Source organism: Pelobates fuscus, chromosome 9 (genome assembly GCF_036172605.1).
Source record: "Pelobates fuscus isolate aPelFus1 chromosome 9, aPelFus1.pri, whole genome shotgun sequence".
Lineage (NCBI taxonomy): Eukaryota > Metazoa > Chordata > Amphibia > Anura > Pelobatidae > Pelobates > Pelobates fuscus.
In genome coordinates, this window is record NC_086325.1 from 164052227 (window position 1) to 164118146 (window position 65920).

The window sequence follows — 65920 nt, forward strand, 5'->3', positions numbered from 1 at the left end:
TAGATAGATAGATAGATAGATAGATAGATAGATAGATAGAGATGAATAGATATATATTTAATTACTTTCTGGGCAGATGTGAAGCTTATTGGCGTTGGCGAGTCGGACAAGCTGGCCATTTTGCGAGGATGTCCGGGAATTCCTGGAACACAAGGAATGCAGGGAGTACAAGGACCAGCAGGACCTAAAGGTAATATCAGCTGTATCGACCCAGAGGTTATTAAACATTATGATGTAATTGCGCTTATTGTCACTTACAATCTATCCAGTTCCAGAATGCGAAATATTTCCAGACAAAATTTACCTTCCTAACCTCTACGGTGTCTAATCTTTAGGAGAAAAAGGCTCGTCTGGAACTCCCGGGAAGATAGGACCAACAGGGGTTAAAGGTAAACTAACTCTGAATAGCGATATATGGGGAGAATACTAAATTAGAATACAGAATATGGGATCAAATGTCATTTACATTGCAATGTACTTTCTACATAATTAAATATTAATAAATCACTAAATTAATAAAAAAAGAAATCACTGTCATGTCATCCTGCAAAGTTATATATATATATTTGTGGTCGTGGCGCTAAGGCCGTATCATAGCCGATAGTACGTAGATATGTGTAAAATTAACATATTGCTACGTGAAAGTTGGTCATGGTGTGCCGAAATCGACGTTTCAGCAGGCCTGTAAAATAAAGAGGATCCATCAAAAAAGAATAAGATAGAAATTATGGAGAAAGAAAAAGAGAGAGAATATGAGAATAAGGGGAGTGGAGGGAGGGGGAATCAGAATCGCCAATAAGGTAGCGGTATGGAGCAGTGAGAGGAGTTCGTTAAGGTAAACAAGCCCCTGCCAAAACTTCAGGCTTCACCTACATATGAAGCCAGCCGTGGGTGTGCCAGTCACAGAATGAGCAAGATACGTGGACCATGCACCCCAATCCGTGGTTAGGGAATCCGTGGTTAGGGAATCTCTACATCCCACATTGAAATGGGTGGAAAGGACTTACTGAGGGGCTTAATAATTATATAGATTGTATTCTCTTCCACAGGTGATAAAGGGGCCACAGGCGCACAAGGACAAAAAGGTAATAAATAGGTAAATTCAGGATAAACTCAGACTTGTGGGTAGAAATAGCAGATGGAAATCAAAAAGAATCACACAATTAACAAACAATATGGCTGGTAGAGATATGTATGTGTGAAAAATGTGTTCCTGTTCATTAAGTTTTAATTCATTCACTTTCGAATTTGGGATCGTCCGAAACTCAGAGATTAGCATTTTAATATGAAACAGTAAACATTAAGAAAAAGTGCATTTCTTAATTTTGGTCTTTTTTGATGTTTAGTGGATAGCTCCCTAATTTTGTGCCCTATCCTTACGTGTGGTTGCCATAATTAAGGGTACCAAATTGGTAACTTATCTACTAACCGAGCAGATTGAAGAAAGAGGGCTTCTCCTATGATTAAAGAGGAACTGAAACAGTTATTGGTGAATCTAGAGGGATCCATTAAATATGCCAGTTTTTTAGAAAAACATTTGGAATGTGGAATGTAATTGTATTAACTCCCAATGCTATTACAGATCTGTGTCTAGTGATACAATATATAATGTCTCTATTTAAACATACAAAAAAATCATTGGTTTACAGAGTAACTTTCCAGAATGAATATTTTACGTGTTTTACAATATTTTATAAAATGCTTTATTTTTTATGTTTCTAAATATGTCTTTGTTCAGGTGACAAGGGAGATCCCGGGGTACCTGCCCCTGGAAGTAAGTATCACACCTTGTAAATACATAGAAATCCATTTTATTATACAGTAAAACTGACTAGGAATTGGCCTCTTTAGGTTTAAGGTAATTATTTGTTCCATTATTTATAATCAGAGGTAGTTTATATTTTATACATATATGATTCAACACATGTAAGATTCAGTTGCCGCCTATTAAAAAAAGTGATTTCTGTTAAAGTCTGGCATTTTGTGTGTTTTAATAAGCAGCGATATTTAACCTCCCTTTTTGATTGGCTGCATTAAACTGAATCAGGAAGTCAAACAGCTAACCGTCCAATCAGCATGATCCTCTCTCATTCTCTGTCCTCCAGCTGCCCAGAACTGTAAGGAACTCTTGGACTATGGAGCTTCTCTGAGCGGTTGGTACACAGTATACACAAGCAATGGGCTTCCTCTCACTGTGTATTGTGACATGGAGACTGACGGAGGAGGATGGCTAGTAAGTATGGCCACTAAGTTTTACTTTCCTAGCAGACTACAGCTGAGGCAGACATTAGACAGGTTGGTAAAACAGGCAATAGAGGAGTGTTTCCAGGGCTGCTCTTAAATAGAAAAAATAGGCTCCACCAATAAGATTATTTTAACTTGCATTTCCACTTCTGTCCACAAGGGGTCTCTGCACTATTGTTCTATGTAACGTTGCCCCCATAACTCTGGATTCATGATTTTTTTTTTTAATTGATAAGAAACGGAGATTAACTCGCCAGAGTTTATCCGTTAAGAGGAAACATGATAAGGAACATACAAGATTAGGATTGTTTTCATAAATGGTCACATATACATGGGACAGACCTCCAATAGAGGAAGGATGCATTAATGCAGAGATAATATATAAGAATATGGAAGGAGCAGGTTAGATTGGCTAATTGGCCACATTTGCTGGTAAAATAATTCTGTGTATTAGATCACTTTACATAACCTGCTCCCTGCGACCAATGATAAACTTAATTCCCCGATCACTGACCATCTATTAGAACAAGGTCACTCAAATAGAGAGCAGAATATTTACCATTGCTTGGAACCTATTGGGCTAACTACTAATCCCTTACTTTGTAATTAGGTTTTCCAGAGAAGGATGGATGGGTCGGTGGATTTTTTCCGAGATTGGAATTCTTACAAGCGAGGGTTTGGCCACCAGGCCAGCGAGTTCTGGTTGGGGAACGATCATATTCACCAACTTACGTCCACAGGTAATATTCATGTTTCCTACTGCAATACCCCACTGTGGTTCTGTGCACGGTCCCCACCTGTTCACTACCAAGTACTTTTTTTTCCTTAAAAAATATAGCATAACATGTATCAGAAACCTGAGATGAATAGTTAGCACACTGGCGTAGTTAGAATAATTAATTCAATAGTATGCGTTATTTCTCTCTATGGACAAACAGTGATAGGCTGTGAGCGTCAACTTACTCCATCAGCTTCTTAGCTGCAGCCCAGCTAAAGCTCCCTTGTGCTCCATGCTGATAGTTAGGAAGCTGGGAGACAGAGGGACTTGGTGTCAGTACCCCAAATTTGGGTTTAGACCATCCACAGGGCCCACCCTTGAGTCCACCCACAAGGATGCGTGAAGAGAGAGAGAGAGAGAGAGAGAGAGAGAGAGAGAGAGAGAGAGAGAGAGAGAAAGAGAGAGAGAGAGAGAGACTGTGTTTTTTTAAATATGATTTCATGAATTAACATTTGTTTTACTTTTTAAATTAACCCATGTGTAAAAGGGAACTCAGAGGCGATGGGATATTGATATCCAAAAAAATGTAATTAGGGATTTGTGACATTTTAAAATACCAGCTAATTTGCAGAATTGTTCCAAGGTGTTTTTTTTAAACCTAAATATTCCAAATCAGCCTTTGATACCCAATTTCAATGTTTAGAAAATATCCATAAATCTAATTCCAGATTCCGTGTCACTTTCCTTCCTCCTCCTGGCAGACACCCAAACAGATACATAAACACAAACCTCGACCGTGTCCGTCAGTATGTGATTGTGCATCGTGCTTTATTTCATGTTTATCTTCTATGGATTGTTTATAAACCATGTTGTTTTGCCCAGCGCTGCACGTCATAAATAATAATTCACTTTTCTGATAGGAACATACGACCTCCGCTTCGATTTCATGGATTTTGAAAACAACAGAACTTACGCCACATACAGCAACTTCAAAATCACAGGGGAGAATCTGAATTACACTCTGAGTTTGGGGTCATTCATTGGAGGGACCGCAGGTATGACAGACACAGGCTGACTGTGTATTGTGACCCTCCGTTGTCCAAATATTTAAAGAGACACTGTCGCCATTAGGGGATTTTGCCAAGTTCGCAATTTCCCCGATTGTGACATCTCCGCTGGGGGTCCGGTGGCTCTGGAGGTAGGTAAGCGTGAGCGTACGTACCTGAAACTCTCTCTCGTGGGTGCTGCCATCGTTCTTATACTGTTCTTCTTCATTTCCTGACTCTGTAGAATCAGGTGCCGACGTCACTGCTCTCACAGCACTGCAGCTAAGGAGGATCCTGCAAGACCTCGGGATCCTTCATTGACACAGTCAATTCCCTGCAGCCATCACTGGAGAGGCTGTCGGGATTGACTTTTAGACTCCGCTTTGAGCCTAAAAAAAAAAAAGTTAGATGTAGGAAATACAAAGAGACCAATAAGTCCTTATTTTGTCTCGGTATATCTCTTGACTGGATTGGAATTTTTAGTGAAATTCTAAAACAATCAAAATGAGTATTTCATAAAGATTATATCTTTATGAAATCCAATTTTTTTATGGGGTGGTGACAGTGCCACTTTAAATGGTCCATTAGATGTTATTCCTACAGTTCCCAAAATATCCTCTGGGTGTCAGAGAACACAGAAGTTTCTTTTCTATTCTTGCTATGGCTCTGATTTCATTGGGGAGTAATGCACTAAATAATGAGTTATACAGAATGGATAATGGATTTGCAATTGGTTTCACAAAAGTGTGAAATTGAAAGATTTTTAAGAATTTTGTAGCTCAAGTATACGTTCACATTGGTTGTTATAAATTACCAGATTTATCCAATAAACCCCCCCATGTCTAATACTCGAAATATTATTGGTTGCTCTCATAGGATAAGAAACTGGCAGCTTTATACCAGATATTTATATATATATATATCTCAAATACAGGTTTTAAATCAAGATATAATTAATAGTCACATCTAATTGTCCAGTAAACTCATGGTCAGGTTAATATAATCAGTTTTTTTTTACAAGGAATTGTTGGTAACTGAGCACTAAAATTGATAGATGATGAAGATCCTCGGTTTAACGAGTTAGGCTTGCTCATGCTTCCCAGAGAGTAAAGATCTGTATTACTTGTTTCTTGGCCTGTGAAAACATTTAGAAATAGAGCAAAACTGATATATAAAAGTTTAGTGTGTAGAAAGTGAATTAATAATAATTAAACAATAGAAGCTGAAAACACTTGTGTGGTGTTAACCTTACTCCCCTCACCAGAACAATCAACAGTATGTGTATAAGTGAAAACCACTATAAATAGTGAAGCGATGACAACGGGGTGTATCTTAACAAAATACGTTTAATTAGACAAACTATAGTGCAGATGGTTTAGTATTCACAAAATAACTAAAACATTTAGAAATACTTACACAAAGTAATATAGAATCCACAATATTTACGTTTGATTTAGAGGATCTCTGTTTATTTTAAGCATTTAAACACATGTCACTGGATAGTTTGTGTATTTAAGGGACTGCACTAGGTGTTTACACATCGTCTTCTCTTCCATTTACAGGTGACTCCTTCTATGGTCACAGAAACACACCATTTTCTACCAAAGATAGAGATAATGACCGTCATAAAACGATTAGCTGTGCAAATAGTTACAAAGGTGCCTGGTGGTATACGGAGTGCCATATATCAAACCTGAATGGGCTGTATCTGCGGGGAACTCACAAAAGTGCGGCCAACGGGGTAAACTGGAAGACCGGCCGTGGTTACTATTATTCATATAAGATATCAGAGATGAAGATCCGACCTCAGTCTAACTAACTGCTCTCTGGTTGTCACTGTATACGTGGAGGAAACAATGTATTAGAATGGGCAAATAAAAATTCATATCAAATATTGACTGTAATCAGGCAGAAGGTCTGTGAATTCAACTGAAGATCAGTAATGTAAAAGTTTGGTAATACAGTGTTTCTCCGTATCCTGATGTGTAATTTTTTTTAAATCCTTTCATTGGTTTGAAAATTATAGACATTATAAACGTTACAATTGTGAATAAAATCACATGCGGAAATGTGACAGATTGCACATCAATCAGAATAAAACAAGAAAATTAATATATTAATTGGGTATTATTGTCTACCTGCTCTCAGGTTATTATTAGGACATTCCGTAGAGCTTTACAATTATAGAAAGGGGATATCTGGAGGTGAAGAAACAATCTTATGACCTATTAGGATTTGAGGTAAGCAGACATATAACGTTAGGTGCAATGGTGGAACTACGCGGGAGGGAGAGGTGGTGAGCGAGATACCACCAGATGGCGGCCTAGGATTGCTGCAGCCCTGGGAATTATTATTATTTTATACTTATCAAAACTCCCCCCCCCCCCCCCACACCAATTGCACCCTTGCTATACAATAGCCATGCATCAATCCTGGATTCCCGCCAGGGCTGAGAGGCGGCCCCAGGGCCTGGGAAGAGGCATTGACCCCACTATCGCCAACTCTATTGTGCCGCTGGTGGATCAGGAGTGAGGATCGGATCCCCAAATGTGAAATACACCATTTAAAGGATGCTGTTATTGCGCAAGGTGCAGTTCAAGGACTTAAAATAAATATTTCAACGTTTTTTAATATATTTGGTTGCACACCAACTTTTGGGTTTACTGTGTAATGTATATCTATGTGTCAGTGTGTATCTGTGTGTGTATGTGTACGTGTGTTTATCTCTGTGTCATTGTGCATGTGTGTGTGTGTGTATATGTATCTGTGTCAGTGTGTATGTGTATATGTGTACCAATGTGTGTATCTGTGTGTGCATGTGTATCTGTGTGTGTGTGTGTGTATGTGTTTCTGTGTGTCAGTGTATGTATATCTTGTGGATGTGTATGTGTGTTCAGTATGTATCTGCATATGTATGTGTATCTCTGTGTCAGTGTGTATCTGTCTGTCTATGTATCTGGTTGTCACTATGTATCTGTGTGTCTGTATGTATCTGGGTCTCAGTGGGTATCTGTGTTTGTGTGTATGTGTATCTTGGTGACAGTGTCTGTGTGTGTGTGTGTGTGTCCCACTGTGTATGTCTGTGTGTCAAGGTGTGTGCATATGTGTCTTTCTATGTGTATGTATGTGTCAGTGTGTATATCAATGTATGTATTTGTCAGTGTGTTTATATGTGTGTATCTGTGTGTTAATGAGAATGTATGTGGTAGTGTGCAATCAAATACCAACATGCAAACACACATCTGCAATCATACACAAACATTACATAAAAATACACTCCTGCATTCAAACTCCAAAATGATATCCAAACACACCCCTTCATTCAAACACCACTACTACACAGAAATGTACATCCACATTTAAAAGACAAGACTACATCCATCACACCGCAACACTCAAATATTACACACAAGTATACCATTGCATTTCAATGACAACAGTATGTGGAAATACAACCCTACTTGCAGACTAACACACGCTATACAAAAACACCCTTAAATTCTAACAGACACACTGCTCACAAATACAACCCTGCAAGGATGGGCAAATAGTAGATCCCCAGCTAGCATAGAAATGTACAATTGATGGGAATCTATATTTTGGCCACACTTGCGCTAGAGGGGGGGCCAAAACAATTTCTTGCACCGGGGCCCACTCTACATTAGTTCCTCCACTGGTTAGGTGACCTTCCCAGTGAGGCTGTCCGAACGAAAATTGAACCTGGGTGTCCCAATTTTAAGGTAGAGATATCACTACAACTCTAGCCAGGATCTAAAAACTCACCTTGTTCCTGGCATCAAGATTTTCACGGATATTCCACTGTTGGTTCCCTATTAGGATCACCTCAATGCTCATGATTGACTCCAAAAGATTAGAGTTCTCTTCTGTCTATTTAATAGCTGCCAACATTAGGTTGAAGATGGTCATGACTGACTACCCTTGAAGAAGGATAAGCAAGACTGCCCATACGAAGAACGCTACTCAAGCTTATGTGTACAGGCTGAAACACAGAGGAAGTTGTGCCTAGTGCGGCTGCACTGTTTAAACTTTTTATAATAAAACTTGATATAAATATATAAGGAAAGCTCATAGGAACACTGACCCATCTCAGGAAAATATTACTTATATAATTTGTTTTTATATTCCCCTTGGCATGACAACATCTGACCATATACCAGTCATTGTCTGTGGATCATAGCTGGGTATCACTATGTATTTTACTGGCATACAATGGGTGCAGAAAGATACACACATTGTTTATTATATTGTGTGTGTGTGTGTGTGTGTGTGTGTGTGTGTGTGTGTGTGTGTGTGTGTGTGTGTGTGTGTGTGTGTGTGTGTGTGTGTGTGTGTTTGTCTGTCTGTCTGTTTTTTTAGATTAATATGTATACATGTGTGAGTTAATTTATGTCATAACCCTTTTCTCAATATTTGGTAATATTTTCTACAATAATGTTTGCTTTTCCAAATCCACATAAACATGGAATCAAATTTTGTCAAATATTTTTTTCCAAACTCCAGAAAAAGTATCTGATTATCTCTGCAGCAGTTATTACAAAAAAACTTTGCAACGTTGTTACCAAATATTGCATCCATGAGCACTTCCTGCACTGTTCCCACACAAATCCGCTGTAACTGCTCATTAAACCAACAGACTATTGTGATCAGGGCCGTTTGAAGGAATTTGGGGGCCCCAAGCAAAACGGACATGGAGGCCCCCCCAAACTCCAACCCCCCCCACCCCCCACATGCACGCTCAAGGTCTGGGCCCCCCGGCGCCCCCCCCCTCTCTCCCTCCCCCCCCTGAGTCCGCCCACAGGGATGCAGTGTCTGCAGGGCCGGTGCAAGGATTTTTGCCGCCCTAGGCAAAAGTAAAGTTTGCCGCCCCCCATCTGACATCACAGTGCCCCACCCATATGATCTGCCATGTTAACTAACACAGTGCTGCAGTGCCGCCGTGTTTACAATAAAAGGCCTGCAGGGACAGGCTATAGACACCAGAACCACTACATTAAGCTACAGTGGTTCAGGGGACTATAGTGTTTCTTTAATGTGAGGTTAATTAGAGATTAGTGCCACGAATAATATGCTAGATTGCCTACTTACAACCAGATGAGGATGATGATGGGCTTCAGCTGCCGTCTGGCTCCACTGGTCTGGTGTAGAACAGGCTCTCTGGAGGTGGTTTGTAACTGTGGTCACAAAAATCAATGTTCTGGGAGAACGGGAAGCAGCTCCATTTTTTGAGGGCCATTTACACAGTTTAAGGTCTGGGTCCCAGGGTCCACCTTCATGTTCCACCAATGAGTTTGTTCACAGGGTTGTGTGTGTGTGTGGGGGGGGGGGGGATGTCCTGATGTGTGTAAGGAATGCATTGTGTGAATCTGTGTTTGTATGTGTAAGGGCTGCAAGGTGAGTTTGTGTATGTATGGGATGCAGTGTGTGTGTCTGTAAGGCAGTGTTTCCCAGCCCAGTCCTCAAGGCACACCTACCAGTCCAGGATTTAAGGATTACCCAGTTTTGTCTAAGGTGTTTTTAGAAAAAAAAGAAAAAACACCTTAGACACAACTGGGTCACCCCTAACTCCTGGACTGGTAGGTGTGCCTTGAGGACTGGGTTGGGAAACACTGCTGTAAGGGATGCACTGAGTGTGTGGAAGGGGTGCATTGTGTGTTGCTGTGTGTAAGGGATGCATTGCTTGTGTATGTGTGTAATGCATTGTGTGTTTTTCTGTGTGCAAGGGGTGCATTGTGTGTGTGATGGATGTCAATCTCTCCCCCTACCCCCGTCAATTTCCTTCTTCTCCCCCCCCTCTCATTGCCTTCTCCCCCCCCCCTCCAATTTCCTTCTTCTCCCCCTCCCTCTCATTTCCTTCCTCCCCCCTCCAATTTCCTTCCTCCCCCTCCAATTTCTTTCCTCTCCCCCCTCCAATTTCCTTCCTCCCTCCCCCCTCAAATTTCCTTCCTCTCCCCCTCCCTCAAATGTCCTTCCTCTCCCCCCCAAATTTCCTCCCTCCCTCTCCCCCCACTCCCTCAAATTTCCTCCCTCCCTCTCCCCCCACTCCCTCAAATTTCCTCCCTCCCTCTCCCCCCCACCCACTCAAACTTTCTCCCTCTCCCCCCCACTCAAATTTACTCCCTCCCCCCCACTCAAATTTTCTCCCTCCCCCCACTCAAATTTTCTCCCTCCCCCCCACTCAAATTTTCTCCCTCTCCCCCTCCCTCAAATTTCCTTCCTCTCCCCCCCAAATTTCCTCCCTCCCTCTCCCCCCCATTCCCTCAAATTTCCTCCCTCCCTCTCCCCCCACTCCCTCAAATTTCCTCCCTCTCCCCCCCACTCCCTCAAATTTTCTCCCTCTCCCCCCACTCAAATTTTCTCCCTCCCCCCACTCAAATTTTCTCACTCCCCCCCCACTCAAATTTTCTCCCTCTCCCCCTCCCTCAAATTTCCTTCCTCTCCCCCCCCCAAATTTCCTCCCTCCCTCTCCCCCCACTCCCTCAAATTTCCTCCCTCCCTCTCCCCCCCACTCCCTCAAATTTCCTCCCTCCCTCTCCCCCCCACTCCCTCAAATTTCCTCCCTCTCTCTCCCCCCCACCCACTCAAATTTTCTCCCTCCCCCCCACTCAAATTTTCTCCCTCCCCCCACTCAAATTTTCTCCCTCCCCCCACACTCAATTTTTCTCCCTCCCCCCCACTCAAAATTTTCTCCCTCCCCCCCAAATGTCCTCCCTCTCCCCCCAAATGTCCTCCCTCCCTCTCCCCCACCCCCACTCACTGAAATGTCCTCCCTGAGTCCCTGACACCCGGAGGGCGCGCGAGGGAGCACTCTCCCTGGCTGAGTGCTTCCTCTTCAGCTCCCTCGCGCGCCGCGTACTGATGCCGGAGCCGGAAGATGACGTAATCTTCCGGCTCCGGCATCAGTACGGTGCGCGAGGGAGCTGAAGAGGAAGCACTCAGCCAGGGAGAGTGCTCCCTCGCGCGCCCGCCGGGTGTCAGCAGGGCCAGCCTCTGGGGGGCCCTGAGGTGACCGGCTGCTGGGCCCCCCAGGAGAAGAGGCCGGCCCAGTGGGTACATACCGGGCCCCCTGCGACACGGTATGTACCCACTGAATGTAGGGCCCGGACAACCTGAGCAGTCCGGGCCCCCCAGGACCGCATGCCCATGCCGGCTCTGCTTGGGGCCCCGGGCCAGCTCGGGGCCCCAAGCAGTTGCTTGTTTTGCCTGTCGGCTAGCGACGGGCCTGATTGTGATCAATAACCTTTCATAGTCTTCAATCATTTAGGAAGGGCCTTAAAACCCATCTCTTCAGGAAAGCGTATGGCCTCCCAGAGTAATCTCTCCCTTACATACCTGTCTCTTGCTCTCTCCTATGGGATAGTGCTTTGCTCTCTTCTCCAGCTCTGCTTCACTCCTACCTGATTTTTCCTATCCTAATGTTTCTAATACCCCACCTCCTATAGACTGTAAGCTCATTTGAGCAGGGTTCTCTTCAACCTATTGTTCCTGTAAGTTTTCTTGTAATTGTCTTATTTATTGTTACATCCCCCCTCTCAAAATATTGTAAAGCGCTACGGAATCTGTTGGCGCTATATAAATGGCAATAATAATAATAATAATATCGGCTGATCAGATACAGCTAACGCACAATCCGGTCACACTATCATTTCACACTATTGTATCCGTGTTTGTCAGATATATACTCACACACTAAAACGGTGACAGTAAATTCTCTGGGAATTACACCGTCTAATAAAATATTGATAATCCCCTATAACGTTTTTCATGAGATGCTCTGTGTTCTTTCAGACGTGTATTAAAGATTAAACTATTGACATCACAATCCAGGTGAGTCTTGGCACAGACAGACACACCTCGTGTTATGGGAGGAGAAATAGAATAAAATAGGAATAGAATAGAATAGATTGTTTCTCCGGCTATGTCTATGTCTGCCCTCTGCTGGCTGCTGGGTGTAAGAGGCAGATCGTATAACAACAATTAAAACGTGTATATTGCATTTATCCTTCTAAGTTAGTTTATGCAAATACACAAAAATAAATCCTGCACTCAAAATCCCACTACTCCTGGGTGGCAGTAACGACCATAGTATACATCGGCCCCAATACACACAACAAAAATGTGAGTTTGGAGAATTCAAAGAGAATTAAAGTGAATTAAAAAATTCAGACAAAAATAATGAATATATCTGCACGTGGTCTATTCAATAAACAACAAACTGTGAAGAGTTGACATTTCACTGAATATAGCCCCAATAGAGAAACTCCAACATAGTCGCCTCTACCTACATATAACAAGTCTTCACTTAGCTCCCACAGCTCCCCTTTCTTTACTGAACAGCAGGGCCGGACTGGGGAAAAATTAAGGCCCGGGCATTTTTCAATCAGAGCGGCCCCCTAAGAAGGGGGCAGGGCCGGAGAGAGTGTGTTTTGTCATCATTAATGACAAGCACGCCCCCCTCAAAGTGAGCATGTTGGTTCAATGCGCAGAGCCCCGCTGAAGAGCTCTGGCATTAGAAAAAGGCCCTGAATTTGTTCGGCGCAGCGCAAGCAAATTTAATAACATGCTTGCGCTGTGTTTGCTTTTAAATTGCCTCTGGTGTCTCCACAAGTGGGATACCAGAGGACAAAAGGGCCAGGATAGTGCATGGTGCATGTGTTTGGAGCCTGCTTGTGGGATTGCGTGTGTGTAGAGTGTGGTGTGGTATTGTGTAAATAGGTCAATTTCATTTGTGTTTGTGGTGTAATATGTGTGGCTAGGGGCTGTAGAGAGTGTGTGTATAGGGAGCATAGTGTTATAGGGGATGTAGCGAGTGTGTGCATACGGGCTGTAGTGTGTGTGTATAGGTGACGTAGTGTGTGTAGGGGTTGTAGAGAGGGTGTGTTTAGAGAATGTTGTATGTGTTTGCTGACAAGGAATGTAGTGTGTGTGTGTAGGTGGTGCAGTGTGTGTGTAGGAGATCTACTGTGTAAGGGACCCAGACTGTGTATAGGAGATTTTGTGTGTGTATATATATTTATTTGGACGTATTGTACGTGTGAGGGGCGCAGTGTGTGTGTATGTAAGAGGGGTGCTGTGTGTGAGGGTGGTTTGATCTGCCGTCACATTCTAGGTTTCTAATTTTCTTTGTCTGTTAACTCACTGAGGGTTATTTTATATATTATATATATATATATATATATATATATATATATATGTGTGTGTGTGTGTGCTGTATATGTGTGGGAGTGTGCTGTGTGTGTGAGCGAGGGTGCTGTCTGTCTGAGGGTGCTGTGTGTGAGTGAGGGTGCTGTGTGTGTCTGGGGGTGCGCTGTGTGTCTGGGGGTGTGCTGTGATTACTCTTCACTTCCTCCCAGCCTACAGAGCAGCGCATGGGAGAGAGAGAGGAGGAGGCATGATTTACTCTTACAACAAATCCACTAAGCAAATCTTTATAAATTTGGGGGGATCAGCTCTCCACAGTTTATTGGTGTTTACTCTGATGTCTGTATTAATATTGAGGGATTTCTAAGTAGTAACATCAGTGTGTGTCAGCAGGGCCAGCCGTTGGGGTGTGCAAGCTGTGCGGTCACGCAGGGTGCCATGACAACAGAGGCGCCCAGTAGCCAACACAGCTCACAAGTTGGGGACACCAGCATATTCAATTTAAACGATTCGCTGGTGGTCCACCGGTGCGCACCAGCAGTAGGTGCAGTCAGATTATATCCTCTCCCTCGTGGTTCCGGCGCTCAGTTTATGAGTCAGAGCACAGGCTCAGAGATTCTCAGCCTGCGCTCTGACAACATTGAAAGTCAGAGCCGTGAAGGAGCGGGTATGGCAAAGAGCTACTGGTTAGCTACTGATTAGCATAACATCAATATCCGTTATAAAACCAGGAAAAGGTGGGCATGGATGGTGAACTGATTTTGTGGTGCAATGGGCCACTTGACTGGTTTTGCCCCCCAGGCCTAAGGTTGCCAGCCCTCCCCTGGTGATGTGTGTGTCTGCGGGTGATGTGTGTGTGTCTGGGGGTGATGTGTGTGTCTGGGTGCTGTGTGTGTCTGGGGGTGCTGTGTGTGTCTGGGTGCTGTGTGTTTTTGGGTGCTGTGTGTGTCTGGGGGTGCTGTGTGTGTCTGGATGCTGTGTGTGTCTGGGGTGCTGTGTGTGTTTGGGTGCTGTGTGTGTCTGGGGGTGCTGTGTGTGTCTGGGGGCTGTGTGTGTCTGAGGGTGCTGTGTGTGTCTGGGGGTGATGTGTGTGTCTGGGTGCTGTGTGTGTCTGGGGGTGCTATGTGTGTGAGTGTGAATGTATTTTTTATTTAAATTTAAATATATATTTTTTATTAATAAAAAAAAGTTATACCCCCCCCCCTTCTTACCTTAGCCTTGGAGGGGGGGAGCATTTCTGCCTGGAGGGGGGGGGGGAGCCGTTCTGTCATCCTTCCCTGGTGGTCCAGTGGTCCAGTTCACTCTTGCGAGAGCTGAGCGTTGCCGCTCGGAATCCCGCGAGAGGACCCGGCGGAGCTGCTGGCTAGAGCTCCGACGGTCCTCTCTCCTCCCTCCCTCCCCAGCAAGCGGCCGCCTCTAATTGCCTCTGGGCCGGTGAGGGAGATCTTTGATCTCCCTACCGGCCCATGGAGGCACACAGCAGGGCCGGTGCTCGGGTAGCGCTGGCCCTGCAGGGGCTGGCAGGGGAGATCCTGTGATCTCCCCTGCCAGCTTCGGCCCCACGGCCATCGCGGCCCACCGGGCATTTGCCCGGTATACCCGATGGCCAGTCCGGGCCTGCTGAACAGATACTCCCAAAAAGGTTTTTTAAATATATAACACCCCGTTTTAAGGTGATACTGAACATTTCTTAAAACTGTCTTCTCCATGTAATAATGCAAATCTAATCTTACAAGATATATTCAGAAGCAAATTAATTCCAAGTAATGGAAGCATTCAGAAAATATTGGTTAATTTATTATTTAAATTCCTGCTCTACAATGCCAGATCAGATGAATAAAAAGAAGGTGTGACTGTCAGTGGTTAGAAGAGGTTTGTCTGCAATCAACCCACCCCCTATGTTGAAATTCTCGTTGCTAAACACCATAAATTCCGTTACTGGCATACAGTCGTTGCTGCCTATTTAAGGATGAGGGGCTTGTTGTACTTTAGATGATACTCTCCATCTGTTCCAGAGGTACCATAAAACTCTTCTACTCCAGCAGCTACAGGGAGTAAGATGAGAAACTGCGCATATTCCTCATTGAGCATTCTCGTATCGCTGGCCGCCATTCTGTGTTATGCTGAGGACACCTGTCCAGGTGAGCTACGAATGATCCCTCACCCTAATCATTGATTATCCTTCATAAAAAGTCAGTCGTTTGTCATGGGCCTTGTCCAGTAATGTATATCGACGTACATCTGTACTATTTATGTTTTATTACTGGGAAGACTCAGTTGGTTGTCAGATCTCTCTTTGAATGGACGGATGGATGTGGACAGATGGATATTGTGAAAATCAGTAAAAGAAGTAATAGTTTTTATAGAATGAAGATGTAAAATAAGAGATGAAAATTTGACCTTCTATTACCACTTTTATTGGACTAACAGAATTTTGGATAGACAAGCTTTATCAAGTCTGAAGCTAAGAAAGTAAGAAATGCTTTAGACTTGACAAACAGAGGATCTATCCAAACCGTGCTGGAATTCTGATAGTCAAATAATTTATTGCAAGATACCAATTTTAACTGTCATTTACATCTGCATCACTGGACTCATACGACTAATATTTCAAATCCAAATATTGAACAAAATAAATGTATATATAAATGGAATATACAGCCCTTCCATACAGCAAAACAACCTTCATAATGTAACGTAATGTATAGTATAGTGTTTCTAATCATGTAATCAATCAACGCCTAATTGGTTTAACTCGGGAACCATTTGGGAAGATGTTGTTGAATCTTATTTGTATTTATCTCCAATTCAGTAAATATGTTTATTTTCATTTTCAATTTACCGTACTATTTGGGACTATCATTTTTATCCCATTCTTAATAAAATAACTTTTAGTTAACAAGTTTGCAGACAAAACCTTATGACATGAGAAATGAAGTTTTTAATACCCTGTAATAATTATTCCTATTATCAGTAATATTATCATTTTTATAGTGTCGGAAATTTCCACAGAGTTCTACGATTATTCTATGAGACGTAGACGAGTAGATCTACGACGTAAAGAAAGCCTTGCTCAAACGAGATGAAAATCTGAATGTGGTTAATAAGAAAAATAATGCTCCCTACAGTTGTTTTCTATGAGGTTTATTCACTTAACACAAAATTGTGCTGAATTAAAAACCAGATCGCAAATATAAAGGAAAACCAGCTGATTTGGCAATATTCTCCAACTGCACTATAGTCCCAGCTTGGCTACTGTAACCTAAAATGTGTCATTTGGTGTTTAATTCGTTACAATATGTTTTTCAGTGAACCAAAAAAAATAATTATTACAGGGTATTAAAAACTTCATTTCTCATGTCATAAGGTTTTGTCTGCAAACTTGTTAACTAAAAGTTATTTTATTAAGAATGGGATAAAAATTATAGTCCCAAATAGATAGATGTTAGATGGATAGACAGACAGACAGACAGACAGACAGACAGATAGATACATACATAGATCAGGGATGTATTAGCCGCGAGGCAAACAAGGCATTTGCCTTGGGCGGCATTTTCCAGGGGGTGGCAAAAAAAGCCGCCCCCAAATGCCCAGGCAAATGTCCTGTTAGCCTTGGGGCTAACTGACATGCCTGGCGGGCGGGCGGCGCTGGCAAGGGAGCACTTTCCCCTGAGCGCTCTGCTCAGCTCCCTCGCGCGCCGCGCGCAGAGTGAGGCCGGGAGCCGGAATATGACGTCACCTTCCGGCGCCCGGCATCACTCTGCAGGCAGCGCGAGAGGGAGCTGAGCAGAGCACTCAGGGGAAAGTGCTCCCTCACCAGCGCTGCCCGACCACCCGCCCAGCAGCCACTGGACCCCAGGGAAAGGGAGAACCCCCCAGCATGCCCAGAAGTAAGGAGGCTGGGGGGTTAAATTAAAAAAAGTGAGTGAGTGAGTGTGTGTCTGTTAGTGAGAGTGTGTGTGTGTCTGTTAGTGTGTGTGTGTCAGTGTGTGTGTGTCAGTGAGTGAGTATGTGTCTGTTAGTGAGAATGTCTGTTAGTGTGTGTGTCTGATAGTGAGTGTGTGTCTGTTAGTGAGTGTGTGTGTGTTAGTGTGTGTGTGTGTTTACAGACAAACACACACACTCACTAACAGACACACACACACTCACTAACAGACACTCACTGACTAACAGACAAACACTCACTCACTGACACACACAGACACACACACTAACATAGTGTGTGTGTGTGTGTGTGTGTGTGTGTTTGCATGTTAGTGTGTGTGTTTGTCTGTTAGGGTGTGTGTGTGTGTGTGTGTGTGTGTTTGTCTGTTAGTGTGTGTCTGTGAGTGAGTGAGTGAGTGAGTGAGTGTGTGTATGTTAGTGTGAGTGTGTGTATGTTAGTTTGAGTGAGTGAGTGTGTATGTTAGTGTGTGTGTGCCTGTTAGTGAGTGAGTGTGTGTCTGTCAGTGTGTGTGTTTTTCTGTTAGTGTGTGTGTGTGTCTGTTAGTGAGTGAGTGAGTGTGTGTCTGTTAGTGAGAGTGTGTGTGTGTCTGTTAGTGTGTGTGTGTCAGTGTGTGTGTGTCAGTGAGTGAGTATGTGTCTGTTAGTGAGAATGTGTGTGTGTCTGTTAGTGTGAGTGTGTGTGTCTGTTAGTGTGTGTGTGTGTGTGTGTGTGTGTGTCAGTGTGTGTGTGTCTGTTAGTGAGTGTTTATGTTTGTTAGCAAGTGTATGTGTATCTGTCAGTGAATGTGTGTGTGTGTGTGTGTGTGTATTTAGAAGGCGGGCAGGGGGGAAGGGTGGGGTGGCAGGGGCGGAGGGGGTGCCTGAGTTTTGTCCTGCCTAGGGTCCATGATACACAACTGACATAGATACATAGTTACATAGCTGAAAAGAGACTTGCGTCCATCAAGTTCAGCCTTCCTCACATTTGTTTTTTGCTGTTCATCCAAAAGAAAGCAAAAAAAAAACAGTTTTAAGCACTTCCAATTTTGCAACAAACTAGGAAACAAAAATTCCTTCTTGACCCCAGAATGTCAGTCAGATTTATCCTTGGATCCAGCAGTTATTACCCTACATTGAAAGATTATATCCTTGAATATTCTGTTTTTGCAAGTATGCATCTAGTTGCTGTTTGAACATCTGTATGGACTCTGATAAAACCACTTCTTCAGGCAGAGAATTCCACATCCTTATTGTTCTTACAGTAAAAAAAAAACCTTTCCTTTGCCTTAGATGAAATCTTCCTTCTTCCAGTCTAAACGCATTACCTCATGTCCTATGTAAAGTCCGGTTTGTGAATAGATTTCCACACAATGGTTTGTATTGGCCCCGAATATATTTGTATAATGTTATCATATCCTCCCTCAGGCAACATTTTTCTAAACTAAAGAGGTTTAAATTTGTTAACCTTTCTTCATAGCTGATATGTTCCATTCCTTTTAATAATTTTGTAGCCCGCTCCTGCACTTTTTCTAGTGCCATAATATCCTTCTTTAGAACAGGTGCCCAAAATTGCACAGCATATTCAAAATGTGGTCTTACCAGTGATTTATAAAGAGACAAAATTATATTCTCGTCCCGAGAATGAATGTCCTTTTTCATGGCCTTAGCCACTGCTGTTTGACATTGCATATTGTTGCATAGTTTGTTGTGTATAACAATTCCCAAGTCCTAGATAGGTAGATAGATAGATAGAGATATATAGATATATATTTAATTACTTTCTGGGCAGATGTGAAGCTTATTGGCGTTGGTGAGTCGGACAAGCTGGCCATTTTGCGAGGATGTCCGGGAATTCCTGGAACACAAGGAATGCAGGGAGTGCAAGGACCAGCAGGACCTAAAGGTAATATCAGCTGTATTGACCCAGAGGTTATTAAACATTATGATGTCATTGCGCTTATTGTCACTTACAATCTATCCAGTTCTAGAATGCGAAATATTTCCAGACAAAATTTACCTTCCTAACCTCTACGGTTTCTAATCTTTAGGAGAAAAAGGCTTGTCTGGAACTCCCGGGAAGATAGGACCAACAGGGGTTAAAGGTAAACTAACTCTAAATAGCGATATATGGGGAGAATACTAAATTAGAATACAGAATATGGGATCAAATGTCATTTACATTGCAATGTACTTTCTACATAATTAAATATTAATAAATCACTAAATTAATTAAAAAAAAATCACTGTCATGTCATCCTGCAAAGTTATATATATATATTTGTGGTCGTGGCGCTAAGACCGTATCATAGCCGATAGTACGTAGATATGTGTAAAATTAACATATTGCTACGTGAAAGTTGGTCATGGTGTGCCGAAATCGACGTTTCAGCAGGCCTGTAAAATAAAGAGGATCCATCAAAAAAGAATAAGATAGAAATTATGGAGAAAGAAAAAGAGAGAGAATATGAGAATAAGGGGAGTGGAGGGAGGGGGAATCAGAATCGCCAATAAGGTAGCGGTATGGAGCAGTGAGAGGAGTTCGTTAAGGTAAACAAGCCCCTGCCAAAACTTCAGGCTTCACCTACATATGAAGCCAGCCGTGGGTGTGCCAGTCACAGAATGAGCAAGATACGTGGACCATGCACCCCAATCCGTGGTTAGGGAATCCGTGGTTAGGGAATCTCTACATCCGACATTGAAATGGGTGGCAAGGACTTACTGAGGGGCTTAATAATTATATAGATTGTATTCTCTTCCACAGGTGATAAAGGGGCCACAGGCGCACAAGGACAAAAAGGTAATAAATAGGTAAATTCAGGATAAACTCAGACTTGTGGGTAGAAATAGCAGATGGAAATCAAAAAGAATCACACAATTAACAAACAATATGGCTGGTAGAGATATGTATGTGTGAAAAATGTGTCCCTGTTCATTAAGTTTTAATTCATTCACTTTCGAATTTGGGATCGTCCGAAACTCAGAGATTAGCATTTTAATATGAAACAGTAAACATTAAGAAAAAGTGCATTTCTTAATTTTGGTCTTTTTTGATGTTTAGTGGATAGCTCCCTAATTTTGTGCCCTATCCTTACGTGTGGTTGCCATAATTAAGGGTACCAAATTGGTAACTTATCTACTAACCGAGCAGATTGAAGAAAGAGGGCTTCTCCTATGATTAAAGAGGAACTGAAACAGTTATTGGTGAATCTAGAGGGATCCATTAAATATGCCAATTTTTTAGAAAAACATTTGGAATGTGGAATGTAATTGTATTAACTCCCAATGCTATTACAGAGCCGTGTCTAGTGATACAATATATAATGTCTCTATTTAAACATAATAAATAAATCCTTGATTTACAGAGTAACTTTCCAGAATGAATATATTACATGTTTTACAATATTTTATAAAATGCTTTATTTTTTATGTTTCTAAATATGTCTTTGTTCAGGTGACAAGGGAGATCCCGGGGTACCTGCCCCTGGAAGTAAGTATCACACCTTGTAAATGCATAGAAATCCATTTTATTATACAGTAAAACTGACTAGGAATTGGCCTCTTTAGGTTTAAGGTAATTATTTGTTCCATTATTTATAATCAGAGGTAGTTTATATTTTATACATATATGATTCAACACATGTAAGATTCAGTTGCCGCCTATTAAAAAAAGTGATTTCTGTTAAAGTCTGGCATTTTGTGTGTTTTAATAAGCAGCAATATTTAATCTCCCTTTTTGATTGGCTGCATTAAACTGAATCAGGAAGTCAAACAGCTAACCGTCCAATCAGCATGATCCTCTCTCATTCTCTATCCTCCAGCTGCCCAGAACTGTAAGGAGGTCTTGGACTATGGAGCTTCTCTGAGCGGTTGGTACACAGTATACACAAGCAATGGGCTTCCTCTCACTGTGTATTGTGACATGGAGACTGACGGAGGAGGATGGCTAGTAAGTATGGTCACTAAGGTTTACTTTCCTAGCAGACTACAGCTGAGGCAGACATTAGACAGGTTGGTAAAACAGGCAATAGAGGAGTGTTTCCAGGGCTGCTCTTAAATAGAAAAAATAGGCTCCACCAATAAGATTATTTTAACTTGCATTTCCACTTCTGTCCACAAGGGGTCTCTGCACTATTGTTCTATGTAACGTTGCCCCCATAACTCTGGATTCATGATTTTTTTTTTAATTGATAAGAAACGGGGATTAACTCGCCAGAGTTTATCCGTTAAGAGGAAACATGATAAGGAACATACAAGATTAGGATTGTTTTCATAAATGGTCACATATACATGGGACACACCTCCAATACAGGAAGGATACATTAATGCAGAGATAATATATAAGAATATGGAAGGAGCAGGTTAGATTGGCTAATTGGCCACATTTGCTGGTAAAATAATTCTGTGTATTAGATCACTTTACATAACCTGCTCCCTGCGACCAATGATAAACTTAATTCCCCGATCACTGACCATCTATTAGAACAAGGTCACTCAAATAGAGAGCAGAATATTTACCATTGCTTGGAACCTATTGGGCTAACTACTAATCCCTTACTTTGTAATTAGGTTTTCCAGAGACGGATGGATGGGTCGGTGGATTTTTTCCGAGATTGGAATTACTACAAGCGAGGGTTGGCCACCAGGCCAGCGAGTTCTGGTTGGGGAACGATCATATTCACCAACTTACGTCCACAGGTAATATTCATGTTTCCTACTGCAAGACCCCACTGTGGTTCTGTGCACGGTCCCCACCTGTTCACTACCAAGTACTTTTTTTTCCTTAAAAAATATAGCATAACATGTATCAGAAACCTGAGATGAATAGTTAGCACACTGGCGTAGTTAGAATAATTAATTAAATAGTATGCGTTATTTCTCTCTATGGACAAACAGTGATAGGCTGTGAGCGTCAACTTACTCCATCAGCTTCTTAGCTGCAGCCCAGCTAAAGCTCCCTTGTGCTCCATGCTGATAGTTAGGAAGCTGGGAGACAGAGGGACTTGGTGTCAGTACCCCAAATTTGGGTTTAGACCATCCACAGGGCCCACCCTTGAGTCCACCCACAAGGATGCGTGAAGAGAGAGAGAGAGAGAGAGAGAGAGAGAGAGAAAGAGAGAGAGAGAGAGAGAGAGAGACTGTGTTTTTTTTAAATATGATTTCATGAATTAACATTTGTTTTACTTTTTAAATTAACCCATGTGTAAAAGGGAACTCAGAGGCGATGGGATATTGATATCCAAAAAAATGTAATTAGGGATTTGTGACATTTTAAAATACCAGCTAATTTGCAGAATTGTTCCAAGGTGTTTTTTTTAAACCTAAATATTCCAAATCAGCCTTTGATACCCAATTTCAATGTTTAGAAAATATCCATAAATCTAATTCCAGATTCCGTGTCACTTTCCTTCCTCCTCCTGGCAGACACCCAAACAGATACATAAACACAAACCTCGACCGTGTCCGTCAGTATGTGATTGTGCATCGTGCTTTATTTCATGTTTATCTTCTATGGATTCTATATAAGCCATGTTGTTTTGCCCAGCGCTGCACGTAATAAATAATAATTCACTTTTCTGATAGGAACATACGACCTCCGCTTCGATTTCATGGATTTTGAAAACAACAGAACTTACGCCACATACAGCAACTTCAAAATCACAGGGGAGAATCTGAATTACACTCTGAGTTTGGGGTCATTCACTGGAGGGACCGCAGGTATGACAGACACAGGCTGACTGTGTATTGTGACCCTCCGTTGTCCAAATATTTAAAGAGACACTGTCGCCATTAGGGGATTTTGCCAAGTTCGCAATTTCCCCGATTGTGACATCTCCGCTGGGGGTCCGGTGGCTCTGGAGGTAGGTAAGTGTGAGCGTACGTACCTGAAACTCTCTCTCGTGGGTGCTGCCATCTTTCTTATACTATTCTTCTTCATTTCCTGACTCTGTAGAATCAGGTGCCGACGTCACTGCTCTCACAGCACTGCGGCTAAGGAGGATCCTGCAAGACCTCGGGATCCTTCATTGACACAGTCAATTCCCTGCAGCCATCACTGGAGAGGCTGTCGGGATTGACTTTTAGACTCCGCTTTGAGCCTAAAAAAAAAAAAGTTAGATGTAGGAAATACAAAGAGACCAATAAGTCCTTATTTTGTCTCGGTATATCTCTTGACTGGATTGGAATTTTTAGTGAAATTCTAAAACAATCAAAATGAGTATTTCATAAAGATTATATCTTTATGAAATCCAATTTTTTTTTATGGGGTGGTGACAGTGCCACTTTAAATGGTCCATTAGATGTTATTCCTGCAGTTCCCAAAATATCCTCTGGGTGTCAGAGAACACATTAGAAGTTTCTTTTCTATTCTTGCTATGGCTCTGATTTCATTGGGGAGTAATGCACTAAATAATGAGTTATACAGAATTGATAATGGATTTGCAATTTGTTTCACAAAAGTGTGAAATTGAAAGATTTTTAAGAATTTTGTAGCTGAAGTATACGTTCACATTGATTGTTATAAATTACCAGATTTATCCAATAAACCCCCCATGTCTAATACTCGAAATATTATTGGTTGCTCTCATAGGATAAGAAACTGGCAGTTTTATACCAGATATTTATATATATATATATCTCAAATACAGATTTTAAATAAAGATATAATTAATAGTCACATCTAATTGTCCAGTAAACTCATGGTCAGGTTAATATAATCAGTTTTTTTTTACAAGGAATTGTTGGTAACTGAGCACTAAAATTGATAGATGATGAAGATCCTCGGTTTAACGAGTTAGGCTTGCTCATGCTTCCCAGAGAGTAAAGATCTGTATTACTTGTTTCTTGGCCTGTGAAAACATTTAGAAATAGAGCAAAACTGATATATAAAAGTTTAGTGTGTAGAAAGTGAATTAATAATAATTAAACAATAGAAACTCAAAACACTTGTGTGGTGTTAACCTTACTCCCCTCACCAGAACAATCAACAGTATGTGTATAAGTGAAAACCACTATAAATAGTGAAGCGATGACAACGGGGTGTATCTTAACAAAATACGTTTAATTAGACAAACTATAGTGCAGATGGTTTAGTATTCACAAAATAACTAGAACATTTAGAAATACTTACACAAAGTAATATAGAATCCACAATATTTACGTTTGATTTAGAGGATCTCTGTTTATTTTAAGCATTTAAACACATGTCACTGGATAGTTTGTGTATTTAAGGGACTGCACTAGGTGTTTACACATCGTCTTCTCCTCCATTTACAGGTGACTCCTTCTATGGTCACAGAAACACACCGTTTTCTACCAAAGATAGAGATAATGACCGTCATAAAACGATTAGCTGTGCAAATAGTTACAAAGGTGCCTGGTGGTATACTGACTGTCATTATTCAAACCTGAATGGGCTGTATCTGCGGGGAACTCACAAAAGTGCGGCCAACGGGGTAAACTGGAAGACCGGCCGTGGTTACTATTATTCATATAAGATATCAGAGATGAAGATCCGACCTCAGTCTAACTAACTGCTCTCTGGTTGCCACTGTATATGTGGAGGAAACAATGTATTAGAATGGGCAAATAAAAATTCATATCAAATATTGACTGTAATCAGGCAGAAGGTCTGCGAATTCAACTGAAGATCAGTAATGTAAATGTTTGGTAATACAGTGTTTCTCCATATCCTGATGTGTTATTTTTTTTAAATCCTTTCATTGGTTTGAAAATTATAGACATTATAAACGTTACAATTGTGAATAAAATCACATGCGGAAATGTGACAGATTGCACATCAATCAGAATAAAACAAGAAAAATAATATATTAATTGGGTATTATTGTCTACCTGCTCTCAGGTTATTATTAGGACATTCCGTAGAGCTTTGCAATTATAGAAAGGGGATATCTGGAGGTGAAGAAACAATCTTATGACCTATTAGGATTTGAGGTAAGCAGACATATAACGTTAGGTGCAATGGTGGAACTACGCGGGAGGGAGAGGTGGTGAGCGAGATACCACCAGATGGCGGCCTAGGATTGCTGCAGCCCTGGGAATTATTCCTATTATTATTATTATTTTATACTTATCAAAACTCCCCCCCCTCCCACCAATTGCACCCTTGCTATACAATAGCCATGCATCGATCCTGGATTCCCGCCAGGGCTGAGAGGCGGCCCCAGGGCCTGGGACGAGGCATTGACCCCACTATCGCCAACTCTATTGTGCCGCTGGTGGATCAGGAGTGAGGATTGGAGCCCCATATGTGAAATACACCATTTAAATGATGCTGTTATTGTGCAAGGTGCAGTTCAAGGACTTAAAATAAATATTTCAACGTTTTTTAATATATTTGGTTGCACACCAACTTTTGGGTTTACTGTGTAATGTGTATTTATGTGTCAGTGTGTATCTGTGTGTGTATGTGTACATGTGTGTGTGTGTATCTCTGTGTCATTGTGCATGTGTGTGTATATGTATCTGTGTCAGTGTGTATGTGTATATGTGTACCAATGTGTGTATCTGTGTGTGCATGTGTATATATGTGTGCATGTGTATCTCTGTGTGTGTGTGTGTGTGTATGTGTCAGTGTATGTATATATTTGTGGATGTGTATGTGTGTGTCAGTATGTATCTGCATATGTATGTGTATCTGGGTGTCACTATGTATCTGTGTGTCTGTATGTATCTGGGTCTCAGTGGGTATCTGTGTTTGTGTGTATGTGTATCTTGGTGACAGTGTCTGTGTGTGTGTCCCCCACTGTGTATGTCTGTGTGTCAAGGTGTGTGCATATGTGTCTTTCTATGTGTATGTATGTGTCAGTGTGTATATCAATGTATGTATTTGTCAGTGTGTTTATATGTGTGTATCTGTGTGTTAATGAGAATGTATGTATGAATGTATGTGGTAGTGTATGTGCAATCAAATACCAACATGCAAACACACATCTGCAATCATACACAAACATTACATAAAAATACACTCATGCATTCAAACTCCAAAATTGTATCCAAACACACCCCTTCATTCAAACACCACTACTACACAGAAATGTACATCCACATTTAAAAGACAAGACTACATCCATCACACCGCAACACTCAAATATTACACACAAGTATACCATTGCATTTCAATGACAACAGTATGTGGAAATACAACCCTACTTGCAGACTAACACACGCTATACAAAAACACCCTTAAATTCTAACTGCTCACAAATACAACCCTGCAAGGATGGGCAAATAGTAGATCCCCAGCTAGCATAGAATTGTACAATTGATGGGAATCTATCTTTTGGCCACACTTGCGCTAGAGGGGGGGCCAAAACAATTTCTTGCACCGGGGCCCACTCTACATTAGTTCCTCCACTGGTTAGGTGACCTTCCCAGTGAGGTTGTCCGAACAAAAATTGAACCTGGGTGTCCCAATTTTAAGGTAGAGATATCACTACAACTCTAGCCAGGATCTAAAAATTCACCTTGTTCCTGGCATCAAGATTTTCACGGATATTCCACTGTTGGTTCCCTATTAGGATCACCTCAATGCTCATGATTGACTCCAAAAGATTAGAGTTCTCTTTTGTCTATTTAATAGCTGCCAACATTAGGTTGAAGATGGTCATGACTGACTACCCTTGAAGAAGGATAAGCAAGACTGCCCATACGAAGAACGCTACTCAAGCTTATGTGTACAGGCTGAAACACAGAGGAAGTTGTGCCTAGTGCGGCTGCACTGTTTAAACTTTTTATAATAAAACTTGATATAAATATATAAGGAAAGCTCATAGGAACACTGACCCATCTCAGGAAAATATTACTTATATAATTTGTTTTTATATTCCCCTTGGCATGACAACATCTGACCATATACCAGTCATTGTCTGTGGATCATAGCTGGGTATCACTATGTATTTTACTGGCATACAATGGGTGCAGAAAGATACACACATTGTTTATTATATTGTGTGTGTGTGTGTGTGTGTGTTTGTTTGTCTGTCTGTCTGTTTTTTTAGATTAATATGTATACATGTGTGAGTTAATTTATGTCATAACCCTTTTCTCAATATTTGGTAATATTTTCTACAATAATGTTTGCTTTTCCAAATCCACATAAACATGGAATCAAATTTTGTCAAATATTTTTTTCCAAACTCCAGAAAAAGTATCTGATTATCTCTGCAGCAGTTATTAAAAAAAAACTTTGCAACGTTGTTACCAAATATTGCATCCATGAGCACTTCCTGCACTGTTCCCACACAAATCCGCTGTAACTGCTCATTAAACCAACAGACTATTGTGATCAGGGCCGTTTGAAGGAATTTGGGGGCCCCAAGCAAAACGGACATGGAGGCCCCCCCAAACTCCAACCCCCCCCCACCCCCCACATGCACGCTCAAGGTCTGGGCCCCCCGGCGCCCCCCCCTCTCTCCCTCCCCCCCTGAGTCCGCCCACAGGGATGCAGTGTCTGCAGGGCCGGTGCAAGGATTTTTGCCGCCCTAGGCAAAAGTAAAGTTTGCCGCCCCCCATCTGACATCACAGTGCCCCACCCATATGATCTGCCATGTTAACTAACACAGTGCTGCAGTGCCGCCGTGTTTACAATAAAAGGCCTGCAGGGACAGGCTATAGACACCAGAACCACTACATTAAGCTACAGTGGTTCAGGGGACTATAGTGTTTCTTTAATGTGAGGTTAATTAGAGATTAGTGCCACGAATAATATGCTAGATTGCCTACTTACAACCAGATGAGGATGATGATGGGCTTCAGCTGCCGTCTGGCTCCACTGGTCTGGTGTAGAACAGGCTCTCTGGAGGTGGTTTGTAACTGTGGTCACAAAAATCAATGTTCTGGGAGAACGGGAAGCAGCTCCATTTTTTGAGGGCCATTTACACAGTTTAAGGTCTGGGTCCCAGGGTCCACCTTCATGTTCCACCAATGAGTTTGTTCACAGGGTTGTGTGTGTGTGGGGGGGGGGGGGGGATGTCCTGATGTGTGTAAGGAATGCATTGTGTGAATCTGTGTTTGTATGTGTAAGGGCTGCAAGGTGAGTTTGTGTATGTATGGGATGCAGTGTGTGTGTCTGTAAGGCAGTGTTTCCCAGCCCAGTCCTCAAGGCACACCTACCAGTCCAGGATTTAAGGATTACCCAGTTTTGTCTAAGGTGTTTTTAGAAAAAAAAGAAAAAACACCTTAGACACAACTGGGTCACCCCTAAATCCTGGACTGGTAGGTGTGCCTTGAGGACTGGGTTGGGAAACACTGCTGTAAGGGATGCACTGAGTGTGTGGAAGGGGTGCATTGTGTGTTGCTGTGTGTAAGGGATGCATTGCTTGTGTATGTGTGTAATGCATTGTGTGTTTTTCTGTGTGCAAGGGGTGCATTGTGTGTGTGATGGATGTCAATCTCTCCCCCTACCCCCGTCAATTTCCTTCTTCTCCCCCCCCCTCTCATTGCCTTCCCCCCCCCTCCAATTTCCTTCTTCTCCCCCTCCCTCTCATTTCCTTCCTCCCCCCTCCAATTTCCTTCCTCCCCCTCCAATTTCTTTCCTCTCCCCCCTCCAATTTCCTTCCTCCCTCCCCCCTCAAATTTCCTTCCTCTCCCCCTCCCTCAAATTTCCTTCCTCTCCCCCCCAAATTTCCTCCCTCCCTCTCCCCCCACTCCCTCAAATTTCCTCCCTCCCTCTCCCCCCACTCCCTCAAATTTCCTCCCTCCCTCTCCCCCCCACCCACTCAAATTTTCTCCCTCTCCCCCCACTCAAATTTACTCCCTCCCCCCCACTCAAATTTTCTCCCTCCCCCCCACTCAAATTTTCTCCCTCCCCCCCACTCAAATTTTCTCCCTCTCCCCCTCCCTCAAATTTCCTTCCTCTCCCCCCAAAATTTCCTCCCTCCCTCTCCCCCCCATTCCCTCAAATTTCCTCCCTCCCTCTCCCCCCACTCCCTCAAATTTCCTCCCTCTCCCCCCCACTCCCTCAAATTTTCTCCCTCTCCCCCACTCAAATTTTCTCCCTCCCCCCACTCAAATTTTCTCCCTCCCCCCCACTCAAATTTTCTCCCTCTCCCCCTCCCTCAAATTTCCTTCTTCTCCCCCCCAAATTTCCTCCCTCCCTCTCCCCCCCACTCCCTCAAATTTCCTCCCTCCCTCTCCCCCCCACTCCCTCAAATTTCCTCCCTCTCTCTCCCCCCCACCCACTCAAATTATCTCCCTCCCCCCCACTCAAATTTTCTCCCTCCCCCCCACTCAAATTTTCTCCCTCCCCCCACTCAAATTTTCTCCCTCCCCCCACACTCAAATTTTCTCCCTCCCCCCCACTCAAAATTTTCTCCCTCCCCCCCCAAATGTCCTCCCTCCCTCTCCCCCCAAATGTCCTCCCTCCCTCTCCCCCACCCCCACTCACTGAAATGTCCTCCCTGAGTCCCTGACACCCGGCGGGCGCGCGAGGGAGCACTCTCCCTGGCTGAGTGCTTCCTCTTCAGCTCCCTCGCGCGCCGCGTACTGATGCCGGAGCCGGAAGATGACGTCATCTTCCGGCTCCGGCATCAGTACGGTGCGCGAGGGAGCTGAAGAGGAAGCACTCAGCCAGGGAGAGTGCTCCCTCGCGCACCCGCCGGGTGTCAGCAGGGCCAGCCTCTGGGGGGCCCTGAGGTGACCGGCTGCTGGGCCCCCCAGGAGAAGAGGCTGGCCCAGTGGGTACATACCGGGCCCCCTGCGACCCGGTATGTACCCACTGAATGTAGGGCCCGGACAACCTGAGCAGTCCGGGCCCCCCAGGACCGCATGCCCATGCCGGCTCTGCTTGGGGCCCCGGGCCAGCTCGGGGCCCCAAGCAGTTGCTTGTTTTGCCTGTCGGCTAGCGACGGGCCTGATTGTGATCAATAACCTTTCATAGTCTTCAATCATTTAGGAAGGGCCTTAAAACCCATCTCTTCAGGAAAGCGTATGGCCTCCCAGAGTAATCTCTCCCTTACATACCTGTCTCTTGCTCTCTCCTATGGGTAGTGCTTTGCTCTCTTCTCCAGCTCTGCTTCACTCCTACCTGATATTTCCTATCCTAATGTTTCTAATACCCCACCTCCTATAGACTGTAAGCTCATTTGAGCAGGGTTCTCTTCAACCTATTGTTCCTGTAAGTTTTCTTGTAATTGTCTTATTTATTGTTACATCCCCCCTCTCAAAATATTGTAAAGCGCTACGGAATCTGTTGGCGCTATATAAATGGCAATAATAATAATAATAATATCGGCTGATCAGATACAGCTAACGCACAATCCGGTCACACTATCATTTCACACTATTGTATCCGTGTTTGTCAGATATATACTCACACACTAAAACGGTGACAGTAAATTCTCTGGGAATTACACCGTCTAATAAAATATTGATAATCCCCTATAACGTTTTTCATGAGATGCTCTGTGTTCTTTCAGACGTGTATTAAAGATTAAACTATTGACATCACAATCCAGGTGAGTCTTGGCACAGACAGACACACCTTGTGTTATGGGAGGAGAAATAGAATAAAATAGGAATAGAATAGAATAGATTGTTTCTCCGGCTATGTCTATGTCTGCCCTCTGCTGGCTGCTGGGTGTAAGAGGCAGATCGTATAACAACAATTAAAACGTGTATATTGCATTTATCCTTCTAAGTTAGTTTATGCAAATACACAAAAATAAATCCTGCACTCAAAATCCCACTACTCCTGGGTGGCAGTAACGACCATAGTATACATCGGCCCCAATACACACAACAAAAATGTGAGTTTGGAGAATTCAAAGAGAATTAAAGTGAATTAAAAAATTCAGACAAAAATAATGAATATATCTGCACGTGGTCTATTCAATAAACAACAAACTGTGAAGAGTTGACATTTCACTGAATATAGCCCCAATAGAGAAACTCCAACATAGTCGCCTCTACCTACATATAACAAGTCTTCACTTAGCTCCCACAGCTCCCCTTTCTTTACTGAACAGCAGGGCCGGACTGGGGAAAAATTAAGGCCCGGGCATTTTTCAATCAGAGCGGCCCCCTAAGAAGGGGGCAGGGCCGGAGAGAGTGTGTTTTGTCATCATTAATGACAAGCACGCCCCCCTCAAAGTGAGCATGTTGGTTCAATGCGCAGAGCCCCGCTGAAGAGCTCTGGCATTAGAAAAAGGCCCTGAATTTGTTCTGCGCAGCGCAAGCAAATTTAATAACATGCTTGCGCTGTGTTTGCTTTCAAATTGCCTCTGGTGTCTCCACAAGTGGGATACCAGAGGACAAAAGGGCCAGGATAGTGCATGGTGCATGTGTTTGGAGCCTGCTTGTGGGATTGCGTGTGTGTAGAGTGTGGTGTGGTATTGTGTAAATAGGTCAATTTCATTTGTGTTTGTGGTGTAATATGTGTGGCTAGGGGCTGTAGAGAGTGTGTGTATAGGGAGCATAGTGTTATAGGGGATGTAGCGAGTGTGTGCATACGGGCTGTAGTGTGTGTGTATAGGTGACGTAGTATGTGTAGGGGTTGTAGAGAGGGTGTGTTTAGAGAATGTTGTATGTGTTTGCTGACAAGGAATGTAGTGTGTGTGTAGGTGGTGCAGTGTGTGTGTAGGAGATCTACTGTGTAAGGGACCCAGACTGTGTATAGGAGATTTTGTGTGTGTATATATATTTATTTGGACGTATTGTACGTGTGAGGGGCGCAGTGTGTGTGTATGTAAGAGGGGTGCTGTGTGTGAGGGTGGTTTTATCTGCCGTCACATTCTAGGTTTCTAATTTTCTTTGTCTGTTAACTCACTGAGGGTTATTTTATATATTATATATATATATATATATATATATATATATATATATATATGTGTGTGTGTGTGTGTGCTGTATATGTGTGGGAGTGTGCTGTGTGTGTGAGCGAGGGTGCTGTCTGTCTGAGGGTGCTGTGTGTGAGTGAGGGTGCTGTGTGTGTCTGGGGGTGCGCTGTGTGTCTGGGGGTGTGCTGTGATTACTCTTCACTTCCTCCCAGCCTACAGAGCAGCGCATGGGAGAGAGAGAGGAGGAGGCATGATTTAATCTTACAACAAATCCACTAAGCAAATCTTTATAAATTTGGGGGGATCAGCTCTCCACCGTTTATTGGTGTTTACTCTGATGTCTGTATTAATATTGAGGGATTTCTAAGTAGTAACATCAGTGTGTGTCAGCAGGGCCAGCCGTTGGGGTGTGCAAGCTGTGCGGTCACGCAGGGTGCCATGACAACAGAGGCGCCCAGTAGCCAACACAGCTCACAAGTTGGGGACACCAGCATATTCAATTTAAACGATTCGCTGGTGGTCCACCGGTGCGCACCAGCAGTAGGTGCAGTCAGATTATATCCTCTCCCTCGTGGTTCCGGCGCTCAGTTTATGAGTCAGAGCACAGGCTCAGAGATTCTCAGCCTGCGCTCTGACAACATTGAAAGTCAGAGCCGTGAAGGAGCGGGTATGGCAAAGAGCTACTGGTTAGCTACTGATTAGCATAACATCAATATCCGTTATAAAACCAGGAAAAGGTGGGCATGGATGGTGAACTGATTTTGTGGTGCAATGGGCCACTTGACTGGTTTTGCCCCCCCAGGCCTAAGGTTGCCAGCCCTCCCCTGGTGATGTGTGTGTCTGCGGGTGATGTGTGTGTGTCTGGGGGTGATGTGTGTGTCTGGGTGCTGTGTGTGTCTGGGGGTGCTGTGTGTGTCTGGGTGCTGTGTGTTTTTGGGTGCTGTGTGTGTCTGGGGGTGCTGTGTGTGTCTGGATGCTGTGTGTGTCTGGGGTGCTGTGTGTGTTTGGGTGCTGTGTGTGTCTGGGGGTGCTGTGTGTGTCTGGGTGCTGTGTGTGTCTGAGGGTGCTGTGTGTGTCTGGGGGTGATGTGTGTGTCTGGGTGCTGTGTGTGTCTGGGTGCTGTGTGTGTCTGGGGGTGCTATGTGTGTGAGTGTGAATGTATTTTTTATTTAAATTTAAATATATATTTTTTATTAATAAAAAAAAGTTATACCCCCCCCCTTCTTACCTTAGCCTTGGAGGGGGGGAGCCTTTCTGCCTGGAGGGGGGGGAGCCGTTCTGTCATCCTTCCCTGGTGGTCCAGTGGTCCAGTTCACTCTTGCGAGATCTGAGCGTTGCCGCGGTAACCGCGGCAACGCTCGGAATCCCGCGAGAGGACCCGGCGGAGCTGCTGGCTAGAGCTCCGACGGTCCTCTCTCCTCCCTCCCTCCCCAGCAAGCGGCCGCCTCTAATTGCCTCTGGGCCGGTGAGGGAGATCTTTGATCTCCCTACCGGCCCATGGAGGCACACAGCAGGGCCGGTGCTCGGGTAGCGCTGGCCCTGCAGGGGCTGGCAGGGGAGATCCTGTGATCTCCCCTGCCAGCTTCGGCCCCACGGCCATCGCGGCCCACTGGGCATTTGCCCGGTATACCCGATGGCCAGTCCGGGCCTGCTGAACAGATACTCCCAAAAAGGTTTTTTAAATATATAACACCCCGTTTTAAGGTGATACTGAACATTTCTTAAAACTGTCTTCTCCATGTAATAATGCAAATCTAATCTTACAAGATATATTCAGAAGCAAATTAATTCCAAGTAATGGAAGCATTCAGAAAATATTGGTTAATTTATTATTTAAATTCCTGCTCTACAATGCCAGATCAGATGAATAAAAAGAAGGTGTGACTGTCAGTGGTTAGAAGAGGTTTGTCTGCAATCAACCCACCCCCTATGTTGAAATTCTCGTTGCTAAACACCAGAAATTCCGTTCCTGGCATACAGTCGTTGCTGCCTATTTAAGGATGAGGGGCTTGTTGTACTTTAGACGATACTCTCCATCTGTTCCAGAGATACCATAAAACTCTTCGACTCCAGCAGCTACAGGGAGTAAGATGAGGAATTGCGCATATTCCTCATTGAGCATTCTCGTATCGCTGGCCGCCATTCTGTGTTATGCTGAAGACACCTGTCCAGGTGAGCTATGAATGATCCCTCACTCTAATCATTGATTATCCTTCATAAAAAGTCAGTCGTTTGTCATGGGCCTTGTCCAGTAATGTATATCGACGTACATCTGTACTATTTATGTTTTATTACTGGGAAGACCCAGTTGGTTGTCAGATCTCTCTTTGAATGGACGGATGGATGGACAGATGGATATTGTAAAAATCAGTAAAAGAAGTAATAGTTTTTATAGAATGAACATGTAAAATAAGAGATGAAAATTTGACATTCTATTACCACTTTTATTGGACTAACAGAATTTTGGAAAGACAAGCTTTATCAAGTCTGAAGCTAAGAAAGTAAGAAATGCTTTAGAATTGACAAACAGAGGATCTATCCAAACTGTGCTGGAATTCTGATAGTCAAATAATTTGTTGCAAGATACCAATTTTAACTGTCATTTACATCTGCATCACTGGACTCATACGACTAATATTTCAAATCCAAATATTGAACAAAATAAATGTATATATAAATGGAATATACAGCCCTTCCATACAGCAAAACAACCTTCATAATGTAACGTAATGTCACTGTCACTGAACTTTATATTATAGTGTTTCTAATCATGTAATCAATCAACGCCTAATTGGTTTAACTCGGGAACCATTTGGGAAGATGTTGTTGAATCTTGTTTGTATTTATCTCCAATTCAGTAAATATGTTTATTTTCATTTTTAATTTACTATTTGGGACTATAATTTTTATCCCATTCTTAATAAAATAACTCTTAGTTAACAAGTTTGCAGACAAAACCTTATGACATGAGAAATGAAGTTTTTAATACCCTGTAATAATTATTCCTATTATCAGTAATATTATCATTTTTATAGTGTCGGAAATGTCCACAGAGTTCTACGATTATTCTATGAGACGTAGACGAGTAGATCTACGACGTAAAGAAAGCCTTGCTCAAACGAGATGAAAATCTGAATGTGGTTAATAAGAAAAATAATGCTCCCTACAGTTGTTTTCTATGAGGTTTATTCACTTAACACAAAATTGTGCTGAATTAAAAACCAGATCGCAAATATAAAGGAAAACCAGCTGATTTGGCAATATTCTCCAACTGCACTATAGTCCCAGCTTGGCTACTGTAACCTAAAATGTGTCATTTGGTGTTTAATTCTTTACAATATGTTTTTAAGTAATCAAAAAAAAATAGATCGATGTTAGATAGAGAGAGAGACAGACAGACAGACAGACAGACAGACAGACAGATAGATAGATAGATAGATAGATAGATAGATAGATAGATAGATAGATAAATAGTTACATAGTTAGATAGCTGAAAAGAGACTTGTGTCCATCAAGTTCAGCCTTCCTCACGTTTGTTTTTTGCTGTTGATCCAAAAGAAGGCAAAAAAAAACCAGTTTGAAGCACTTCCAATTTTGCAACAAACTAGGAAAAAAAATCCTTCTTGACCCCAGAATGGCAGTCAGATTTATCCTTGGATCAAGCAGTTATTACCCTACATTGAAAGATTATATCCTTGAATATTCTGTTTTTGCAAGTATGCATCTAGTTGCTGTTTGAACATCTGTATGGACTCTGATAAAACCACTTCTTCAGGCAGAGAATTCCACATCCTGATTGTTCTTACAGTAAAAAAAAACCTTTCATTTGCCTTAGACGAAATCTTCTTTCTTCCAGTCTAAACGCATGACCTTGTGTCCTATGTAAAGTCCGGTTTTTGAATAGATTTCCACACAATGGTTTGTATTAGCCCCAAATATATTTGTATAATGTTATCATATCCCCTCTCAGGTGACATTTTTCTAAACTAAAGCGGTTTAAATTTGTTAACCTTTCTTCATAGCTGATATGTTCCATTCCTTTTATTAATTTTGTAGCCCGCTCCTGCACTTTTTCTAGTGCCATAATATCCTTCTTTAGAACAGGTGCCCAAATTTGCACAGCATATTCAAAATGTGGTCTTACCAGTGATTTATAAAGAGACAAAATTATATTCTCATCCTGAGAATGAATGCCCTTTTTCATGCATGACAGTACCTTACTGGCCTTAGCCACTGCTGATTGACATTGCACATTGTTGCATAGTTTGTTGTCTATAACAATTCCCAAGTCCTAGACTTAGATAGATAGATAGATAGATAGATAGATAGATAGATAGATAGATAGATAGATTGATATAGATATATAGATATATATTTAATTACTTTCTGGGCAGATGTGAAGCTTATTGGCGTTGGAGAGTCGGACAAGCTGGCCATTTTGCGAGGATGTCCGGGAATTCCTGGAACACAAGGAATACAGGGAGTGCAAGGACCAGCAGGACCTAAAGGTAATATCAGCTGTATCGACCCAGAGGTTAATTAACATTATGATGTCACTGCTTTTTTTTTACTTACAATCTATCCAGTACCAGAATGCAATTTATTTTCAGACAAAATTTACCTTCCTAACCTCTACGGTGTCTAATCTTTAGGAGAAAAAGGCTTGTCTGGAACTCCCGGGAAGATAGGACCAACAGGGGTTAAAGGTAAACTAACTCTAAATAGCGATATGTGGGGAGAATACTAAATTAGAATACAGAATATGGGATCACATTTCATTATCATTGTAATGTACTTTCTACATAATTAAATATTAATAAATCACTAAATTAATAAAAAACAATTCACTGTCATGTCATCCTGCAAAGTTGTATATATAATATATATTTGTGGTCGTGGCACTAAGGCCGTATCATAGCCGATAGTAAGTAGATATGTGTAAAATTAACAAAATAGTAAGTGAAAGCCGGTTGTGGTGTGTGACGAAATCGACGTATTAGCAGGCCTGTAGAATAAAGAGGACCCATCAAGAAAGAATAAGATAGAAATTATGGAGAAAGAAAAAGAGAGAGAATATGAGAATAAGGGGAGTGGAGGGAGGGGCAATCAGAATCACCGATCAGGTAGCGGTATGGAGCGGTGAGAGGAGTTCGTTAAGGTAAACAAGCCCCTGCCAAAACTTCAGGCTGCGCCTTTACAAATATATATATGAAGCCAGCCGTGGGTGTGCCAGTCACAGAATGAGCAAGATACGTGGACCATACATTGTCATCACATGGCCCCAATCCGTGGTTAGGGAATCTCCACATCCCACATTGAAAGGGGTGGAAAGGACTTACTGAGGGGCTCAATAATTATATAGATTGTATTCTCTTCCACAGGTGATAAAGGGGACACAGGCGCACAAGGACAAAAAGGTAATAAATTCAGGATAAACTCAGACTTGTGGGTAGAAATAGCAGATGAAAATCAAAAAGAATCAAGCAATTAACAAACAATACGGCTGGTAGAGATATGTATGTGTGAAAAATGTGTTCCTGTTCATTGTGTTTTAATTCCTTCACTTTCGAATTTGGGATCGTCCGAAACTCAGAGATCAGCATTTTAGTACAAAACAGTAAAAATTAAGAAAAGGTGAATTTTTTTATGTCTAGTGGATAGCTCCCTAATTTGGGGTCCTATCCTTACGTGTGGTTGCCATAATTAAGGGTACCAAATTGGTAACTTATCTACTAACCGAGCAGATTGAAGAAAGAGGGCTCTTCCTATGACTAAAGAGGAACTGAAACAGTTATTGGTGAATCTAGAGGGATCCATTAAATATGCCAGTTTTATAGCAAAACATTTGGAAAGCTATTACAGAGCTGTGTCTAGTGATACAATATATAATGTCTCTATTTAAACATAATAAATAAATCCTTGATTTACAGAGTAACTTTCCAGAATGAATATATTACATGTTTTACAATATTTTATAAAATGCTTTATTTTTTATGTTTCTAAATATTTCTTTGTTCAGGTGACAAGGGAGATCACGGGGTACCTGCCCCTGGAAGTAAGTATCACACCTTGTAAATGCATTGAAATCCATTTTATTATACAGTAAAACTGACTAGGAAATGGCCTCTTTAGGTTTATAGTAATTATTTGTTCCATTATTTATAATCAGAGATAGTTTATATTTTATACATATATGATTCAACACATGTAAGATTCAGTTGCCGCCTATTAAAAAGTGATTTCTGATGATTAAAAGTCTGGCATTTTGTGTGTTTTATTAAGCAGCGATATTTAACCTCCCTTTTTGATTGGCTGCATTAAACTGAATCAGGAAGTCAAGCAGGCTAATCATCCAATCAGAATCATTTAACCAATCTCTCTCCTCCAGCTGCCCAGAACTGTAAGGAGGTCTTGGACTATGGAGCTTCTCTGAGCGGTTGGTACACAGTATACACAAGCAATGGGCTTCCTCTCACTGTGTACTGTGACATGGAGACTGACGGAGGAGGATGGCTAGTAAGTATGGCCACTAAGGTTTACTTTCCTAGCAGACTACAGCTAAGGCAGACATTAGATTTGTTGGTAAAACAGGCAATAAAGGAGTGTTTCCAGGGCTGTTCTTAAATAGAAAAAATAGGCTCCACCAACAAGATTATTTTAACTTGCATTTCCACTTATGTCCACAAGGGGTCTCTGCACTATTGTTCTATGTAACATTGCCACCGTAACTCTGGATTCATGATTTTTTATATATATAAGAAACAGGGCTGAACTCACCAGAGCTTATCCTTTAAGAGGAAACATGATAAGGAACATACAAGATTAGGGATGTTTTCATAAACGGTTGCATATACATGGGACAGCCCTCCAGCAGAGCAGGGAGACATTAATTCAGAGATAATATATAAGAATATGGAAGGAGCAGGTTAGATTGGCTAACTGGCTATATTTGCTGGTAAAATAGTTCTGTGTATTAGATCACTATAAATAACCTGCTCCCTGTGACCAATGATAAACTTAATTCCCCGATCACTGACCATCTATTAGAACAAGGTCACTCAAATAGAGAGCAGAATATTTACCATTGCTTGGAACATATTGGGTTAACTGCTAACCATTCACATGTTATTAGGTATTCCAGAGAAGGATGGATGGGTCGGTGGATTTTTTCCGAGATTGGAATTCCTACAAGCGAGGGTTTGGCCACCAAGCCAGCGAGTTCTGGCTGGGGAACGATCATATTCACCAACTTACATCTACAGGTAATATTCATGTTTCCTACTGCAATACCCCACTGTGGTTCTTAACCTGCTTTTTACATACAAGAAATATAGCAGAACATTTATCAGAAACCTGAGATGAATAGTTAGCATACTGGCGTAGTAGTTAGACTAACGAATTAAATAGTAAGTATTATTTCTCTCAATGGGCAAACTCCATTAGCTTATAATCTGCTGGCCAGTTAAACCTTCTCGTACTGCAGTGCAGCAAGGAAGGAAAGAAGCCCATGAGACAGAGGTACGAGGTGCCGGAGCCCCAATTTCAGGGTTAAACCACTGTAAAACAGTTTAATCCTGAAGGTAAGAAGGATCCTAGCAATTCATGCAATCAAAGAGAATGTTCCTTTAATTATGATTTCATGGGTTCATTTTTGTTTTGCATTTAACATTACCCTATGTATAAACGTTGCTGGCAGGGAATGGGATATTCCTTATAATTTAATGAGAGAGTTGTGACAATTTAAAATAGCAGCTGATTTGTAGAATTGTTTGAAGGTAATAATTTTGGCCTAAATATTCCAAATCAGCCTTTGATACCCAACGTCACTGCTAAGAAAATATCCATAAATCTAATTTCAGATTCTGTGTCACTTACCTTCCTCCTCCTGGCAGACACCCAAACAGATACATAAACACAAACCTCGACCGTGTCCGTCAGTATGTGATTGTACATCGTGCTTTATTTCATGTTTATCTTCTATGGATTCTTTATAAACCATGTTGTTTTGCCCAGCGCTGCACGTAATAAATAATAATTCACTTTTCTGATAGGAACATACGACCTCCGCTTCGATCTCATGGATTTTGAAAACAACAGAACTTACGCCACGTACAGCAACTTCAAAATCGCAGGGGAGAATCTGAATTACACTCTGAGTTTGGGGTCATTCATTGGAGGGACTGCAGGTATGACAGACACAGGCTGACTGTGTATTGTGACAAAAGGCAGAACTAGAAACCACCAGGCCCTGGTGCAAATGTCCGGTGGGCCGCGATGTCTATGGGCCGAGGCTGGCAGCGGAGGTCACAGGATCTCCCCAGCCGGTCCATGAAGGGTCAGCACTATCCAAGAGCCAGCCCTGCTGTTTTCCATGACAGGCCGGTGGGGAGATCAGAGATGACCAGCCCACATGCAGTGTGATGAGGCCACAGACTGGGGAGGGAGACAACCAGGAGAGGAACCCGGAGGCAGTGGTGTATCCTGGTTTTGTGCTGCCCTAGGCTAGACAAAACTCAGGCGCCACCCCCCCCCCCCCCCGCACCACCCCTACCCAACCGTTCCCCCTGCCCCGCCTTCTAAATACACACACACACATTCACTGACAGATACGCATACACTAGCTAACAGAAACACAAACTCGCTAACAGAAACACACACACACACTAACAGACACACACACACACTAACAAACACACTCACACTCACTAACAGACACACACTCACTCTCTAACAGACACACACACACACACACTAACAGACACACACACACTAACAAACACACTCACACTCACTAACAGACACACACTCACTCACTAACAGACACACACACACTCACTGACAGGCAAACACACTCACACACACTAACAGACACACACACACTCACTCACTAACAGACAAAAACACACTCACTAACAGATACACACTCACTCACAAACAGACACACACTTACTCACTAACAGACACACACTCACTCACTAACAGACACACACACACACACTCACTAACACAAACACACACTCAATAACAGACACACACACACTCTCTGTCTCCCTGGGGTCCAGTGGGGCTGCTGGGCTGCTGGTTGGTCGGGCGGCACTGGTGAGGGAGCACTTTCCCCTGAGCGCTCTGCTCAGCGCCCTCGCGCGCCGCAGGGTGATGCCGAATATGATGTCATATTCCGGCTCCCAGCATCACTCTGCGGCGTGCGAGGGCGCTCAGGGGAAAGTGCTCCCTCGCCAGCGCTGCCCGCCCAGCAGCCCGCCCGGATTTTTAGTTAGCCACAAGGCTAGCAAGACATTTGCCCTGGGCATTTGGGGGCGGCTTTTTTTGCCGCCCCCTGGAAAATGCCGCCCAAGTCAAATGCCTTGTTTGCCTCGCGGCTAAAACGTCCCTGCCCGAAGGAGCTCTGTCTTGCAGCTCTGCCGGGTTCCTCTGGTGAGATCTGGAGTGTTGACACTCAGAGCACCCTCACTCACACACACTCACTGCACCCTCACACACACAGCTTCCTCACATGCACATAGCACCCTCACTCAAACACAGCACCCTCACAGGCACTGCACCCATCACTTATACACAGCACACACACACACTCCACACCTTACCCACACATCACACATCACCCTTACCCACACAGCACCCTCACACACACACTGCACCCCTCTTGCACACACACACTACACACCTCACACGCACACACTGCACAATACTCTTTCCTGGCACTTCTGTCTCCTGGTATCCCATCTATGGAGACACCAGAGACACACCAGAGACAAATTTCATGCAAACACAGTGGAAGCATGTTCTTAAGTTTGCTTGCGCTTTGCAGAACAAATACAGGACCTTTTTCTTATGCTAAAGCTCTTCAGCAGAGCTCTGCGCATGGTCTGCCCTGGAAGAGCATTAAACCAACATGCTCACTTTGTGATGGGGCGTGCTTGTCATTGGTGATGACAAAACACAACCTATCTGGCCCGTCCCCTCTTCAGTGGGCCGCTGTAATTAAAAAATGCCTGCGACAAATTTTCTTACCAGTCCGGCCTTGCTGTCCCCCATCCCCTCCATGCGTCTCATTCCCCCCACAGCCCTTCCATGTGTCTTTAACACCCCCCAACCCATCCATGTGTATCATTCTCGCCCAGTCCCTCCATGTATCTCATTCTCATTTCTCTTGGAAGTGATGTGGCATCAGCTGTTATCAGCTGACCCAGTACATCCGTCAGATATAGAAATCTAACGGACGTACTGCACATGCGCGCGACTGCTATGGCCCTGAGCAGTGAACAAACAGATGAAAAAAGTGTCTCGTAATAACATGCCATCATACAGTGACTGAGCATCAGACAGGGCAATACTATGTAGCTGTCTGTCTGTCTGGGGGTGTCATGGGTAACACTGCTCCCTAGCAGCTGTCTGTCTGTCTGGGGGGTGTCATGAGTATAGCCCAGTGTTATAGCTTGTATAGCTGTCTCACCAAAATGCTAGTCAAGACTTAGTGAAGGGTGAATAAGAATTGCTTTTATTTTCATACTATTACTCAACAGGAGGTCCCCAGGGATAACAAAAGAACAGTGACATACCTGTCACCTAGATATCTGTACCTAGATGGATCATTTAATTAGCGACCAGACACCTTGGCACCATTTAACCAAAACAGTAAAAATGCTGTGTCCTGTGTCTACATCCTTTGCCCAAACAAATGGTGCCCCTGGAAAGATTTCTTCTGAGTGCCCACTCTATCCAAAAAGCTCTCGGATCGGAGATGGCTTGCCTGACTTAGGTGGAAGTTAAGATTTCAGAGGCCCGCTGCTCTCCCCCTGATTCATTGCAGAGTTCCAGGCCGCTGGGTGGGAACTCCCGGTCACCAAAAACCACAGCACTTGGGGGTACATGGCACTCCCTGAAGTCTAGGGTGTTGCTGGATGCCTCACTATTTCCTCTATCACCCCTCCATAAAGTGCCCTGCTAGCTGGTTCTGGGACGGAGAGCACTCATGCTAAAGTTTTAGTATATCGCGGCTGGACCTCAATACAAACAAGAGTTCCATGACATTTGGAGTTTGCTCCCGGTCAAGTGCGTCATGTCTCTGTAGTTAATTTCATGAAACAGCAAGAAGTGCCTCTAGTGGCTGCCTGATAGACAGCCACTAGAAACAGTTTTAGCCCTCTCTGAAAACTGTAGTGTTTTCACTTATGGGACACTGCGCCCAGATCACTTCAATGAGTGTGGGTGACTCACTTAGATCATTTTGGGAACTGCAGAAATACCTAACAGACTGTTTAGATATATGGAGAAAGGGGGCAGGGGGGAGGGTCACAGAACGCAGGCAGCCTGCTTGTTATATAGGATATCTGTGTATGTTAAACGTTTGAGCACATATCCCTGGAAAGTTTATGTATTTAAGGGATTGCGATAGTTGTTTACACAACGTCTTCTCCTCCATTTACAGGTGACTCCTTCTATGTTCATAGAAACACACCGTTTTCTACCAAAGATAGAGATAACGACCGTCATACCACGGGTAATTGTGCAAATAGTTACAAAGGTGCCTGGTGGTATACTGCATGTCATTCATCAAACCTTAACGCACTGTACCTGCAGGGAAATCACACTAGCAATGCCAATGGGATAAACTGGAAGTCAGGTCGTGGTCACAAATACTCATATAAGATATCAGAGATGAAGATCCGACCTCAGTCTAACTAACTGCTAACTGGTAGTCACTGTATACATGGAGGAAACAATGTATTAGAGCGTCACATTCTGCCCCATATCAAATGTTGACTGTCATCAGGCAGAAGGTCTGTGAATTTAATTAACGGTCAGCCATGTAAAAGTTTGGTAATACGGTACAAATGGCATAACTTCTGCCCATATCACCTGTTTCTCTCTATACTCTGTATGTATCACTATATATTTTACTGGCATACCGTGGGCAAATAAAGATACACACATTGTTTATTATATTATGTGTCAATCTATTAATGTGTGTGTCTCGCTGTGGTTATACAAGTGGTACGTGTGTGTGTGTGTGTGTGTCTGTGGTTATATAAGTGGTACAGAAACAGAATTGGATTATCTCTGCAGCAGTTAATACAAAATAAGAAGTTTGTAACGTTATTACCCAATATTCCATCCACGAGCACTTCCTGCACAGTTCCCTGTTACGTGGAGAGAATGGATTGCAAATAGTCCTGGGCTCATTGAGTAACAGTTTGAGTAACAATGCTTCAGTAACATTTAGTAACACAGTCCTTCAGTAAACAGATCTGTGTGTTAGCAGGTTGGGGCTCAGACTAGTAGCTTGCTGGGTAGCACCAGGTCTCTAGTATCCAGACACTGACACAAATCTGCTGTAACTGGTCATTAAAGGGACGCTATAATCACCCAAACCACTTCAGCTCATTGATGTACTCTGGGAGCAGTGTCACTGTCCCACTTGGTCCTGCTATGTAAATCATTACCTTACAGCAATAATTACATTGCAAGACTAAGACTGCCTTTAGTCACTGTCAATCAGACAGCAGCTCCTGGTGGATAAACAATTTTAATCGCCTGATGCTGGATATCCTCACGCTATGCATGAAGAAATCCAGCGTCTGTAAAATCCCCATAGGAAAGCATTGCAGCAAGCTTGTGTTACATTGTTTCCATGAGATGTTCTGTGTTCTTTCAGACGTGTATTAAAGATTAAACAATTGACATCACAACCCAGGTGAGTCTTGGCTCAGCCAGACACACCTCGTGTTGAAGGGGGAGAAATAGAATCATTGTTTCAGATTCTCCTCCTTTCTCTATCATCGCCCTCTACTGGCTGCTAGGTGTAAAAACGCAGATCTTATAACTTATAATTAGAACTTTTATTATTATTATTATTGGCATTTATTTAGCCCCAGCTTGTTCCGCAGCGCTTTACAATAAGAGTGGAATTTACCAAATGAGACAATAACAAAATGTAACAGGAACAATAGGTAGTTGAATACCCTGCTGAAACAAACTTACAATCTAGAAGAGTGTATAGCGCCTTTATTCCCTGGTTCTGTACTGCTTAGTAAGATCATTTTGAGTAATATAAATAATATGAGCCTCTGTTCGTGGCAGCCAGTGAAGGCGGTGGTGGATGGAGGTCACACGGCAGATTGTGGACTTGCCAGTTAGCAGTCTTGATGTAGCATTTTATACCAGCTGGAGACGATGGGGGAACCTTCTAGGAGAAAGACACTGCCATCTACCCTATGGCATGCTCCCCCTCAGCCATTCCTAGGGCATGTCCATCAGATCTCAAACATTCCCATTCACTGATAATGTCATTGGTGGTTACATGGTCCGGTGGGAACCCGGAACGCTGCCCATCAATGTAAGGAGGTCAGGAAGTGACTCAACGTTGGAAGGAGGAAAGTAAAAAACTCAACAATCCTTTCAAAAGCTCCACCCCGTCTCGAAATGTGTCGACCTGCATTTCATAAAAGAGAAAAATATGAACTACTTTATCTATTTATCAATATATAAGGCAATTTTTTTTTCTTTTTTGTTTTTTTAAGAAAATAAAATTAGTTGAGATGTCCAGGAATATACAATTCAATAATATAAGGAAAACAAGGGATATAACTGCTATAAATGTGAGTTGTGGGAAATAAAGTGAATTTAATAATTCAGACCATAATAATGAATTGCCCTGGAAGTGGTTTATTCAAGCAACAAATTGTGTGTAGAAAAACCTCCAGTTTGGTTAAACGTAGTCGCCTCTACCTATGTATATCAAGTCATTACTCCCCACAGCTCCCTTTTATTTACCGAACCAATACTCCCAAAATGTTTTTTGAAATATATGGCACCCCTCTTTTACGGTTATGCAGAACGTTGCTTAAAACTTTATTCTTCATGTGATAATGCAAACCTAATCTTACAAGATATCAGTAGAAGTAAAAATATTGCCAGGAAAGGGAAACATTCAGAAATGATGAATCTATAAAGCCAAATCAGATGAATAAAAAGAAGGTGTGACTATCAGTGGTTAGAAGAGGTATGTCTGCAATCAAACCGCTCCATATGATGAAATTCTCGTTGCTAAACACCAGAAATTCCGTTCCTGGCATACAGTCGTTGCTGCCTATTTAAGGATGAGGGGCTTGTTGTACTTTAGACGATACTCTCCATCTGTTCCAGAGATACCATAAAACACTTCTACTCCAGCAGCTACAGGGAGTAAGATGAGGAACTGTGCATATTCATCACTGAGCATTCTCGTATCGCTGGCCGCCATTCTGTGTTATGCTGAGGACACCTGTCCAGGTGAGCTACGAATGATCCCTCACTCTAATCATTGAGTTTATATTTTTACTGATTGGAGAAGCGCACTTAGAGTTTTTTCTTTAAATATGAGCTGTTGTGAACAGACAACTGATTTAACCCCTTAAGGACCAAACTTCTGGAATAAAAGGTGTGGCAGATGTAGCCACAAAAGGCTGGTAAAAAAAAAAAAACTTTTTCCTATGTAAAAGAACGGTATTCGGGACTTTTACTACGAACGATTCGTTATTTTGCTGTATGTGAACAAGGTAATCGTTTCTCGAACAGTAATCAACATTCTGTTTGAGAACCGATTGTACCTCCCTTGCATGGGAGACTGCCATAAAAGGAGCATTGTGGCAAACCTAGCCACTTTAGGTCATATTGCAGAACATTTAAAAGTTGAATAAAAATTGTCAGTTGACTCCCAGGCTATGTGTCGTCTGATCCTTGGGAATGGGAATTATGCTGTGTGTCCTGCCTTCTGTATGCTGAATCCTGATTACCAGCGGAGAGCCCTTGGATTAACCCCTGCCGCTCCGCTACAAAAAGGGAATCATGACATGTCACACATGTCATGTGTCCTTAAGGGGTTAAACAAATTTCCGGTAAACATAGTCATACAACTTCACTTTTGCTACTTACAATTATAATATAAGGTCAACAAAAGTGAAAAATAAATTAAAAACAAACTACAAAGTGAATATAAACACATAGTTATATACACACTCGTCCTTTATAAAGGTCCCACACTTTGAATGTCAAAGCACATTGATTGGTTGACTTGAAAGCGAGCCAATCAAAGTGCTCTGATATGCAAGTCTTGCTTGTCACTTGACTTGCCAAGCAATGTATATAGACATAAATCTATATTATTTATTACTAATGGAGAAACCTAATTGGTTGTTTCAGTGTGAGAGAGTCTATCAGGTCTCACTTATGAATGATGAAAGGATGTTGTGAAAATCAGTATAAACAAGTCATTATTTCTTGTGAATAAATATGTAAGATTAAGAGATGAAATTAGGTTCTTCTAATACCGCTTTTATTGGACTAACAGAATTTTGCATTCGGGAGATCCTCCCTTTATCCATCCTAAAGTTGAGAAGGTGAGAAATGCTTTAATTGTGAGAACCATACGATCTATCCCAACTTTGCCAAAATTCTGATACACTTAAAAAAAAGGTTCATCTATTTTACATCTGCATCACTGGACTGATACGGCTAAAATTTCAAATCCAAATCTTGAATGAAGGAAAGTTAAATATAAATGGAATATACAGCCCTTCTGTACAGCAAAACAAACGTTAGAATGTAACGTAACGTTACGGTCACTGATCTTTATAGTATAATGTTTCTAGTCATGTAGACAATAAACAGCTAATTGTGGTGACTCAAGAACCAGTTTGGAAGATGTTGGATACAATAACCGTGTTTTTATTTATCTCCAGTTTAGTAGCTATGTTGATTTTCATTTTCATTTACTATTTAGGATTGTCATTTTTAAACTTATTCTTAAGTTACCACAAATCATTACACTTAGTAGAGCTCAATATCGTCTGTAAAATCTGTTTGTGAACCTGAAAGAAAAAAATGCACAAAAAAATGAGTTGAAGTTTGCAGACAAAGACATTGAAACCCATGACGTCAGTAAGAGTCTTGGAAATTGAGTCATTACTACCCTGTAATTATTATTCCTATTATCAGTAATATTATCATTTTTATAGTGTCGGAAATTTCCAGAGAGTTTTACAATTACACTATGAGACGTAGACTAGTAGATCTACGACGTAAAGAAAGCCTTACTCAAAAGAGCTGACAATCTGAATCTGATTAATAAGGAAAAAAAATGATCAATCTATGAGGTTTATTCACTCAACAGCAAATTGTAATGATTTTAAAAAATCAGATCACAGATTAAAAGGAAAAACATCTGAGTTGAAAATATTCTCCAACTTCACATCGTCCCAGCTTGTCTGTTTTAACCAAAAATGTGTAATTTGGCTTTTAATTCACTGCAATTTGGTATTTGGTGAATGAGCCCCTAACTGGTGAAACATATATATATAATGTGTTACTTTCTGGGCAGATGTGAAGCTTATTGGCGTTGGCGAGTCGGACAAGCTGGCCATTTTGCGAGGATGTCCGGGAATTCCTGGAACACAAGGAATACAGGGAGTGCAAGGACCGGCAGGACCTAAAGGTAATATCAGTTGTATCGACCCAGAGGTTAATTATCATAATGATGTCATTGTGTATTTTTCAGTTATAATGTATCCAGTCCAGGAATCCTGAGAATCCGAGAAATCACAATGTAAAATGGTTTTAGATAAAAAGTATTCTACTAACCCCTATGGTGTCTTATTTGTAGGAGAGAAAGGCTCGCCTGGAACTCACGGGAAGATAGGACCAATAGGACTTAAAGGTAAACTAACTCTAAATAGCGATATATTGGGAGAATACTAAATTAGAATACAGAATATGGGATCACATTTCATAATCATTGTACGATACTTTCTACATATTTAAATGCTCATAAATCGCTAAACTAATACATTCTTATACTGTCATGTCAACTGTACAAAGATGGAGAGAGAGAGAAATAGAAATGCAATGTGCTAAATCTGATACAATCCCCATAGAATCTAGAATTTGAATGTAGAACTTTATCCCAGAATTGCTTCATCAAAGAGCAGAGTCGTCATCAGTAGGTAAAGCTGGTACCCAGGTAAGCGCTCTGGCAATACGCTGGGGGCCATCTCTGTGGACTGGGTGGCTTCTAACACAGCGGGCCCCTTACCGCATGCTTTCCTTTCACCCACATGGGGCATCAACTGCAACTGCTCCACCCTAACACCCGCAGAAGGAAACCACGTGGGAGTGAAAGGCATAGACTGCAGCACTGGTTCAGCCCCCACTAGACACCATGAAAGTCATCACCCTGCAGCAATGGATAGACAGACAGGAAAATGGGTAGAACCAAGAAGGATTCTGTGTAAAATATATCTCTGGCCATGTGTTGATGTGTGTACCTGTGTGAGCGGGAATCTAGCAGTGTGATCCTGTGACTGTGTGTAAGTGCATTACTGTGAGTGTGGCTGTGACTGTGTGTCTGGGAATGTTTGTGTATGCGCGTATGTGAGAGTTTGGAAGAGCCCAGTCAGTTGTTTTTAAGAGGCCACATAGCTTCTAAAGCCAACCGTGGATGTGCTAGTCATGGAATGAGCAAGATACGTGGACCATACATTGTCATCACGTGGCCCCAATCCGTGGCCAGGAAATCTCCTCATTGCACATCGAAAGCGGTGAAAAGGATTTACTGAGGGGCTCATAATTATATAGATTGTATTCTCTTCCAGGTGATAAAGGGGCCACAGGCGCACAAGGACAAAAAGGTAACAAGTAGGTAAATTCAGGATAAACCTTTATTGTGGGTAGAATTAGCAGATACAAATGATAAAGAATCAAGTAAAGAACAATCAACGTTGCTTCTGGAGATGTACATGGGCACATTTTCTTTCAATTTTGTTGACTTTTTAAATTTTGAATGCTCAAAATGTGGAAATTATCGATTCGAAATTAACCAAAATTGAGACGAATTTCTGAACGAAAAACACATTTTAGATGCATTCCAAAGGATACCAAGTTAGGGTGCTGTTTGGCAGATAGCTCTATAATTTCGTATCTTTAAAAACAGTAATCTCACATAAGAGTACCACTTAAGGGAGCTATTTACTAAGGCTGCCTGAAAGATCAAACTTAATAAAAGGACTTTTTTCTTCATTTTGATCTTTCAACTGTGTAGCAGATAACACTCTAATTTGCTATCCTTATGTGGGATCGCCATATTTAAGGGTACCAGATTAGACATTTATCTCCAAAACAATGGAAACAGCAACGTTAAGAAAAAGGACATTTATTTTTGCTCTTTCAACTGTTCGGTAGAAATTAGGAACTGAAACAATTCTTATCTGCCGTCACATTCTATGTTTCTATAAGATAAGGCCAGGGACTAATGAAAGTATTTAGAAAACTGGGCAGACTAGATGGGCCAAATGGTTCTTATCTGCCGTCACATTCTATGTTTCTATGTTTCTAATTATTACTGAATCTAGAGGGATCCATTAGCCATAAGAGTTTTAAAGCAAAACATTTTAAATGTGGAATGTCATTTTATCAACTCTGCATTTATTAACTTCACACCTTATCTATTACAGAGTCGTTTATAGAGACACAATCTGTGATGTCTCTATTTAAACATACTAAAATATTCTTAGAGTTACAATGTAACTGTCCAAAATTCATATATTTTCTGAATTGCAATATTTTTTAATATTTTTTAATATTTCTTTGTTCAGGTGACAAGGGAGATCCCGGGGTACCTGCCCCTGGAAGTAAGTAAATAAATATAAATCCATTTAATTATATAGTAAAACTGACTAGGAGATGGCCTCTTTAGGTTTAAGGTAATTATTTGTAGCATTAATTATAATCAGAGACAGTGAATATTATATAAATATTTAACGCGTGTAAGGTTTAAATGGTTAATCACTGAAGTGAGAAATCGGTGATTTTAAGGTGAATTTGAAATTTAAGATTAGAGTAGCTAGACAATGAAAGTATAGCCGACAGAGACTTTTTCCAGTTACGGCTATTCTGACCTTACATTTTAAATTTACCTTGAAGTCACTTTGAATTCTCATTTTAGGAAATAAGCTTCTTAGCTGCCGCCTGTTAAAAAGTAATTTCTGTTAATTAAAAGTCTGGCATTCTGAGTGTTTTAATAAGCAGCGATATTTAATCTCCCTTTTTGTTTGGCTGCATTAAACTGAATCAGGAAGTCAAACAGCTAACCGTCCAATCAGCATGATCCTCTCTCATTCTGTCCTCCAGCTGCCCAGAACTGTAAGGAGGTCTTGGACTATGGAGCTTCTCTGAGCGGTTGGTACACAGTATACACAAGCAATGGGCTTCCTCTCACTGTGTATTGTGACATGGAGACTGACGGAGGAGGATGGCTAGTAAGTATGGCCACTAAGTTTTACTTTCCTAGCAGACTACAGCTAAGGCAGACATTAGATTTGTTGGTAAAACAGGCAATAGCGGAGTGTTTCCAGGGATGCTCTTAAATAGAAAAAAATAGGCTCCACCAACAAGATTATTTTAACTTGCATTTCCACTTCTGTCCACAAGGGGTCTCTGCACTATTGTTCTATGTAACGTTGCCACCATAACTCTGGAGTCATGATTTTTTATATATATAAGAAACAGGGCTGAACTCACCAGAGCTTATCCTTTAAGAGGAAACGTGATAAGTAACAACAAGATTAGGGATGTTTTCAGAAATGGTTGTGAATACATGGGACAGCCTTCCAGCAGAGCAGAAAGGAGGGATATATTACATTAAAGAAGATACATCAAAGGGGCAAAAGGGGGAAGACATTCAACAGAGAATATGAAACACTAAAGGGGGTAATAAATTGAAAAGGGGTTACGAGATGCACAGGTGATGCATTTTTTTCGGTTGGTAGGGGGGCAGCAAAATTCATCTTCGCCTGTGTAGCCAAAAATCCGTGCACCGCCCTGATCTCAGTTTAACCCAAATACTAACCATCTATTAGAACAAAGTCACTTAAAATAGGGCAGAATATTTACCATTGCTTGGAACCTATTGGGTTAACTACTAACCCCTTACATGTAATTAGGTTTTCCAGAGAAGGATGGATGGGTCGGTGGATTTCTTCCAGGACTGGAATTCCTACAAGCGAGGGTTTGGCCACCAGACTAGCGAGTTCTGGCTGGGGAACAATCACATTCACCAACTTACATCCACAGGTAATATTCATGTTTCCTACTGCAAGCAAGGCCCTGCCATTATACTTTATTATTATTATTATTATTATTATTATTATTATTATTGCCATTTATATAGCGCCAACAGATTCCTTAGCACTTTACAATATTATGAGACGGTGATTTAACTATCAATAGGACAATTACAGGAAAACTTACAGGAACGATAGGTTGAAGAGGACCCTGCTCAAACGAGCTTACAGTCTATAGGAGGTGGGGAATAAGACACGTTAGGACAGGAAATAGCAATCAAATATGGTGGGAGTGAAGCAGGGCTGAAGGAGAGAGTACAGTGCTGCCCTTTAGGCAAGAGCAAGAGTCAGGTATGTGAGGTAGAGGTTACTCTGGGAGGCCATAAGCTTTCCTGAAGAGATGGTGTAACGGAGCTCCGTGTACTCCGACCGAGTACCCTCCGTTGATGGATGCTCCTAGCGCTCTCAGAGGACTCCAAGCACTGCAGACAACACCACAACCACCGCAGGCTCCACAACCGCCGTAGCTTAACTGGAGCCGCGCCGTCTTCCTTCCACCCTGGATCGGCTTTCTGACTCCAGGACCGTGTGGGGAAGACCTCTCCTCCAGGAGAGCGTATCCGGAACAAGCTCTTACAAGAGCTAAGTGATTAAGAGCTCAGGGGAATATGCAGCGCATAGCAATCCCCAGTGTGATATAGCAGTTCCCTCCAATAACGAGACAAGGCTACGTATTGAGGGTCAGAAGAGGTCTGAGATGCTGGAACACCCAGCCTGGCTTTTATTGAGGTTACATGCAAATAGGACACTCCCAGGGGGAGGCATAAAATCACCAATCACACATCTGGTGCAGCCCACACATTTCCTCCCCTCAGTTAAACAGTTAAACCAATTATTACATACAATAAAAATACAGTTTTTACACACACACTGTAACTTTAAAACCATACATTCAATTTCAATAAAAGTTGCATATTCAGACTCAGCATACATCAAACATAAACACTTCCAAAAATCAGCCAAATCCATCCAGTGGATCAAAAGTTAGCTGGAAGTCCTTTATGACCGACCGCAAGCACATTTTCCTGCCCAAAACAGTTCCATAGATTTGGGCTGTGCGGCCGGTCAATTTCAAGCCGAAAAACGACTAAGTCCCATTTCGAACGGGACTTAGTCTCTGGAGCTGCAAGTTCAGTATGGAAGAAGGTAAGGGTCAGCGGTGTTCGGCAAAATGTGTAGCCGATTTTAGTTCCACAGAATCTTTAGCATACACCGCTGACCGCATTCGAATGACCAAAATGGCCGCCGCCACGTGTTCGGCTGCCGAATGGCGGCCACCCAGCGCTCGGCAATTAACCTGCAGTAACCTCACAGCCTGGGAGGTAAATTGCCTGCACACTTTAACTTCTGGGTGGTCCGCCTGTGTGGTACTTGGTTCAGTAAGCCCTATTTACTGAACCAAGTGGGAGAAAGCCAGGGGCAAGTTATTTTACAGGTCTGGGGACATAGTCTTAAAGGGGTATTGTTCAGCAAAGTCACAATATGTCCCCAGACGGTTCTTAAAGGGCCATACACACCCAATAAATGTTAATAAGTTTTCAGGGGCACAATCTTCCAGGGGCCATAGTCATGAGGCAGGAGGCTGGCAAACATGCTTCTCCACAATTCAGGGAAGCAGGGCAATTTCTCATTTAAAGGGCCAGTTACAAATAGCGATTTGTAACAGATGGGTTTTAAGACTCTTCTGAAATGATTGAAGACTAGGGGAGAGTCTGATGGCAGTAGGCAGGCTATTCCATAGGAAAGGAGCCGCCCGCGAGAGGTCCTGCAAGCGCGAGTTGGCCGTACGGGTACGAGCAGTGGTCAGGAGGTGGTCACGGGCAGAGTGGAGGGAACGAGGAGGGGCATACCTATGGATCAGTGAAGAGATATAAGAGGGGGTAGAATTGTTCAGTGCTTTAAATGAATGGGTTAGCACTTTGAATTGACTCCAATAGGATACAGGGAGCCAATGTAAGGTCTGGCAGAGGGGTGATGTGTGAGAGGACCGACTAGAGAGGAAAATCAGTCTAGCTGCAGCATTCATTACAGACTGTAGCGGGGCAAAACAGCTTTTGGGGAGACCAATCAGGAGAGGGTTACAGTAATCCATGGGGGAAATTACTAGCGCATGGACAAGCTCTTTGGTCGCATCTTGCGTAAGAAAGGGGCGGATGCGGGCTATGTTTTTGAGTTGGAACCTACAGGATTTGGCAACAAACTGGATGTGAGGCTCAAAGGTGAGGCCAGAGTTAAATATGACGCCAAGACAGCGTGCTAGCAAGGATGGACTTATGTGGATATCACTGACTTGAAGGGAGAGCGAGAGAGGAGGATCAGTATTAGGAGGAGGAAAGACAAGGAGTTCAGTTTTAGAGAGATTGAGTTTCAGAAAGCGTGAGGACATCCAGTCAGAGATGGAAGAAAGGCAAGCAGTGACACGTTGCAGGACAGCAGGGGAGAGGTCCGGGGAGGAGAGGTATATCTAAGTGTCATCAGCGTACAGGTGGTAGTGGAATCCAAAAGAGGCAATAAGCTTGCCAAGAGAGGCAGTATAAAGAGAAAATAGAAGGGGACCAAGGACAGAGCCCTGGGGAACTCCAACCGAGACATGACGAGGGGAGGAGGTATGCTTGGAAAAGGAGACACTGAATGAGCATTGGGAGAGATAGGAGGAAAACCAAGAGAGGGCAGAGTCACAGAGACCGAGCGATTGACGAGTTTGAAGGAGGAGAGCATGATCAACGGTGTCAAAGGCAGCAGAGAGGTCAAGGAGAATTAATATGGAGTAGTGACCTTTGGATTTAGCTGCGATTAGGTCATTAGTGACTTTGATCAGAGCAGTTTCAGTAGAGTGGAGAGGGCGGAAGTCAGATTGAAGAGGGTCAAGGAGAGAGTTGGAATTGAGGAAGAAAGACACACGGGTAAAGACAAGTCTTTCCATGTTCTTTAACATGTTCACTACCAAGTACTGCTAGCATAACATTTATCAGAAACCCCAGATGAATAGTTAGCACACTGGCGTAGTTAGAATTGTTAGAGAAATAGTACGTATTATTTCTCTCAACTGGTGTCCAGTGATCATGAGCGTCAATTTACTGTCGCACCTCATTGGCTGACACCCTGCTAAACCTTCCTCGTACTCCGGGCAGAGAGCAAGAAAGCCATGAGGCAGAGGTAGTAGGTGAAAGACCCCTATTTCTGGGTTAATTTGTTGTAAAACTGTTTAAGCCCAGTAGGTAATATGGCTACCAGAATCCTCTGCCCCTCAACAATTTAAATGAGCTTAGTTTGTTATGAGTTTGGGAATATTTCCTTCAATGGGGTTTCATAGGTTACTTTTTGTTTTACATTTAACATTACCCTATGTATAAACGGGGCTGGCAGGGAATGGGATATTCCTTATAATTTAATGAGAGAGTTGTGGCAATTTAAAATAGCAGCTGATTTGTAGAACTGTTTCAAGGTGATAATTTTAGCCTAAATATTCCAAATCAGCCTTTGATACCCAACGTCACTGCTAAGAAAATATCCATAAATCTAATTTCAGATTCCGTGTCACTTACCTTCCTCCTCCTGGCAGACACCCAAACAGATACATAAACAAACCTCGACTGTGTCCGTCAGTATGTGATAGTACATGGTGCTTTATTTCATGTTTATCTTCTATGGATTGTTTATAAACCATGTGGTTTTGCCCAGCGCTGCACGTAATAAATAATAATTCACTTTTCTGATAGGAACATACGACCTCCGCTTCGATTTCATGGATTTTGAAAACAACAGAACTTACGCCACATACAGCAACTTCAAAATCACAGGGGAGAATCTGAATTACACTCTGAGTTTGGGGTCATTCACTGGAGGGACTGCAGGTATGACAGACACCAGCCGTCTGTGTATCCGTTAACCAAATTTTTAAATTATCTATTAGAAATTATTCCTGCCGTTCCCAAAATGACCTCTAGGTGTCAGAAAAACACCTTAAAACCTTTTATCCTCATGATGTGACTCATTTCATTTCACTGAGGGTTTATTCACTAAATGATGAGTTGTAGAGCATTGATAGTGGATTTTAGCACAATATAGCAAAAAGCAATAGCAAAAAGTAGAAGAATTCTGAAGCTAGACTATATGTTCACTTTGTTTTTTTTGCTAAAATGTTTACTTCCCTTGACATTTCTAAAAAAAATACCAGATTTATCCAATAAATCCATTAAATATTTTCTGTCTCTCTTATAGGTCAACAAACTAATACGTTTATACCAATCTTTTAAATATACCGGTATTTCAAATACACATGTACAATACATAGGGGTGGTCCTGCTAGGAAAGATAAGAATGGCATAACTGTAACGTATTTTTAAAAATATAAATGTGATTTACTCTCACAATTTGTAAGACCAAAGAGAGCCCTCAGAGTAATGCTGGTTTCAGATATGTTTCCATGTATTCAATTCAGATCCAAATTTGGGCTATATAAAAAAAGAAAATGCAACCAGATAAAACAGGAGCAATATAAAATGCAAAAAAGCAGTCCTACGCGTTTCATGCCACCAGGGAAGTTAATACCAATTTGTTACGTTTTTATTACTTTGTGTTTTCTACACAGTTTGCTGTGAAAGTCCCTTTTTTGTATCGATATTTCAAATACAGACAGATCCTAAATAAAGATATAATTAAAAATCACATCCAATTTTCCAGTAAACTCATGGTCAGGTAAATATAATCCGGTTTATTTAATGGACTGCACTAGTGGTTTACACATCATCTTCTCTTCCATTTACAGGTGACTCCTTCTATGGTCACAGAAACACACCATTTTCTACCAAAGATAGAGATAACGACCGCCATACCACGAAAAGCTGTGCAAATAATTACAAAGGTGCCTGGTGGTATACGGAGTGCCATATATCAAACCTGAACGGATTGTACCTGCGAGGAAATCACAACAGCTACGGCACTGGGGTAAACTGGAGGTCGGGCCGTGGTCAAAATTACTCATATAAAATATCAGAGATGAAGATCCGACCTCAGTCTAACTAACTGCTAACTGGTAGTCACTGTATACATGGAGGAAACAATGTATTAGAATGTCAAATTCTGCCCCATATCAAATGTTGACTAAACTCAGGAAGATGGTCTGTGAACTAAATTGAAGATCAGATTTTTTTAATCCTTTCATTGCTTTGAAAATTATAAACAATATAGACATTACAATTGTGAATAAAATCACATGCGACAATGTGACACTGATTAATCAATCAATGATGTCATTCCATCTGAATAAAACAAGAAAAGTAATATATGAATTGGTTACTGCTGTCTTCATGTCATTTTCCGTATGTCTTCGGACCTCTCCTTGTCCCTGTCATCGAGGTTTGCTGGTGATATCTCAGTGTTGGTTCCCTACTAGTCTCCCATCATCACTCATGAGTGTCTCCCAAAAATTATTTTTTGCCAATTTGGTTGCTGCCAATTCCAGTTTGTAGATGGATAGGACAGGTTTCCCTGGAAGAAAGACAAGCAGGACTGCGCATTTGCAGAGCGCTATTGAACAATTTGTGTATTGGTTATAATGCCGTGTAAGGCTTGCCAAGCAGAGTCGCACTGTTTAACCCCTTAAGGACACATGACATGTGTGACATGTCACGATTCCCCTTTATTTGAGAAGTTTGGTCCTTAAGGGGTTAAACATTTGTTGCATTTTTCTCTGGTGTCCCCAGAAGCCGACCACCAAAGAAAACACCAGGAACAGCAGGTCAAGGACCCAAAATCAGAACTGTACCACGGTAGAATAAATGTTTGCTGGCAAGTAAGTATTTAATCTCCACTTACTCCTCTGCCCACTTCATTTTCGCTTACTTTTCTTCTTCTGTGCCTCTTTCCACCATTCATCCTTGATTGTGCTTCAGTATCCCATCACTTTATGGGTTACTCTTCCACTTCCCCTACTGACCCATTATGTCTCGACATCCTCTTCCTCCTCACATGTACCCTCCCTGTGTGTCTCCACATACCCTCTCTTACCCATACTCCTGTAGCCATGCCGATTATTGCTGTGCCAGAAGCATACACTTCTTTCCCCCTCGTTCCTTCAATGTAGTTTCACTGCCAGTGCCAGTGCAGGGTTAGTGGATATAAAAACATGACATCATGTTAAATCCTCCACTTTCCAAGTGCTGGCAGCATGCTCAGAACTTCACTGGAAGAATAGGCAAAGGAAACGAGCATGGTCAATGCAATGGTCCTGCTTGGCTGAGCTTCAACAGTAAATGCATTGGGGGAGGAGGTGTACTAATAGGATGTGGTACTAAATGCCATGGAATTCTGTTATTGGCACCCCGTGACAAATAGAATGCATAGCACTCGTCCTTGAAAAGGTACAATTTCTAAATTATTTAAGGCCCCTTCAATGAACTTAGAGTATAAAAGGGTCAACCGTGTCCCAACAGATATAACCTAACTGTGCCTAAATGCCTTTTGTTTTAGAGGGAAAACAGTTTGGGACAAGAGGACCAACGGAAAGCTGAAATATAGAATTTCTTCAGAAAATATCAATTGGTAAAACAAATAAATTGCAGTTTGAACTGAACTCTACATTAAATCCAGGTAATTGTCTAAACTGACCCCACTGGGGTCAGGGTGGGAGGCCTATACTGTCTCACGTCCTAGAAAGGTGACCTTGCATGTACAATGTCGCAGGTAATAAATAATGTAATTCTCCTGTTCATTATAACTTGTTTTGATGTTTTTGAGACGAGGAGTTGGCTACATGATGTTTAGCTTTTCTAATATTTGTATTCTTTGTGAGAGAACAGCAACATAACTTAAAACACACAGTTCATGTAGATTCTGATTGTTCTCAATCCAATCCATCCCTCGAGAAAAAGGGGTAACATCTGGATTTGAACAAAAGCGAGAAAGCCCAAAACCCTGTTATATCAGAAACTGTTGCTCCAAATCTTTTGTTAACTCCCTAAAAATGGTCTAAAATTTGAGAACAGTCAATTAGTCAAGAAACAACCGAGCATACAATTGCCCAATTTCACAAAACGTCTGTCGTTCCCAAGTAGTATTTAGAAATAAACACCCTCACATTAAAAGGAACACTCTAGGTAACATACCCACATTAACTCTTTGAAGTGGTTATGGTTATCATGATTGGAGCGCTCTGGCCCTCTCCCATGGTACACTGTGAAACCATTTATTTTTCCATAATTAACTAGAATCCCACCCTCCCACCACTTCTTCCTTCTATTTGTGATCTACCTAATAAAGCCCTGTGTAACAAGGTGGCTCCTCTTTATAAATACCAATAATAATAATAATAATAATAATGCTTCCTTGTGATAAGGGCAGTGATTGGCTGAGAACGAAACATGAGGGCTCTCAGCTTATCACTGCCACCTATTACTCATACAGGTTGGTATAGGTGTACAAGCCATACCAGAACCAGAGCAGAAAAGACAGCGAGCCACCACAGGTTAACCATTAAACCATAATATAAACTGAGGAACAACGTCAAGTCACTCCGGCCACCATTATCACTTCAAATAGATAAAGTGGTTATGGTGCAGAGAGTGTTCCTTTAACGCCACAGATCTTTGACCTCTCAAGTGATTTCTCTTTAATTCCCATAAAGTGTGAATTCAATAGAATTTCACACTGAATTTCAAATTTTAGGCAAAAATAGTCAAATTGAAAACTCAGCTGAAAACGTGAAATTCTCTTTGAATTCCTGACAAGTCATACTTTAATTAATAGTTAACCTGTTTAAGTGTCCAAACACTTATGAACTAGAATCAATTGCTCTCTAACATTACGACTACTGCTGAAAACATACAGAAAATCCTATTGAAAGTAAATTGACTTTTATTTTATTTTTTTCATGATTTTTCTCATTTCAAAAATAGTCCTCATGGGAACTCTATCCCAAAATAGTAATTTTAGATGAAGAAAGGGGGAAAAAAGCTTAATTAAGGAAAATGTAAACAGATTTGCATTAAGAGGACCATTTCTGACAGCGACTCCCTCCCTCTCCCAGTCACGTGTGGTGTTCCCCAAGGTTCCATTCTCGGCCCCCTACTATTTTCATTATTTATAAATGATCTGCCTAATGTCTGCAAATCCTCAAATGTACACATGTACGCAGATGACACGGTAATCTATGCGAGCAATTCCGATCTACCGCAGCTTGAGGCTGTGCTCCAAGACCAGTTTACAGAGGTTGAAAAGTGGATCGCAAAAAACAAACTGTTCCTGAACACTGACAAAACTGTCACAATGATCTTTGGAACAGTACCTAAATTACACAAATTACACAATTCTCACCTATCCATCAAAACAATTTCAAATGGCACACTGACCGCAGTCCACTCTTTCAAATACTTGGGTATGATGTTAGACCCCAATCTATCTTTTGGCCTGCACATAGAAAAGCTTGCATCTAAACTTTATCCAAAACTAGGTGCCCTGTACAGAAACAAATCCTGCCTAAGCCCTTCAGTAAAGGAAAAGATTGTACAGCAAATGCTGATGCCAATCATTGATTATGGGGATGTAGTATATGCATCTGCGTCGCAATCCCACATTAATAAACTCAACACATTGTATAACTCGTTCTGCCGATTTGTGCTACAATGTAATTACAGGACCCACCATTGTGACATGCTAAAAGAACTAAACTGGCTGTCGCTGGAATCCAGACGCACCCTTCATCTTTCTAGCCTTGTGTTTAAGAGCTTTTCTGGGAAACTCCCACCCTACCTGAACGCAATGCTTTCCCCGGCTGTTCCCACTTCCTACAACCTCCGATCCAGTACCAACACTTTACTTAGTCTACCTCAATATAAAAAGAAAGCAGCCCGATCCTCCTTCTCCTACAGAGCACCGCATTTGTGGAACGACCTCCCGCACAAATTAAAATCTTCCCTAAGTTTAAAGTCCTTTAAGAGATCCATCTCTACATACCTCAAAACAGAATGTACCTGTCATGGTTGATTATATTTTTCCTACCTGTTCTATGTTAAATGTTGTATATATTGTATATTAATTTTGTATTTTATTGTACACTAACTGTAACAATGCAATGATTTGTGGACCCAGGACATACTTGAAAACGAGAGAAATCTCAATGCATCTTTCCTGGTAAAATATTTTATAAATAAAGAGTGGAAAACTGGAATTTAAAATTTTATGATTTTTTTAATATTACTAATCAACACCAAACTAAAAGTCATACAGTAAAAATAAATTGCTAAGTTACAAAAACTAATAAACGTTGGTACATGGCAATCAGCCTTTCTGTATTGCCGTCAGTATGATTAGAATGTGAGAGAGAACAATGATGGCTTCTCTGCCTAATTTGCACTTTGACTTAGAAAATATAGAGATAAATAGTGAATAAAAAAAACATGTGAATGTCAAATAAAGAGTTGAAAAAAAAGTTTGAAAATGTATTATTAATGCCATCCGATATGTTAAGGCAGTTCTATCTTGTGTGACATAGGGACATAGGTTCACAGTTCTGTATTATACTCTTTAATTAAAAATATACTTTTAGTTTGAAAGGGACACTATAGTCACCAAAACTAATTTTGCTTAGTGAAGCCTTTTCGATGTATAGATCATGCAATTTCGTAGTGTCCCTTTTAAACGCATTAGAAAAAAAAAATTAATTGTTTGTTACCTTTTTAACCTTATTCTTGAAGTTTTACAAACCAAAACACAATAAAATACATTATTACTAATTACTGGGATAAGCATTATATAACATTGAAAATAAATTTGTGTCAGTTGGTTTTCTTTTTAAAGAATATATTTAGTTTATAATTTGCCAAGATGCTGGTAAATCTCACATAGTAAGTGTGCATTCTTCCTTTGATGTACTTCTGTCTAGCTAGGACCCACATTTTCAAACACAAACTACAAACTAGTATTTTCCTTTTCGATGGTCGTTCTCTTGACTCACTGGCTGGCCAAGTCTTTAATTAGTAATGAATGATCTCAGTTTACTACGGGGCACCATCTGTTCCATTGTAGCAATTAATTAAACCTTTTGTTACTCAAGGTTGAGTTCTGGGTGTAGGGCTTTCTCATTTGTTTATAAATGGTCCGGAACTGGACTGTTGGAGTGTTCATATTTGTAGGTGACACTAGACTTGTGCATGGTAGGAAAAATCATTCTGGTCGAATCACCTGTGCCGAAAATATAAAAAATAAAAATGAATAAAATGTAAAAATTAGCTTGTTTGAATTTCATTAACAAAGAGAGATTTGGAAAAACGAATCCGAGAAAGATTAATAAAAAAAAAAAAAAAAAAGCCAATTACTGTACTGTGAAATATATATACGCAATATACAGATGATATATTTTACAGTACACCACTAAGCACATTTCCCCGACATTTGGTTCACAAGAAGAGAAAAAGTAACCAACTAAAATAGTAAAGGATCTATATTTAAATACAGTATTATATATTTATTAAATATATAGATTTGTTTTACTGTTCCTTTTTTTCTCTATTGGTCGCTTCTTAGTTGATGTGTGACTAAAATAAACATTCACAGGGTTATTTACTAACGTGAGAATTCAAAATGAATTTCGAATTGAAGACCAGAGTAGCCAAACATAACAGACTTAGCGAACATTTTCACTTCGGCTTTTTTTACCTTAAATCTTACATTCACATTGAATTCTCACTTTAGTGAATAATCTTGTCACGGTCTGTCCCTAGCCATCAATTATCTCCTTTCATGTCGCCATGGGTGGGATTCAAATCCCCCCCAAAAAATGAACATCTTGTCCAGTGTATGTTTCATTTGCTTCGTGAGTCGGGTGCATTTCGTCTCAGAGTTTGGGAATTCGAAAGATCGGCCTGAATTTGGACGAATTGCAGTTTGGAACGAAATGAGTCTCCACGTCTATGTTTCACCACACTGTAAATCCAGAATCCTCGCAGGAGAATGCTGTGTGTATGGGGCAATTTCATATTAATGAGTAAATCAAGACTAAATCTCCCATTATGCAGGGCCTACTAAAAAATTTCAGCCACTGATCCAAGGACTCGTCTGTAAACTCTGAGGACTCGTTTTTAAACTTCTTGTCATTTACTGGCAAGATGATCATCGTTAAATTGGTTGTGATGGTCATTTGGATTATTGTCGGTTTCCTTGCTACAGAACTTAACATATAAGAAAATTATCTGATTGAAGAGAATGGTTACTGAGGGCAAGGTAGGTCTTGATGTTAACCCTTTCAGAACCCAAATAGTGAGAAACGTAAGAATGGTGCTAATTAACTAAAATCTTTATGGCCACTTTCGTAAAAACAAAATTGACCGATTTGCTTGACAGTAAATGAAGAAAATTATTTGGCATTGTAATTCGGTAACAGGGAAATTTATTCCGCCATCCAAGAAGTGGTCAATGTGGCTCTCACACCGACACTTCTAACCTTGTTTCAAGGCTTACCTGGGTCAAGGACAGGATTTAGAACCTTGTGTCTTTCTCCCTAGATGGTTCCTCAATCATACCCATCTTGGGGGTTGATTGCTGAACTCATAGGAGTTAATGTAGACTAAACTTAGCACTATCTGGTAATACACTACAGGAAATTTGTAGGCTACACCAAAAGAGTCAGCACAACTTACAGATTACCTACCTACAGACTATAACCCCCATTATCCTCTATATTCACTACAGCCACTATCACCCCCTATAGTACTGTGCTGCTAAATGTGTTGGCGCTATATAAATAGCAAATAATTAAAATAAGATAGCTTAACAGGTCAATTTTATCCATCATATTCGCTTTAACCAAGGAACTCACCATTCTTCTAGAATTCAAGGAAACTCTCAATTAATCCAGACAGACCACCTCTCAATAACCGAGGGCAGATTTGGATACAGATTCCACTTACTCGACTGGTGAGTGAGATAAAACCTGCCAATGTATTTAGCTCTGTACTTGTGATTTAATGGAAGAATCTCGCCTCTGAGATTGCAGAAATATTTGAATTTATGGTCCCAATTGTTGTTTATGACTTCTAGTGAAGTCTTGCAACTTGTGCTACAGTAGCAAATGGGAAGATGAGGTCACACTCAATCTGGTCCTGAGGGTTCATGGGTTTGGTGCAATTTTCCACGGAGAAGTCCAACCTGGGTCCCTATCACTTCCCTACTCCTTCCTTCTGTACCGCTCTTTTGCTATTGTTGTTCTGCCTGGTTAATATGGTTTTGGTGGAGTTCGCTGGAATTGATCCTTACGTCTAAAGTACCAAGTTTAGACCAGGTATCTCCCTGTCTATTCCCCTTACGAGGAAACCGGTGAGTCTCCTACTATTTAGTAACTGTGGCAAAAGTAACCTCGCCACTTGTACTTGGAAGGGCCTGCTTGCCAGCCTCCTGCCCACAGACTATGGGCCCTGTAGGGAAACTTGTACAAGACTACCGAACTTGACCGACTGTTAGCACTGATTTCCCTGGAACTGTTTTGGGCATAGGACCATGTGCATGGTTGGTCAAAACTATGACCTTCCAGGAAATTCCTGAACCCTCAACTGATCTGTGTGATTTTTGGATATGTTGTTCATCCAAATTGGGGCTATCAGGGGATGTAACTTTTATGTGTTTCTAATGTACTTTTTAGGATTTCATAAAATTGTATGTTTTTCTATGCTTGGAGATAATTGGGTTAGATTAGTACAGTTCCTGATTCAATTATCTCCCAAGCACAGCGGAGGGATTCTATTGTTTGTGTTTGGGAGTGTCCCATGTTGTAACTATACTGTTATTGGTCTGTAACTGTCACCCTGCGCCCCATCAGGTCCCCTTGCATGGGGAACTGCATAAAAGGCCAGTTGTGGCTTCATTAAAGGCTGTTCCTGCTTACCCTCAACATAGAGTCATCTCATGCGTGGGGAAAACGGCTGTATCTATCCTGGGGATTGCTATATCACTATACTCCCCAGGAATTATAATCACTAGCTCTTATAAGAGCTGTTCCTGCTACACTCTGTGGGAGTAGGAGAGGTCTGCCCACTGGAAGCTGAATCCTGGACTTGGGTCCAGGGTGGGTGAATGACGGCGAGACCCCGGCGCAGCTGCATCGCTGGAAGTGGGGTCTGCTGTCCTTATGGTGTCTGGTGGAGTGCTGGAATTCCTCAGTGAGCACTAGGAGCATTGATTGGCGGAGGTACTCGGTCGGAGTGCCAGGTGGTCCGTCACAGTAACCCATATGGTCACTAAGTCCCTCAAATAGTCCTGGAAACCCCAATATGTATAGTTTGTTATTCTCGTACAACTTGAATGGGTTACATGGCAGGAGGTCCTTGACGTGCATTTCAACTGTGAATAAATCTGAATATGTTAGAAAAGGCTGTACATTCTCTTTGCTACAGGGGGCTTGCGAGTCTCATTTCACAGTCTTATGGTCACTTGACTCCTGCAAGACCAGTTCCTTTCTCCAATTGTGGACTTGCATGGCCAAAACGTGTGCTTTTATTGCTTAATCTAACAAAACCAAAAAAAAACTTGAAGGTAAATAAACATATTTACATAAGAAAAGAATGGAAGATCTGGTCATGTTCCACGCTGGAACGTTAGTAAAATAAATGCACATTGGGATGAAATGTTTCTGATGGATCCGTTCACAGGTCTCCTGTGCAATCCTAATGTGTGCTGACTGGCTGTTTGTGTGATGCTTTGTCCATTATCCCAACATACCGGTAAATGCCAGCATAATATTTCTGCAAGTCAGCAAATATATCCCTGACTCAAGCAATTCTTGGGATCACATCACAAGAGCACACGGTTCGGGTCTGTTAATCCTAACAATCCGACCCCATTAACTATTTCAGTGACGTGATTTCAGAGTAGAAT

At 41.8% G+C, this 65920-nt stretch overlaps 3 protein-coding genes and 1 pseudogene across 3 annotated transcripts in view; all 4 read left to right on the top strand.

Annotated features, from left to right (window-relative positions):
• LOC134573287 (ficolin-1-B-like) overlaps positions 1-6106 on the top strand; it is a 13720-nt gene extending 7614 nt beyond the window's left edge. Inside the window, exons 2-9 of the mRNA XM_063432946.1 lie at positions 77-190; positions 336-389; positions 1050-1085; positions 1739-1774; positions 2106-2233; positions 2855-2984; positions 3883-4017; positions 5571-6106. Of these exons, the coding sequence (XP_063289016.1) occupies positions 77-190; positions 336-389; positions 1050-1085; positions 1739-1774; positions 2106-2233; positions 2855-2984; positions 3883-4017; positions 5571-5827 (890 nt within the window). The 3' untranslated portion in view covers positions 5828-6106. The remainder of the gene's footprint in view (positions 1-76; positions 191-335; positions 390-1049; positions 1086-1738; positions 1775-2105; positions 2234-2854; positions 2985-3882; positions 4018-5570) is intronic.
• A 9120-nt stretch (positions 6107-15226) lies between these two features.
• On the top strand, positions 15227-24677 carry LOC134573723 (ficolin-1-B-like; annotated as a pseudogene).
• Positions 24678-33832: 9155 nt separating this feature from the next.
• Positions 33833-43725, top strand: LOC134573297 (ficolin-1-B-like). Its single transcript, XM_063432955.1, has 9 exons — positions 33833-34055; positions 36278-36391; positions 36536-36589; positions 37265-37300; positions 37903-37938; positions 38272-38399; positions 39016-39145; positions 39935-40069; positions 43333-43725. The coding sequence occupies exons 1-9, from the start codon at positions 33974-33976 to the stop codon at positions 43587-43589; spliced, it is 972 nt and encodes a 323-aa protein (XP_063289025.1). The 5' UTR covers positions 33833-33973; the 3' UTR covers positions 43590-43725.
• Positions 43726-45930: 2205 nt separating this feature from the next.
• On the top strand, positions 45931-57195 carry LOC134573290 (ficolin-1-B-like). The gene is made up of 9 exons (XM_063432949.1): positions 45931-46175; positions 48262-48375; positions 48544-48597; positions 49532-49567; positions 50531-50566; positions 51066-51193; positions 51878-52007; positions 55777-55911; positions 56826-57195. The coding sequence occupies exons 1-9, from the start codon at positions 46094-46096 to the stop codon at positions 57080-57082; spliced, it is 972 nt and encodes a 323-aa protein (XP_063289019.1). The 5' UTR covers positions 45931-46093; the 3' UTR covers positions 57083-57195.
• The last annotated feature ends 8725 nt before the right edge of the window (positions 57196-65920 follow it).

Bases quoted from the DNA above. Each gene is read 5' to 3' on its own strand.
- LOC134573297 (XM_063432955.1), top strand. From the start codon at position 33,974: ATGAGGAATTGCGCATATTCCTCATTGAGCATTCTCGTATCGCTGGCC. The intron at 37,301-37,902 runs GTAATAAATTCA...TTCTTTGTTCAG, and splicing joins AGGCGCACAAGGACAAAAAG to GTGACAAGGGAGATCACGGG. The intron at 40,070-43,332 runs GTATGACAGACA...CTCCATTTACAG, and splicing joins ATTCATTGGAGGGACTGCAG to GTGACTCCTTCTATGTTCAT.
- LOC134573290 (XM_063432949.1), top strand. From the start codon at position 46,094: ATGAGGAACTGTGCATATTCATCACTGAGCATTCTCGTATCGCTGGCC. The intron at 52,008-55,776 runs GTAATATTCATG...CTTTTCTGATAG, and splicing joins TCACCAACTTACATCCACAG to GAACATACGACCTCCGCTTC. The intron at 55,912-56,825 runs GTATGACAGACA...TTCCATTTACAG, and splicing joins ATTCACTGGAGGGACTGCAG to GTGACTCCTTCTATGGTCAC.